Source organism: Balaenoptera acutorostrata, chromosome 12 (genome assembly GCF_949987535.1).
Source record: "Balaenoptera acutorostrata chromosome 12, mBalAcu1.1, whole genome shotgun sequence".
NCBI lineage: Eukaryota > Metazoa > Chordata > Mammalia > Artiodactyla > Balaenopteridae > Balaenoptera > Balaenoptera acutorostrata.
Window position 1 is genome coordinate 43,523,763 of NC_080075.1, and position 72,089 is coordinate 43,595,851.

Sequence of the window (72,089 nt, forward strand, 5' to 3'; positions counted from 1 at the left end):
AGGCAACAGATTGGGTCACAGTGAAATATAACTGCAGGATCTTTAGTCCTTAGAATAATGGCTGGAAACTAGCAGATACTGGCCTCAATTAGGGTTACACAGAAATTCACCTACATTGTTTTAACCAAATACAAGGGGGGTTGTTAGTCTCATGGAACAAGAGGTACAGTAACAAATCATCTAGGTCCGGTACTGTGACTTAATGACCTTTTAGTGATGGCTGTGGCATCTCCAAGAATTCTCTGTGTTCCAGGCAGGAAGAGGGAGGAAGTGGAAGACACAGCGCTGGCAGATTTCTGCTTATAACACACTGACCACAATGGAGTCCCATGGCTACCCCCGCTGTGGCAGAAGCTGGGAATGAGGTGCTTTTTCTCCAGCCTCTGTGATAGAGGCTGATATAAAGGACGGTTGTTGAGATGGATAGTGGACTAGTTAATTGACAGTATCTACAACAAGAATATTTGTAAATAAACGAGACAGTTTTTTTTTAAAAAAAGCGAGGTCAACATTTGAGAGCTAAAAGATTACATATTTCAATCCCTTTCTCCTACCAGAAAGAAAACCACCATGATCAGTGTTTTGGCAGTTCTTTTAAGTAAGTGCAATTCTCAGACTGGAACCTAAGTCAGCTGCCACCAGCTCTGCCCTCTTTTCACAATAACCAAGATGGTGGCCATCTCCTGGTCCTCCACACTTCCCACCTTCATCACGCAGTGTTCCTGGGGTGGATGAAGTAGGAGGTCAGAGTTGCCCCTTCAGGAAGCCACTGTGGTCCCATCTTCCGATGCGCACACTTGTTACAGGGCTCTCTGTCTTTGCCATTAAAAAAAAAAAAATAGATGAACTCACTGAAGCTCAGAAAAGTTAAAATATTTATGGCTAAACCACCCAAGTAGTAAATAGGTAAAAACAGGATTTAAATTCAAAAGTTTTGTGATGCACAGATGCTAAATTACAAAACAAAAACAAACAACAAACATACTATTTCAGAGAACACAGAATATATGAAACATGACTATAGGATTTTTGTTACTTCACTTTAATGTAAGTAATCAGTTTTTATAATTTACTTATTAATATGAAACATTTGTTTTGTTTTTATAGACCAATATTATTTGTTTTAAACTTCCTCTTATTTAACTCAAGGACTCTTTTTTTTTCTAAGCAAACTGAAAGGGTGATATCATATAAATGATACCACACTGGGCAGCAAATATGCCTTTTTTTCCTTCATTATCAAATGAAATAACTAATCTGGGCTTTTAGCCTGAGTGTGCTGTAGGGCTGAGCAAATTGGAGGAAGAAACATGGTCCTGCCTTCCCACCTACTTTCTCTAATCTCATCTTATCTACATTGGAGACAGTAGCCAAGATACCAGTCCAAAACAGGTTGGACTCTACTGCAGGGCTTTTCAAACCTCAAAGTGCATGTGCCTCACTCTAGAACCTTATTAAAATGAGGTTTCCAATTAGCAGGTCTGGAGTGGGGTCTTAGATTCTGTATTTCTAATACATCCCCACATGACACCAAGGCTGCTGGTCCCATGACTATATATTTTGAGTATCAAGGGTTTACAGACAAAAACGCAGGTTTGGTGCTCAGGCTTGCCTCCCCACCCATCCCTGGAGTGGCCAGAGCCTTATCTTACACCACTGCTGCAGCGGGCTCTGGACAAAGACTGACTTTTGAGAGCCACCTCCCTAATCTCACACTGGGCTGGAGGTATGTGTGTCAACCTGGCTGAATGAGTTCAGTGTGTTAAATGGTCAGGACGTTCTTCTGGTAAAATGATGACATTGACATTAATTGATGACTGTTGGCAAAGTAAGAATGTACTTCAGAAGAAATTAATCAGCAGGTATTAGAGAGCATTGCCCAAGGGCCTAGCGCTCTGCCAGGTGGCATGGGCTGAAGACTTCCTGAGGACACGAGCCAGGCTTCATGCTCTCTCTCACTGCTGGCTTCCAGGTTCTCAACCTCTGCATAAGGAATTCTTCTTTTCAGTGGTCCCATGTCTAGTTGAACTGGTTACCTCACTGTTCTCTCAAGGCAGAATGTCTATCTCTCACAGTGTGGTTTTGCTCATCTCAAATATTAACCTTCTAATCCTGATTTTTATACACATCCCTTCCATCCTAAGTCATCTTCCTGCTAAACTCAAGAAGTCCTGAATTCCTTTACCGTTTACTATTAGATCCTCAGCTTCAGCACAGACCTAGATACATACATAGCAGGCACTGAATGAGTATTTGTGGAATAAATGAACGCCAAGGAAGTGTCATATTCTGGTATCTACAACATATGGACCCATTTACTCTTAATTCTCTGCCTTTACCTGTAAAATCTTTTAATAAGTTGCAGAAACAAGAAATGCATTTAAAATCAATATGGATTCTGAATAACTGATCCAAATATATCACAGGAATAAATAAAAATTGAGGAACCCTTAAATTCTGTCTGTGCACTAACATAGAATTATTTCTTTCATATTGGACATTATATTAAGTCATTAAAATCTTCTCATTTAACCCCTGCAAAAGTCCAATGAGATAGGTTCATAACACCATGATTATATGGTTAGGAAACTATAGGCTATACAGAGCCTGTTGACATTGGAACACAAATTCCAAACAAGGACAGTTTACATGCACTGCCCCTGTGCATCTCCTCTAATACACTGCCCACTGCTTAGTATCTCCCAGGGCACCTCACGTGCCAATCGCATTACACTTGTAGATAGCTAATACTTGAAAGAGGAATGAAGGAGGTAGAGAGGAAGAGAAGAGATGAATGAATAGCTTTCTAGAGGGCCAATGTATAAGTTCTCACTCACAGCTTATTACCTCATTAAGATCATCTATCCTGGTCACCTTGGGATTTCAACAGAAGTGGAATTTCTGTCCATTTAACCATCAGATGTTAACACATCCCTTAAGCGTTATCAGACCTAGTAGCCCTTGCAAATAGAGAGGCATTTTTGCCATCTCGTATTTTTATCTCTCTTCTGAGGAGATCCAGGGAACCTGAAACTCTGGCCAGAAATGAAACCAAAAGTGATACCTAAATTAGCAATGACCAAATTAGCTTTGACGTTCTCACAGATCTTTAATGTTCCTTTCTGGAAGCCTGGCAGGAGGATGGAGAAAATAGCAACACCCCAACACTCAGCTCACACATGGGGGCCTTTTGCCTTTGCTGTTCCCTCTGCCAGGAATGCTCTTCCCTCAGTTACTCATAGGATCTGGATGGATCCCTCACTGCATTTAGGCACCTGCTCAAATGTCACCTCATTCAACAAACCTTCCCTGACCTAAAAGAAGACTCCTTAGTCACTTTTCACCCTGTGACCCTGTTTTATTTTTTTCTTCAAAGCCCTCATTACTGTGTGAAATAGCATAATGTTGATTTGTAAGTACCTGTGTCCTCCCCACTAGAATGTCAGATTTTTTTTTAAATTTATTTATTTTAGAATGTCAGATTTCTGAGGTAGCACCTGAATTGCTGTTGTTCACTTCTGATTTCCAGCACCCAGGTGGAAATCCATCTTTTCAGTGATGCCCCCAAAATATCCATTGACTAAATTAATTAATATGGAACAAATACTTTAAACAGAATACTTACATTCCAATAAGAAATATGGCCACTCCACCCACCTACTGAAGGCTAATAGCTTCTTTATGATTCTGTCCAAGATGTACTTGGCTTCCCAACAGGCCCTGCCTCTCCTTCTCTCTACCTCACCCCATCCCATATTTAAGTTAGACCAGATTCCCTTCAGTATCATCAGCATTTTCATGGGATGGATTCAGGAAGCTGTTCTGACTTACACGAAAGAGTGTCTTAAGATGGGGAAAGGCTCTTTCTGTCTTTGCCAAGTGATGGCATAAGATCTTTATTAGGTCAGTGAACCGCAAGCCTCTTAGGGAGGTAATCTGTCCAGCTCATCCTGTCACTCTTCAACTTAGTGCCGCTCAGTAATGATGCACTCTAGCTGTCATCTCTATTATCCTTGTGCAATAAAGTGGCCACCTCCTTCCATCTTTAGCTCATTTGGAGTCCAGTTTTGCATCTTCACTTGGATATGTTTGTAATTGCATCTAAGAACCCATAAAGGACAAACCATTCAAATAGTTATCAGGTGTATCTTTCATGAGAGAGAAAAGGAAGTTAATGGCAAATACTACTCTTGGTTTTCATGTAATGACAAAATCCAACAAACTTGATATCAAAACAACAACAATAAAATCTTGTTGGTGTCATTTGGGAAAGGTTGCAAGATTTATATACTTGTGTAGTCAAAGCCACATTCGCACAATGAAACACTGCCCCTCCCCCAAATCTCTTTTATCTTCAACAGATCTTGTTTTAAAGGTACCTGCCCATTTATTGTGGATGACAGACTAATAAAATGAAGTCATTTTAATAAACGCTGTATCAGAATATCCTATCTTCTAATGTGGCAATGTGAAATTTCACCACTGGAGGAAACATTTAACATTCTGACTATTTTAATACTTTTAATAAGTATTTGCAATTCCTATGATAAAGCATCCCAGTAGAAAATGCATTTCCTCCAAAATTTATGTGGCTGCTGGCAGGTGGCCATTTTCTAATTTTCTGTCTCACTTACATACATTTATTACAGATTTCTAACTACCCCTTTTTGCTCTTTGACTGGCTTTGAGCATGCTGTTTCCTCTGAGTAGGAATGTGTGTGGTTAAAATTGAGGATGGTAAACAAGAGCTTTCTGGTTTGCAAATTGGAGGGTTGGTTATATCCCCTTGGGGGGTTCTTTAACATCTATTTTATTCAGCTTTATAATACATTTGAATCAAGTCTTCAGATACACACGGAGCTTGAGAATCCTTTCTCAGTGCCTCAATACAGTTAAAGGTTGGGGACAGGCATGAAGGTGGGATTAGGAACAGGGCCTGGATCATTATTTTGCTCTATTAAGCTTTGGGCTTGCTCAAGAAATGCAGTAGAATTTGTGAAATACTTGTTACAGTAATAAGGCTTAGAGATAGTAATATTCAGGTTAAGCAAACCATATTTTAAATACAAAGGGAAAGGAACTATTTAAGAAAATGTACTGTAAATCCTCTTGAAGAAGAAAAAAAATAACATTTAAAATTTTGTCATCCCTCCTTCATGTGTATTTCAAATCTTTGTTAAACATCTCAATGTAAAATTCCTGGGTACACCTCAGACTGAAACGCTGCAAAACAAAACTCGTGATTCCTGCTACTTCCTATTCCCTACCTTCTGAGTACTCAAAATTGCATCCCTTATCTGCATACTGGATCTCACTTAAAGTTATCGCCATTCTCTAATCAGACAGAACAGAAATATGAGCCTTCTTCAGGCATTTCCTTTTTATATTATCCCAAGGCCTGCTTGTCCTACCTATTCAATGTTTCTTATTTCCTCCTTCAATTCCTACGAATGCTGCCCTGGCTTAAGTGCTTATTATTGCTAAAGGCCACTATGTTTTATGAATCATCGTCATCACCAAGGCATTATCTCATTTAAGCCTTCCAACAGTTCAAGAGTCATCCTCATTTTATAGACAAAGAGAAAGGCAGAAACTCTCAGTGACTTTCCCAAGGTTACTCAGCCAGGAGGTCTTAGAGCTGGGATTTAAACCCTGATAGTCTGATGCCAGAAATGAAGCTCGGAACCACTAGGCCACTCCCTGCTGTTACAAAAACTTAATAACCGTTCTCCCTGCTTCCTTCATCTTGTCTCTCCTATTCCTCTTTTACATTTCTGCCATAGACTATTTATAAAAATAGCGCTCATGTCATAACTTACAAACCTCTGATGGTACCCTGATGCCCATCATTTATTCACTCAATGGTTCATTCACCATGCATTCTTTTATTTCAGCCACACTACGAATATTTATGGACTACACATTATGTACAAAGCACAGTCTAGGAATTGGGGCTTTTATAAGGATAAAAAACTGTCCAAAGTTCTTGCCCAGTGGATAGAAAGTAAGGAAATAGTGATACAACACAAGCTTGGGTAGTGGCAAGTGCTATGAAGAAAGAATATGGCGAGAAAAGAATAGGGAGGGAGAGGATTTGTTGTTTTAGACAAGATAGTTAGGAAAGCCCTCTGCAATGAGTACCATTTAAGTGTAGACTCAAATAATAGGAAGGAGGATGCATTCCAGGCCAAGGGAAAGAGCATTCATGAAAAATGAAAAGCAAATGCACAGTCCTGAAGCAACGCTATGCTGAGGCTGTTCACGAGCTGTGGGGAAGCCAGAGTGACTGGAGCCAGGAGAGAGTGCTGAGACAAGAGAGGAGTAAGGGAGGCAGAGGCCCTGTAGACCATGGTTGTTTCTTTAGAATAATATTCCTTTTCCTTTCACTCATGCACCTGTATTTCCAGCCTCTTTGAAAAGGGGGCAACTTGTCACTATGCACTACTTGCTGTCTTCCAAATAGAGCATGCACCTTACCACCTCTCTGATTTTATCCATAGTAGAGTCCCGCTTCTCTGTCTTCTGAAATCTCCAGCCTTTAAGATCGATTTCCAATGCTACAGCCTAAGCTAATTCTTCTCTTATGTCTGATCTTGCTTTAGCTGCCCACTCAATGAGGACAGGGAGCGGGGGGCAACTGTGGAAGACCTCCAGGGTCAGGCTACTTGCGGTTAAATCCCACTGAACACCTTGTTGGCCAGGGTCCTTCAGGGCAACTGAGAAAATCTTTCAAAGCCTCAATTTGGTTTTGACATTTTAAAAATACAGCAGTAGAGGAACAATTTCATAAGCTTTTCAAAGGAATAAGTGATATTATCCTTGCATACAGTAAGAATCCAATAACTTTTAGCTTTAAATTATTTTAAAGGAGTTCTGGGATACCAGGGCCCTTCTCTTATAACCCTAATACCATGTGCTAGTGTTATGCTTCTATGCAATTGTTTTTCTGGGCTAGATTTTAAGCATCTTGAGAGCAAGGACCATATCCAACTTATGTAATGTTTCTTTCAGTGCCTTTGCATGGAGTAGGTGTTAATAAAATGGGTTAAAGGAATTTATAATCCAAATCACCAATTTATGTGTTTCATCTAAAACATTTAGTACACACATTAGCGAAAGATTTTGTAAAGTCTAAAATCAAGTACTTTTTTTTTACAATGAGGTTGAGATAAAGGGCTTAGGAAATAAAGCAACACATGGAGAATATCTTTATGATCTTGCGAGCAGGGGAGAATCTTGAACAAGACACAAAGAGTACTCAACTTAGAGGAAAATTGATGAATTAAACTGCATTAAAATTTAAAACTCAGGCTCGTCAAAAGTGAGTGATATGACAAAATACAAAGTACAAGAAGATATTTGCAACATATAATCAGCAAAGATTTTGTCTCCAAAATGCACATAAAATGTCTACTAATAGATTTTAAAAAGATACAAGCCTACAGAGAAATGGAGAATAGGATAAAGTAGAAATTTAACAAAAAGTAGAACATGAATTGTGAGTAAACAAATTAAAAAATGATCAAAATCTTTTGTAATTAAAAAATAATATTAAAGACCTTAATAACATAACATTAATCCTCACTACATTGGTAAAAATTAATTGTTAATAACTACTGGCTGTAAGGATGTGGGCCCTTGGGAATACATAGACACTTCTGGTGGGAGCAGAACTTGATGCAACCGTGTTGGGAACTGACTTGGTACCAGCTTGTGATTTTGAACATTGGCAAGCCTTATGAGCCTGCAATTCCACTTCTATTTATGTGATTTAAAGAAACTCCTGCTTATGAGCCTCAGGAGATGTATACAAGAATGTTCATAGAAGCACTGATTATAAGAGCAAAAACCGGAGACCCATCCTAGGCTAGTATATATTATAGACGAAGTTGTGTCTCCCTCACCCCCCCCAACAAAATCCCTGCGTTGAAGCCCTAACCCTCAATATGACTGTGCTTGGAGATAGAGCCTTTAAGGAAGTTATCAAGGTTAACTTAAGTCATTCAGGTGAGGCCCTAATCCAATAGGACTGGTGCCCTTAAAAGAAGAGGAAGAGATAACGGGAATCCACATCCACAGAAGAAAGGCCACATGAGGACAAAGAGAGAAGGCAGGAGTCTGCAAGCTAGGAAGAGAGGTCTCACTAGAAATCAGCTCTGCCAGCACCTTTACTTTGGATTTCCAGCCTTCAGCACTGTGAGAAAATAAATTTCTGTTGTTTAAGCCAATCAGTCTGTGATATTTTGTAATGGCAGCCTAGAAGATCAATATAATAAATAAACCACTTGTGATATATGCATACAATGGAACATTATACAGCAATAAAAACGAATAAACAGCTACACTCTACAAGGGGATGAATCTTAAAAAAATATTTACTAATAAAGTCAAGTCATGAAAGACTATATTCAACACTTTACTATTTTTATAAAGCCTGAAAACAAGAAATAGTTAATAATGTAGCATTTTATACATATGGATTATATTATATGCATATAGATTAAGACTATTTTTTAAGCAAGGTAATAATCAACACAAAATGCAGGATAGTGGGAAGACTAGGGAATGAGATGAAGACCCTCACATAAAAACAATGAAATTGTTAATAGTTTAGTTTTTAAGTCAGGTAATGAGTTTACAAATATTTCTTTTATTATTATGTTTTAAACTTGTTTATAGACAATATGAGATTGTTTTTAAGTCTCAAATATTATGTAAAAAGGAACAAGAGCTGTTTTCTTATTTGGAAAATGTGCCTTTCTGTCATATGCAAGGATATAGCCTTCAACATTTTTTAAAAATTGCAATTATTTTCCTCTCTCTTTCCTTCACGTTCTTTGCCTTTTTCTTCTTTCCATATAACTGGATTCTCTATAAGCTTTAAAATCAGGAAAATGGCCAATTTTATTAATTCTTTGCTATGAAAAATACCCCACTACTGTAACAGATATGTGAGAGTACAGTATTCAGAATTGATTCCAGTATAAAATTAATTCTCAGCTACTTAATAATATTTAATTTGTGTATGTGAAGTACCCTAGTCACCACAAAGATAACTGACTTTGCTCTGAAGTCTCTCAATCTACATATTAATTTCAACTTCTTTCTCAGACCCACATCCTCACTGGAACTCTTTGGTATTATCCATGTGAACTTAGAGGAGCTGCAATATCCACAAGTTTGTCAGACATCATCATATCTGGTCTGTTGGGCAGAATTTGTTGATGTTATCCCAATTCTAACCATACAGTGTTGAACAACTGCCTTCCAATACATTATGGATTCTTTCCTATTTTACAGGTCGCATTCACTATCGAAGGTTAAGTGTTGCTGTAAAATTTTAGCTACATTAAAATACTTATAGCAAAATCTCTAGCAGCTAAGGGAGCATATTTTCCAATCTCTAATGGGTAATCTAAAAAAATAATGTCAATTCTAAAAACATGTAGTAACAGCCCACTCTACTCCTCATGCAGCTGTGGGACCAGAGCACATGTCCCGAGTAGCAAAGTAATTATTTTTAAGGAATCTTCCATCTAATATATATAGATAAGAGGTGGGGATGTTGCTGGGATGGGTTGTGATAATTTCCATCACTAAAACACTGCATTTTTGTGATATTTTATTGCCACTTGTCCTATCCTAAAATCTTCAAAACAAACTGTCAGTCTTACCACATGGGATGTCTTACGACAACCAGAGACAAATTTGGTTCTAATCAGGAAGTTTCATGCAAGACATCGTCTAAAAAAGCAGGGTGGGCTGTTGAATTATTATTATTTTCTAATCTTTTTTCAGGAAATATGTTAAATGTGAAACCTTTCAATGTTAATAATTCAGGGTGACACCCATCAACACCACCACCACCAGCTTGGAGAGTCTGATGACTGAAAAACAAGTTTCTTTTTACAAATATCAACCCATTTCATTGGCTGGCTGTGTCTGAGCAGGAAACACTGAAGAAATAATGGCATGTTCATATCACCAGAAGGGTCATAATAAAAAGATTTGCTTCAGCAGGTGATTCGAAAACCTAGGCGGCATTCATTGCTCTTTCAAAAATAAAAGTTTCTTCTCTCATTCAGTGAAGTTCATTTCCCGTCAGATGCTAAATCTGTACATCCCAAAGGCACGAATACAAAAGCAGACTTCCTTCTTCCCTAATTATCTTTGGCGGAATTGGTATCATCAAAAGAAAATCCCTGCGAAATCAACTTACACAAGAAGGAGAACAGAAAACAGCATGTCATTTAAAAAGTCATCTGTTGCTATGGCCCACCCACAGGAGCACAGGGATTGAAGCCAGTATCCTCTACTAGACACATCACCAGAGCAGGCTGGCTGGGGAGGTAGAATAAGATGATATCAGGTCTCCTAACTGTTGCAGTGGTTGTATTATTGTAAGAACCTAGAGGCTGGGGGAATAATGTGAGTGGTTCTTTACACTTTATTGTATCTATGCTCAAAGAACTACCACTTTCATTCTCAAGTTTAAAGATCTTGACATTTGGAGTAAATTTCTTGTGGAAGTGCAAAAGTTCCATTGTGTAACACTGGGTTAAGAGCTACTGGACTTAATACCTCCCTGAAAATTGACCACCATCACTTTGGAGTTCCATCAGGACTTCTCTGTTCTCTGGTAATGAATTTCCGTTTAATTTTTACTTTTGCTGGTCGGACTGGAATCCATAAATATAAATGGGAGGGCTGTTGGCCATTATGGGAGCTGTAATTCAATCCACACAGCAGGCTCTGATAAAAATGTACACTGGATAGAGCCCTACTCTTACAGCTTACGTTTACCTGAAACTCTCTGTTGAATTATAACCCAGTGATGTCTATTTTCTCATGTATTATCATATCTGTAATGATAACAAAATCATGCTAATCCATTCTGATTTTTTTTCTTTTCTTTTCTTTTTTTTTGATGACACTGAAGTTGAATAGCCCCTCCAGCCAGCCTCTTATATCAAAGTGCTTCTTTCCTATCGTGCCTCTTAAGAACAAAACTGTATTCCACTCTTCGGCACACTCTAATCTTTCCATTCCTATTACAATACTTCATTAATTTGACTACCTAGTTGCTTTGTAGCTTTGAAGAAGGGCAGAAGTGGAAAACACTTGAATTCACAGTAACCTCTGGCAGGGAGGGTTTGTTCTTCCAAATATTTCAGCTATTTCCTCCCTGCTGGCTTACTATCATGTTTGAGTTCCTGTGAGGAGAAGATATGAATCATGCTCTCCCACCTTAGGCATCATAAATATTTTTCAGATAATAGATAATTCACCTGATCTTATGCGCTCCTGTACACTTAAGAGATTCTCAGTGTGAAGAGAAAAATGCATTTTGATTTGAGGCATTCCTAGGTTTTATAGGGGAGCTAAATTATATCCCTATAATAGTGGGGGAACGACTCCTCTCATCACCAAATGCCAGCTTTATCTCTTTCTTTTCCCCTTCGCCAACCTCCAAAGAAACATCTGAACAGCCACACAACCTGATAAACAGCAAGATTCCCCTATATATAACCCCATGTTTGTGATATTAAATAAAAGTGTGTGGGCAACATGGATTACAATGGTCTAAAGGGTGTAGAGTACGGGAATTTAGTTACTTTAAATCTCTGAAAGGAAATGTGAACGTCTGCACAAAGCAGCCCCTTCCGTTCTAGTGTGCTCTAAAGATTAAAAATGTGTCCTTATATTGAACCTACATCTGGCTGGGTCAAATTTCCTAGTCTTAATCTTGCCCTCTGGTGCTTAACTTGTTAGTTTTATCTCTTTTCATAAGACACTTTCCCCAAATTTGACTATAGGTATCAGACTTATTTTAAGTCTTCCCTGCATAATTACTACACATTTTCCCTCTGTGGCATGGCTTCCAGAGTCCTCCCAATCCTGATCAACCATTCTCATAGTGTGTAACTACTAGGATGCCCTCACAATAGAACACGTTTAAATATTGTCTTAGGTTAGTTTCCCCTGAAAGCAACCTGAACCCAAGGCTTAGTGCTCATAGTTGATCTGAGAGGTGATCTCAGCTGTGAGTCTGCTGGAAACTGTCTACCTCAGCATCAGGGGAATTCCTGTGTGCTGCAGGAAAATGGGGCAGGACATCGGAAGGGCTGCTACCAATGCTAGGCTGGCAATATAAATATGTGAATCTGGCCAGGTATAGAATGGGAATTCTCAACATTCAATGGGAATGTTGAGCCTGTGGAAGTGCAGAGTTTAAATCCTGCCCCAAAGCATTACAATTAAAAAAACATATTAGTAATAATGTAGATGCTACACAGGACAAACAAAATATTTCAGCTTGTTTGTAATCTTTGCAGCAATGAGCAGTTGGGATGGTGACAAATTCAAATGCACATCCTGTCTGAAGGAGGCTGCCATTCGTCAGCTCTAGCCAATTATTACCACTCAAGAATATGGGCTCCCCTATGTTCATAGCAGCACTATTTACAATAGCCAAGATATGGAAGCAACCTAAATGTCCAACCACAGGTGAATGGATAAAGAAATGTGGTACATATATTCAATGGAATATTACTCAGCCATAAAAAAGAATGAATAATGCCATTTGCAGCAACATGGATGGACCTAGAGATTATCATACTAAGTGAAGTAAGCAGAAAGGGAAAGACAAATACTATATGATATCACTTATATGTGGAATCTAAAATATGATACAAATGAACATATCTGAAAAAGAGAAACAGACTCACAGACATAGAGAACAGACTTGTGGTTGCCAAGGGGGAGAGGAAGTGGGGGAGGGAACTATTGGGAGTTTGGGATTAGCAGATGAAAACTGCTATACATAGGATGGATAAACAACAAGGTCCTACTGTATAGCACAGGGAACTACATTCAATATCCTGTGATAAACCATAATGGAAAAGAATATGAAGAAGAATACATATATGTATAACTGAGTCACTTTGCTGACAGCAGAAATTAACACAAAATTGAAAATCAACTATACTTTATTGAAATTAAAAACAAAACAAACAAACAACAAACCAAACCAACGGACAGAAAAATAAATTGAAAAATAAAAGAGTATAGGCTGAACATTGTTAGATCTTTTGATTCCTTCCGTGAGTATCCAAAAATCCAGATTTTATGGGAAATATCTTGATTTTTAAATATTGCAGAAACTTAATGTGTTTGGGTCCCATGAAGCACATCTGGGGGTGTCCACCTCCCATTTATAGTCTCTGCTCCACCAGCAACAGCAACCACTGCACAGGAGCTATGGAAACTCAGGAACTCAGAAGACCTGAAGTGGCCCATTCGTGCATTTCTGGGCAAACTGGTTTTGCTAATGCAAGCTTATTTTCTATTGAGCTGAACCCTGTCTTTTGGGTGGAGTTGGGGGTTAGGCTCTAAAATGAGTAACCAGTTTTTCGCCGTTGTTAATGTAACCCAGGTTAAAGCAGCGTTGCCTTTCTTCAGGAACATTTAAGGTAGAGCTTTGATCTCCTCTCTACTAAAATAAAGTAATGCATTATCCTGACCTCAAAAAAGTAGTCTTAATTAGGGGCCTTGGATGAAATAATTGACCTTGACACTGCCTTAAGCTCAGGGGCACAAAGCTGTTATCAAAATGACTTATTGAGAAGTAAGACATGCTGCAGTAAAGACTATTTATTTAATAATTCTACAGTTTTAAGTTCCCAGAATGCTTATACCACAAGGACAAATACTAGCTTTGGAGTGGCCAGTAAGAATTGGAATGAGATTTCTGTTGAGATTATGCATTGGTAAAAAATACAGTCTTCATTTAAACACTAGTATTGTTGATATTTTTAACCTACTTCATTTGCATTTTAACATAATTATTTGATTGTGAAAAGTCTTATGTGTTGAAGGGTGGGTATCTTTTTAAGCATTGGCACAAAGATTGGAAACAAAAAAGTGTAGAAAAAGCACTGGACTAAATAAAAGGCAAGAGATTTCATTCTTGGTCCTCACTCTGTCGTCATCCAGTGTAGCCTTGGAGAATTTTTTATATGATCATCTTTACGATTCTTAAAGCTTTATTATCTCATACAGTTAATATAATTATTGTCTAACTTCTTAATCTGACCTTTCTTTGTCCTATTTAGGTAAAAACCTAAAAATAAAACTATGATCAATTCTTCTCACCAAGGAAAACTTGGCAAAATGTAAAGATGACAAAATATGTCTTTGTAAAAAAAAAAAAAAAAAAAATACGTCTTTGTAGTTCCCAAGACTTTCCATCTGGTACTTTTTCTTCTTCTATGACCTACTTCCTCCCTTTATGTTCCTTTGCTCACACCCACAAGATACTTTGTCACCACTAGTAAACTCTTAGTCTCTCACCAACCTGGGTTCTCACCCAAGATCTCCAATCAACCATTTACCCCATAGTGAGAAAGAGCCAACCAGCTGCTGTCCTTTCCTGCATTTGCACTTATTTCTGGTTACAGAGTTAAGATTTTACTTTCCTATAATAGGAATTCAAGAAATAAGTATCCAAATGGGAGAGGATTTAGGGTGCCAGTAAAGAATGATTTCTACTCTCCCTCTAGACTTTTAAAGGGAAAATGGATGTATACACAGTATGGAAACCTGAGGCTTCAATTGTACAGGTTATAGAGACAGACTATGGCAGGGCCAGGAGAAGAGCTCAGGTCTTCTAACTACGGATACTGAACGTTTATTAGGTGACTATTTACTAGGCATGGTGCTGAAATCACAGAACTGAATGGGACAGTGTTTGCCCTTCAGGAATTCACAGGCTAGCAGAGAAGATGGATAGAAGCACATATCTACAGAACAACACAATGTTTGCATTCTTAGGCCCAGGTAGGGCCTGGTAAGATGGGCTTTGGCACAGGCCAACAGGCCCCATCATGCTTTTCAACCCTTTTTAAGATAGTATCTGTCCACAATAATCCAATCAGACCATGCAGCATCTGTTTCCTTTATCACTGTCTCTTAATAAATCATCTATCCCCTCCATCTCTCAATTTCTTGTCCTTGCTGTCAAGTCACTGCTATTGTTCTGGTATCCTACCTCCCCCAACACATTTACCACACTCCTTGTTTCTGCTTTGGACCTGAAAGTCATTCCTGGCTCTTCCCTGTATTCCTAAGACAGCTAAAGTCATTCTCCAGTTGCTTTTTAGTCCTAGGTTTCATTTTGGTTCACCAGACATGGTGCCTCTTGCCCCAGTTACAAAGATAAAAAAAAATCCTCTGAGAACCCAGAAGAGAGAATATTTAATAGAAATAGAAGAGTGAGTAACATCCTCATCAAGGAGGCACACTTCCTCTGGTCTAGAAGTGTAAGCTGGAATTTGACAGGAGAGGGGGAGGAAGGCATTTAGACTGAGGGCTCAGTGCACATAAAAGCAGGGAGTCATGACAAGATTGGTGTGTTTGGAGAACGAGAGGCTCCATGAGGAAGTCATATCTGTACTTCCCTGACCTGTCATAAATGTCTGTTTCCTAAGAGAGGAGCACTGATACACAATCAAAAAGGACAGAGTTGGAGAGATATACCATGTTTTTGGATTGGAAGAATCAACATTGTGAAAATAACTATACTATCCGAAGCAAACTACAGATTCAATGCAATCCCTATCAAACTACCAATGGCATTTTTCACACAACTAGAACAAAAAATTTCACAATTTGTATGGAAACACAAAAGACCTGGAATAGCCAAAGCAATCTTGAGAAAGAAAAACGGAGCTGGAGGAATCAGGCTCCTGGACTTCAGACTATACTGCAAAGCTAAAGTAATCAAGACAGTATGGTACTGGCACAGAAACAGAAATATAGATCAATGGAACAGGATACAAAGCCCAGAGATAAACCCACGCTCGTACAGTCACCTTATCTTTGATAAAGGAGGCAAGAATATACAATGGAGAAAAGACAGCCTCTTCAATAAGTGGTGCTGGGAAAACTGGACAGCTACATGTAAAAGAATGAAATTAGAACACTGCCTAACACCATACACAAAAATAAACTCAAAATGGATTAAGACCTAAATGTAAGGCCAGACACTATAAAACTCTTAGAGGAAAACACAGGAAGAACACCCTTTGACATAAATCACAGCAAGATCCTTTTTGACCTACCTCCTAGAGAAATGGAAATAAAAACAAAAATTAACAAATGGGACCTAATGAAACTTAAAAGCTTTTGCACAGCAAAGGAAACCATAAACAAGACAAAAAGACAACCCTCAGAATGGGAGAAAATATTTGCAAATGAAGCAACTGACAAAGGATTAATCTGCAAAATATACAAGCAGCTCATGCAGCTCAATATCAAAAAAACAAACAAACCAGTCCAAAAAGGGGCAGAAGACCTAAATAGACATTTCTCCAAAGAAGATATACAGATTGCCAACAAACACATGAAAGGATGCTTAACATCACTAATCGCTAGAAAAATGCAAATCAAAACTATAATGAGGTATCACCTCACACCGGTCATATTGGCCATCACCAAAAAATCTACAAACAATAAATGCTGGAGAGGGTGTGGAGAAAAGGGAACCCTCTTGCACTGTTGGTGGGAATGTAAACTGATACGGCCACTATGGAGAACAGTATGGAGGTTCCTTAAAAAACTAAAAATAGAATTACCATATGACCCAGCAATCCCACTACTGGGCATATACCCAGAGAAAACCATAATTCAAACAGAGTCATGTACCACAATGTTCACTGCAGCACTATTTACAATAGCCAGGACATGGAAGCAACCTAAGTGTCCATCGACAGATGAATGGATAAAGAAGATGTGGCACCTATATACAATGGAATATTACTCAGCCATAAAAAGAGACGAAATTCAGTTATTTGTAGTGAGGTGGATGGACCTAGAGTCTGCAATACAGAGTAAAGTAAGTCAGAAAGAGAAAAACAAATATTGAATGCTAAGACATATATATGGAATCTAAAAAAAAAAAAAAAGGTTCTGAAGAACCTAGGGGCAGGACAGGAATAAAGATGCAGATGTAGAGAATGTACTTGAGGACACGGGGAGGGGGAAGGGTTAACTGGGACAAAGTGAGAGAGTAGTATTGACAAATATACACTACCAAATGTAAAATAGATAGCTAGTGGGAAGCAGCTGCATAGCACAGGGAGATCTGCTCAGTGCTTTTGTGACCACCTAGAGGGGTGGGATAGGGAGGGTGGGAGGGAGACGCAAGAGGGAGGGGATATGGGGATATATGTATACATATAGCTGATTCACTTTGTTATACAGCAGAAACTAACACAGCATTGTAAAGCAACTATATTCCAATAAAGATGTTAAAAAGAAAAAATAAAGGACAGGGTTTATCTCTTTAGGCAACAGGGTCCACACCCCACAATATATATATGGATATGACAGAAACGGCCTCGGGAAAGAGATAATTTCAGAAAAAACCTTGCTGTTAAGCTAACTTCATATTATTGACTCTAAGAGTTATTGGTAGAAATAATTATATCTTGGCCCCCAAACTTTTCATTCTACCCAGTACACGCATGCACACACACACACATGCACACGCGCGCACACACACACACACACACACATCACTCTCCACTCGCAACTCTCCAAACCACCTCCTCTCATTGTGCGTTTTGTCCTGAGATTTTTCCTTTAATGATAGGTGGGTCCCATCTTTCTGATTTTAACTTCTTCCCACCAGGAGGTAGAGATTTATCTTGACAAACCATTTGGAATTGCTGGGGGAATATTAATAAAATTTGAATGTGCGTCCTACAGCAGTGAAGAGAATACCTGAGAAGTTTGAAAGCTTTCGTGGGAGATTAGAGGCGGCTGTGAGGAAATGTGCTACCCGGTGGTGAGCTCCCAGCACAGATATTTCACTATCCAGGTATCTCTAATTACTAATACAGTACATGAACAGTATGATACGTCCTTACAATTGCAGACGCCTTTTCAAAGATAATCTTTAATAGTTTATTTGACAACCTGTAAAATTATAGAAAATTATTAGTCTTGGGAATTACAAAAATCCCTGTAGTACAAACAATAAAATTATAATTACCTGTGGGTAATTGAAATTTAACTGTTTTTTTATTGTATATTACACATCAATAGCAACATAAGTTCAAGAGGTTTTTTCTTCTTTCCTTTTTTCTTACAGAACCTGAGAAAATGGACAGCACTGCTGGGGGCTTGTAAGTTCCTGTCACAGTACTGAGCTTGAACAATTTTGATTAAAGCCCCATGTCTGAGACTGTCATTAGACCTGCATTAAATTACATATCTGGAGTGTTAAAAATAAAGAGTACAGTAGCTTTTTCTCAGCTACCTAAGGTAGGTAGTTAAGGCCTTGATTATCTTTAAAGATCTATTTTCTTTCCCTCCACTGAAAGTCATTGTTTCTTTCATTAAACATAAAACACATTTAAGAACACTAAAGTGTGTAGACAGGAACATTAGGATGGCATATTCCAAAGTACCTTTGTTCTGTGTTCATTGCTGTAGGTTGACTTCTGCATTGTATAATGTGATTTTGTTTAGCTTTCATTCAGGTGAAGTGAACAGGATTGGCATCGCTCAGGACCTTTAAATCCCTGGGCTTCGGACAAAGTGGGTACCTGCCTTCTTCTTCCTCATTCATCCTCCGCTTCCACCACACACAAAAAATTTTTTAAAAGCCACATAAGTATTTTCAAACCAAAGCAAGGTACTGGAATTTCAATTACTCCCATCACTTCTCCTTTGAATGATGGCCTTTATCACAGCACCTCCAAGCTCCACCCCTTTGGTTTCCTTTGTTTAAAGGAACCTTCTGGTCCTTTGATTCTTCTCAGCTGAACAGTGGTTTAAGTGAATGGAAGGAAAGTATGGACCTGAAAAAAGTCACAGGTAAAGGGGCTGGTTCCTTTGCAGAAATTGTCTCTACCCTTTGCTGGCCCTCCTGTTCAGCTCCATCCCACAAGCCCTGTCTCAGGGTCCTGCCATTGCTTGTGTGTAAACATCATCAGGGCAGCAAGGCCTTTGGGGAACCATGGGCACACAGGGTAGCCCTTTGAAGCTTTTATCCAGAAGTAGTAGCCACAGGCCAAGTGGTCTGACCCAGTTCCTCCTCTGTGGTTTGGAGAGTAATGGGAATTGAAATCTCCTTTTGTTTTATCCAGGGCTGATTTTCACCTCATTTTCTACATATTAGGAAATAGGGTCGAAGAATGCAGAAGGTTCCAGACTGATATTAGAAATTAGCCAGCAGGCTAGTGCCATCCTCTCTTCTATAAGAGGTCTGAGGGGTCCAGAGTGGGAGGACAGGGGTCTTCATCTTCCTTGATCACCACTGGGTAGTTCATGACACATGAAGCAGACAAAGGAGGGGCTACCTCATCCAGACCTTTACGTTAATTATATTAAGTGAACCAACAGAAAGAGGAAAAAAAAAAATGAAATTCAGAAACAGCAGCATCAGATCATTTATTTTCTTTGTCCTCCTTCATTAATTCATTTACAAACATGATGGCAGATGCATGTGCATGTGCGCGCGCGCACACACACACACACACACACACACACCCCTCATCTTTTAGACAGAATATCATCAGTATCTCTCATTGGATAACCTAAGTCATAACTTCATCAGTCTTAAGATCCAATGTTGACAAGCATACATACATAAAGCATTTCTTTGGGAAAAGTTAGTCCTCTTAGAATAGTTCTATATAATGATTTAATGAGGTTCCTTAAGACACCAAATCTTGTTTTCTTTCCAAAGGTAGGTTAGAAAATATGTGTACCATCCTGAGCATTGAATCCAGGCTGCAAAGTGATGAAAAGCTGATATATTACCCTCGTGTAGATGAAAGTTCAAGGTGGATAATGTCCCTCTGCAGACTGGGGTAAACTCAGCAGTTTGTGGCGCCAGAAAATCATGATTTTTGTTAAATATCAATTTGGTGTGACCTTTGAAAGCAGAAGCCAGCTCACATCTGGTTTACTCGTTACTCACGTCTCTTCTCCCGCTAGAGCATAAGCTCCATGAGGATGGACACTTTGTCATGCTTAGCACTCTCACTTTCACAACTCTCCACTGACTTCACTTAAATGAAAATCCAACCCTACATGTCTGGCCCTGCCTGCCTCTCTGACCTTGTCCCCCACCATTCTTTCCCTCATTCCCCTCCAGCCACCAGGCCCCTGGCTATTCACGAATGCACTGATTTCTGCCCATTTTTCTTTTTGTTTTGTTTTCATTTAATTCCCTTCTCACCTCCTCAGAGAGGTGGTCTGACTACTCTTCTAAAATTCACCTCCCTCTAATCCTGGCATTCTTCTTCCCCTTGATCTGGTTTGTTTTTCCCCATAGTATGTATCACTATCCAAAAAGAGTTTTTAGCAGTGATAGTAACTCAGTAATATTCACTGAATGGGTAGAATTTTGGCAAGTGAAGAACATCCAGATTGGGAATTGGGTATAAAGATCAAAGAGATCCCAAGTTAGGCACCAGGGTCCTTAGGGCCATTAGTAGAAACAGACAGCAGGAGGGGTCTGTATAGAGGAAAATAACTCATCACTGATTATTTTGATTTTTATATAGAAATATGTCCTTTCTGATTTCTAAAATGGAACGTGGTGATCTATGCAGATTTAAAGGCTCTGCATTGTGCTCAACAATTCAGCATTACACTAGGGAGATAAATGTATAAACTATCAAATCTGTAATAAGGTAAAACCTGGTTTCCACCAATTTAACCTCTATTAAAAGCCTCATAAACCACATTTTGGTAAAAGGGACTAATATCTATCTCACAGCTATGCCCAGCTTCTAACTCAATTGGCATATGTTTCTTCATATTCCTCTTTAAAAAGTCAATGGTTTATGAAATTATCCAAATACCTGAATCCTACTCTAGCCAGAAAAAGTCAATAAATGCAAAAGAATTTAAATTGCACGCACTCCATGATCATCCCCCCCAGGCTTTTTTTCCCCCTTAAGTGCAAGCGTTAGTTTCAAGAAAAGGAAGGCATGTAAAGTTCAGTAAATTTGGGGAGGATGGCTCTATGATTTTGACTCAATGCCCTGATTTTAATCCAAGCCGTTGAAAGATAAGGCTTAAAAATAGCCAACTGAGATTTTTCCCACCCTGTCCCGTGACTTCATCTATCCCTCTACTTCAGGAGGAGTAAAGCCTTTTCCCCAGCAGGGTCTCGCTCAGCAGAACCCCGACTCATGGAGTCCTGTGGAGTACCCTGTCGGGGTGTACCTCCAAGACAGTACTCTAGAAAGGCATTCCTTTCCTGAACACTCTTCAGAATCCTTAATTTGCGCAAGATGCAGGCCTCATAGCTACATGGTGGTCTGACAGTGAAGGGTCACTTGAAGGCAAAATAAATCTCTCCGTCTGGACAGTGTCCTTTGCTCAGTTCAGCTGACAGCTCTTTGAATCTTATTTTCTAGAAGGTTTGAAAGGTGTGGAAAGAAAGACAAAATTCCAAACTCTGGCTTTCTGGAAGAGTCTCACATCTTGCTGTCTATTTTTAAATGGCCATCCTCTTCCAACATCCCCAGGCCATTTGGGAACCACGACAAGGGCTTCACAATGTGTACGATGCAGAGGTCAATACTGCTTCCTCAGCATCCACATCCCATGGGTCCCAAATTCCTGCAGATTCAAGGTTGTCAAGGGAATGGATTTCTCTCAAGTATGGAGGGGGGCCTTACACTGCTCCAAGTTTCATAAGCGTTTTAAGTCTTTCCGACTAAAACCAGAGGCCTGGTTGACAGACTCTTTTCACATCCCTTCCAGCTCTAGGAGTCCAGATTTTAGCTCAGGCCCAGATAATTCTTTAGTGAAAAAGTGAAACTTCTGTTCTAGCTAATTCAGTCTTCGGCACATTTGCTACTGTTTTTTAGAAGCCAGAGGCGATTTACAAGGGAACTTGCAAAGCCATTTTGCCTGAACAAATTCTCCATCTGGTGATTCACTGAACATTATCTCATATTTCTTAAAGGAAGAAACAAGGGATGGACTTAGAAGGCCTCATGTTGATGTTTACCTGCCAAGACTTCTTACTCTGCTGCCTCTCCAGACCCATTTGTAAATCTACATAGAAAAACACTCTTTTGGTACAATTTCCCTTTGCTTCTAGCTGTCTTAGGTCAATGAAGCTGCAAGTTGGGGCCCTGTACACATATAAATACTAGAATAGCTGAAATTCGAGGATGATTTTGTAAAAGGAATTTGTTTTATATTTCCTGGGACCCATGAATGAGTCTGAGTATTTTTCAGTCAGTTGTTATGTGCTGCCTGAGAACAACACAGCTGCTAGGGCAGTTCACATCACCTCCTGCAGAAAGCATAATGGCAGACGGAGGTCCTTGACATAGGAAGGGGAAAAACAGGGCCTGTTAGGGTCGAGGGGTGACTATGACCTCACACAGTCTCTGTTGTTCCTTTGGGGATACTCTCAACTCCCCAAACCACCTTCTCCCCCAACGTTAGCCCTTTATCTTCTCCTCCTCCTGATTGCTGGGACACCCTTGGTGGTCTGCTGGTGTCCCTGCAGCCTTTGTGATGAACCTGTTGATTTCTGTGTTTTTCTAAAGCCAGATGTTCCTTCCTGTTTGACAACCCGGTTTTTCCTCACTCACAAATTGCATCACTTCGGCTTCTGCCCTCAAGACACAGTATCTCTCCGACAAGTTGGATTGCTTTCTAGCCAGCTTGTGCCTAGGAAAAGAGACAGCTCTTGGCTCCCACCCCTTCCCTAATGCTGCTTTCTTAAGGCCACATACTGGTTCTCATTCAGCTGATTTTCTTTGTGTTTCCACTCTTTAATCCATAATTCTCTCTCTGTGACCCTTGCTGCTATTTGGCTTTGGATCTTTCTTTTTATGTCTCCTATACTGTTAACTCTGGAGGACAGAATCTGGGCCAGATATATGTAGAAAGAGGGCTAGGAAAAAGATAAGAGGAATTGACTGGGCCAAGAAGAGGTGCAAGTTCACAGGACATAGGGAAATGGGAATATTGCACATAATCTTACATAAGGAAACACACCAGAATTGTACTCATTCACTCATAAATGCAAACATTCATTCATCAACTCAACACTTATCTGTGACACATATTCTACCTCTCAGTTGTCTGTTTTATAAGATTGCTCAAGATTATTTCTTCTCTTTGTGCAGAAATCCTAGACTTATACAACCATCTTCCAACACAGATATGAAATGACCATTTTCTGAGCCAGAGACACTTCTCTCTCTTTTAATTACTTAGTCCCTGTCTGATCTAGGGTACGGCATGACAAATTTGAGGTTTTCTCCTAGACTATCATATAACAATTCATCCATTCATTTATTCATTCAAGCAATTAATCACTGAACTGACATTTATTGATCAAGAACCTATATGTGCCAAGCATTGTTCTCAATACTCCAGAAATGACAGTGAATAAAAGTCCCTGTTCTCATTCAACTTATTTATTAGAGATGTAGGTTGAGGGGAGACATACATATTCTTTCAGGGGTTGATGAATTCTATGAAGAAAAATCAGGCGGCTAACGAGACAAAGCAATGGGGAGCAATGTTGCGTCATTAAGTAGAATGGCAGGAAAAGGCTCCTACTTATTAAGGTATTATTTGAGAGAATAAAATGTAGGAGTGAGCCACATGGACATTTAGAAGAAGAAAGCCTTAGGTAATGGAAGCAGGAAATCAATAACCCTCAAGCAGAAGAGTGCCTGGTATATTCAGAAAACAGCAAAATTTGGAGTCATTTAGTAGGTCCATCTCCTGTGAGCACTGGAAGACCTTGCATTTTTCAAAAAATACCCACTTCATCGTGATCATCTGTTTAGTGCTTATTTTTCTCTCTAGGCTACACATAACTTGAAGCAGGAAACACGATTGCTTGGTTTACCCCTACATCCTAATGCTTACTGGATATCTGGTACATCAGAGGTGCACCATAAATAGTAACCAAATGAATGAGTGGATGTCTGAATAAACTGCCCTATAAAATGAGATAATGCACATAAATCTTTTAGCTCAGTGACAGAGATATACTACACATTTAATGGATTTCAGGGACAATATGTTGCTGCTGATGCAGGTGATGATGATACATCCCAGGAGAAGATGACCTTCTTCCCGAAGATGGAGAGGCTGCTCCTGGTCCACGGGTGGACCTGTGCAGCAAGAAGTTTACTTCAAGTGCTTCTTGCTGAAATCTGTCCATTTGGTTTGTGCCCTGTCTAACCCCAAAGATAGCTGTAGCAGCAGCAAATGCATCTATAATGATATAAACATACAATAAATCCAACTATATAGTCAATAACAAGAAAGCAGAACTATTCAACTCTTAATCTTCTGTGGCCTTCTAAACAAGGAATAACGTCTTCAGAGAGAAAGCAATTAAATAATGTCAAATGGAGGGTGTCATCCAAGTGAGGGATTAGTAAAGAAGAACATAGCTACTTGAAGTGAGTTCCACTCTCATGGCCCAGGCATAGAATTAGCAGATGTTACTGCAAATGTCTAGTCCTCACAAGTTTTGAAGCATCGCATAAAACAGAGGAAGTCTCAATTTTGAAATAAGAGAGCAGTGTATACCTCAGAAACTGAAGAAAGATCACACTGTCATGGAGTCAAGAAACATTCTGGGTTTGACAGTAAAGAAATCATATAGTGATGATTAAATTGCATATGTATGGAATGTTAGAGCTGGCAAATTTTGTCAAGGTTATTTCACAAAGCTCCTTTAATCCTTCATTTCATAGATAATGGAACTCAGACTATTTGGCTGGAACGTCTCTCCGAAACTCATACCATCAGTGGCAGAACCAGGAGAACGTATCTTCTGGTCCAGAGGTAAGTGTTCCTTCAATTAATCTCTATAGCCCCATAACTGGTCTCTCCATTTCCATTCTTGCTTTTCTATAATCTATTCTATACATAGTATCAAAGTGATGTTTTAAACCCGAAGCTCAGGTCATTTTATTATGCCTAGTAAATTCTTTAATGGTTTCTCATTGCAATTAAAGTCAAATTCCTTATAACGGTCTACAGTACTTCTCTAACATACAATAATGCCTGGCACAGAGTAGGCAATAATGAACAAATAAACTTCTTTTTTCTCCGAATAATATAAAGTTGGCCAATCAAGGTAAATCTGCAGAAACAGCTTGTTTAAATAAAATATTCAACAACATTTCCTCTAAAAGTAATGTACATGATGAAATGCAAGCTGGGTGAAAGTGGGTTAACTGAATTTAACAATCAGACCCAAATAATTTATCTTAGCCTCCCTCAGCTAGTGGATGACCACTTGTTCCCTGTTTGGCCCAGCCTTGTTCAGCCTGTTTACCAATGATTTTGATGACAACACAGAAAGGAAGCTTATGAAATCTGAATGGCACAAAGCTGGAAAGGATACTAAATATAACAATCAACATTCAAAATTGTTCTGACAGGCTGGAATTCTGAGTAAATTCCAATAAGATGAAATTTAATAGTGATAAATACAATGTTCTGCATAAAAGTTCAAATATTAACTGTGTAAGTACAGGATGGAGAAACTTGGCTTGGCAGAAATTCATGTGAAAAAGATCTGGAGGATTTAGCTGACCACAACTTTAATAAGACCCATCAGTATGTGGCAGATGCCTTTAAAAATTCACATTCATAGGTTGCATGAGTATTGTACAAGCCCTTTTTCTAAATTATAGCCAGTAATAGTTTTCCTACTCTCTGTGGCTCAGACCACATCCAGACTAGGCTGTTCCGTTCTGGGTACCATATTTTAAGAGGGACACTTAATCCAGGGGAAGAAAACCAAGATGGAGAAAGTTGGAAAAGCAAGCCATGGTTGAAAGAATTAAAATCCAAAATCATACCAAATTTTAAGTTCTATGAGATATTATAAAAGCTTCATTTTTTTGCTGTTCTGGAAATCAGAATGTGAAATATTGGCTTTAAGTGGGTAGTAAATATATTCTGACTGACAGCAAAATTTTGAATCAATGAAAAAGTGACTTAAATGAAGAAGGAAACTTTCACTGCACACGGGGGAAATTTATGTGTATCTGGAGTATTTTTACAATAGCCACCTGAATGAGTTGGGATACATAACCTATTTGTCACTGGAGGTTGTCAAAGCAACACAGGAACAAGTAAGTAAACCTCAAAAGTTAGAAGCACTGAGTGATGATATAGGTTCTGCATCTAGCATATAGCATCTCTAGAAGCACAGTGCTTCTTCCTCACCTTGCTAATATCCAAGGTGGTCAACTCAAGAGACCCTTTCACTTCCACAGTCAACATGTATGGAATCCTGTATATGGAAGCATCCACCTTAAAACTGAAATCATTTCCCAAGAAACTTGACTTACTGTCCCCAAATAAAAAGTCAGATGCTACTCTGGAGCCTACAGAAAAAAAAAAAAACAACTGTCATTTTGGCACTAATATATAAAGCTTAACAACTCAAAATAAGAATAAATATGTTCAGGTATTGGGAATTCCCTGGCGGTCTAGTGGTTAGGACTCAGCGCTTTCACTGGGTTTGATCCCTGGTTGGGGAGCTAAGATCCCAAAAGCCACACTGCCAAAAAAAAAAAAAGTTAAGGTATTACAGGAGGGTGCAGTCTTAGGATGTCCTCAGGACTCACCATTACAATCTTCTTTTTCTGAAGAATTGCAAGAATCAAAAAGTAGCTGATGAGGAAAGAGATCAAGATGGCAGAGTAGGAGGATACTGGGCTCCCCTCCCCTCACAAACACATCAAAACTGCAACTACAGCAGCTCTCACTGAAACTGACCTGGGGATTAGCAGGCAGGCTGTAAAAAAGATTTACGTGGAATCTGGTAGAAGGGAGGAGATGAGATCTGGTCAGGACACGTACTCCTAGCGGGGGACACAGAAGAGGAGGGGCATATCCCAGGCTCAGGGATCCTCCCTGGGGAGGATGGGGTTTGATCCATATATCAGGCACACCAGCTCTAGGGTCCAACACCTGGAAGATGAGCCCCCCTTAGGTGGTTTGCAAACCAGTGGGGGTAACCAGAGGGCTGTTAGAATCTGAGATCCTGCTCTTGAAGAATATGTGCACAGACTTGCTTGCTTCAAGTCACAGCGTGGGGGCAGCAGATTGAAAACTGCCTGCGGCTCTGACCAGATGCCAGGACCACCCCAGCGCAGCCTGTGGCCCTCCTGCTCTAGCCCCTCTTGCTCCAGCGATGTTCCCCACTAAGGTGGAGGCTGCCTTGGCCAATGAGAGTGCACATACTTGGAGGGAACAGAGCTGACTTGGGCTCTGGACCTGCCCCTGACCAGAGCAGAGGCAGCCATTGCCAGTGCGTGCATCATTGCACACGTTCAGGAGGGAGTGAAACTAGCTCAGTAGTGTGGCACCAACCCAGCCTCTAACCAAGGCGCACACACGTGGAAAAAAACGAAACCAGCACCGAGCCCCAAGCTCTCAGGTCCTGGCTGTGCCCCAAACCAAGGTGGAGACTGCCATCACACCCAGGAGAAACCCATCTCCCTCAGGACTCCTGTTCCAGCTCCTGGGGTCCTGTCCCACCCCCAATAGGGCTATGATGGCCTTGGGCATAGAAGCCCTGGTTTGCACCTGGCTCTGGTCTAGCCTCTTATACCAAGGCCATGGCTGCCAGCATTCCCCCAGTGAAAGATATGGCCCTTGCTCACTTTAGATCCAGCTCTTCTACCACACCACCACATGGACTGAATAGGGATGCTCCCACACAAGTACATGCCTTCAAGACTGTGACAGGCAACTGTTTCACCTAATTTCATAGAAAAAGAGAAAGTTAAATAAAATGAGAAGAAAGATAAAGGTTTCAAATGAAAGAACAAGAAAAAACCCTGGGAAAAAAACCCTAATGAAACAGAGATAAATAATTTACCTGATAAAGAGTTCAAAGCAATAATAATAATGTTAACTGAACTGAGGGAAAGAATAGATGGACACAGTAAGAATTTTAACAAGAAAATATAAAAAAAGAAACAGAGCTGAAGAATACAACAACTGAAATGAAAAATACTTCGAAGGAGGGAATTAACAGCAGGTTAGGTGATACAGAAGAACGCATAAGCCAATCTGGAAGATAGAATAATGGAAATCATCCAATCAGAACAGCAAAAAGAAAAACAAATTTAAAAAAAATGAGAATAGTTTAAGGAACTTCTAGGTTGACATCAAGTGTAGTAACATTCATAGGGGTCCCAGGAGGATAGGAAAGAAAGCGATAGAAATATTTTTGATGAAATTATGGCTGAAAAATTCCCAAAGCTGAAGAAGGAAACAGATATCCAGGCACAGAAAGCACAGAGAGTCCCAGTCATATGGTCAGCATTGTTCAAGGCCCTGATCCTGACTATAGACTCTTTGCTCCAAGTCCCAAAAGGGTAGTCACAAGATAATGAGAATAACTTTCTAACTGGTTCATACATGAGTGTATAATAAGGTCTACAACTACATGAGGGATTTCTCTTCTTTATGGTCTCTTTTAGAGTTAAGATATCATTCCAGTGATACTGCACTTATTTTGTGATTCTCATTTTTTAAAGATCCTCAGATTCTATTTCAGTATGCTGCATATTCTTGAAGGTAACACATGCTTGTCTCCTCAGAGTAGACATAATAGGATAAAAACGGTGAACATAACAGAAACTCATTCAAGCTTGTTTTGTTTAAAAGGGAAACTATTACAAAGATACAAGAGCCCATTTTTGAACCTACTGTCTGAGTTTTTGGATTTTTAAGGTTTCTTCCCTATATCAAGTGACAAAGTTAGTATATTACATTTTTTCCCAATAACTTTGTTTTACCTTTAATGTGTATTCTTTAATTCATCGGGAGTCCAAAGGATGAGGATTATATCCAAGACCTTCTACTCCACAATTGTCCTACATTCATTGATTTGTGTTGGTCCTCATATAATTATCAAATCCCCACATATATATGAGTCTGCCTCTGAACAATGAATTCTGTTCCATAATTATATTTGTCTGTTCCTTTAGGACGACAAAACTATTTTTTTTTTTTTTTTTTTTTTATTTATTTACTTATGGCTGTGTTGGGTCTTCGTTTCTGTGCGAGGGCTTCCTCCCGCTGCGGCAAGCGGGGGCCACTCTTCATCGCGGTGCGCGGGCCTCTCACTATCGCGGCCTCTCTTGTTGCGGAGCACAGGCTCCAGACGCGCAGGCTCAGTAATCGTGGCTCACGGGCCCAGCCGCTCCGCGGCATGTGGGATCCTCCCGGACCAGGGCTCGAACCCGTGTCTCCTGCATTGGCAGGCAGATTCTCAACCGCTGCGCCACCAGGGAAGCCCCCAAAACTATTTTTTATTGCAATTTTTAAAAATTTCTATTGTTTTATTAAGGCATTGTCTACAGGTGGGCTGTCAAACCAATCCATTCTGACTTCAGTTCATTTGTTTTAAAAATACATCCATATTGCTTGTCCTCCTAGCATCATAGTCCTTCTAACAATCTGACTATAGTTTCTCTATTTCTCTGCTGCTTCCTCTTTCTCCTACTTTTTTTTTTTGTTAACATCTTTATTGGAGTATAATTGCTTTACAGTGTTGTGTTAGTTTCTGCTATATAACAAAGTGAATCAGCTATATGTATACAGCTCGGTGCTTTGTGACCACCTAGAGAGGTGGGATAGGGAGGGTGGGAGGGAGATGCAAGAGGGAGAGGATATGGGGATATTGCAATGGCTTTTAAGTCCTAATATCTAGTGTGAAAGTCCCCATTTTTTACTTTTCTCTTTCAATGTTGACTTATTATTAAGGAACTAATTTTTTATTTTTATATTTAATTTTCTAATATTTGTCAAGTTTCTCCAAAAATCCAGCAGATATTTTGATAAGAATTATTTTGAAATTATAAGATAATTTGACCAGAATTAATAACATTATAGAGTTAGGCCTTCTCACCTATGGTGATGGAATGAACTTAAATTGGTTCTTCTTTTATGTCCTTTAATACACTTTTAAAATTTTCTCCTTCCTAAGTCAATATCCAAATAATTTAGAGTTTTCCTTTGCATTGTCAATTGAATCTTATTTATTTTTTTGTCATTCTTCCAAGTGATTTCTTATATAGTCAATGAACACTATTAGTTCTGGGATGAAATCATCTGTCAGGCAACCTAATTGAATTTTCTCATTTTTAATAATATGCCTTATTTTGTTTAATTTTCTAGAAAGATTAATGAAATGTTGCTTTTTTTTCTTCTAACCTTATACCTCATAGTCCTTTTATTGCTTTATGGAGTTTCTAAAAACCTACAGTATTATATTATACAATAGATACTGGGAGTATTTTATTCCTTCCTAATCTTAAAGTGAATTCATTTAAATCTTTCCTTTAAATATGTGTTTTCTGTAGGTTTTTTGTTATTTTAAAATCCTGTGATATTTCTCCTTTGATATATAAATTATAAATTATCTTATATTGAACTATCCTTGACTTCCTTTAATAAACCATTGATCATTTTATTTTTACTACATATTAGCTAAAGTTAACTAATATTGCATTTAGTAATTTCTAATCTATGTGTACAAGTGTAACTATACTTCTTTGTAATAACCTTACTTGATTATTTAAATTAAGGTTTCTATAATCCCAAATTATTTTGGCTTTCTCTTTCTCTGTTGTCTGAAACAACTGTTACACAACAAAATAATGTATTTCCTGACAGTTGTTCTATACAACAACTAAATTTGGTTACTTCAATATTATAAATATCTGCTCATTAAAACACACTACATAGTGAAATAATAGTTTAAAGGTAAGGAAGATACTGCAAAAGGGAACAATTATCTTAACTGTGTAAGGAATTTATGCAAATTAATGATACAGAGAAATGACCCAATTGTGAAAAAAAGGAATGAATATGAACATACAATTTTTGGAAGGGATAATGAAAGTGAATGGTAGCAACCAAAGGATAAGATGTTCAAATTTTTTTGTGTGTAATTAGAAAAGTGAAAGTCAAAAAGGAATATGATATAATTTAATACCCATGAGATTTACAAAAGTTAGAGCTATGTAATGCCAGATATTAGTGAAGTTGGAGACAAGAAGGCATCGTCTACTCTTGATGATACTGAAGCTATTCTAATTTTCTGGTGAGCCCTTTAGCAGTACTTTGTCATAAAGTATTCACACCTATGATCCAGTAATACAGCACAGTAAAATTCCGTATTGGGACATGTTCTGTGATGTTTACTGTGGGATTTATGTGTGTAGTATAAAATGGAAGACTAGTTATATACCAAGGAGGTAGATATGCAAAATGTAGTAGATTTACACTATGGAACTCTATGCTTTTTTTTTTTTTTTTTTAGTGTAAGACAGGTTTCTTTTTATTAAGTTTTCCTAAACTTGTCTCATGTTTACTGAATGTTTTTCTTGTGTAAGAATGTAACCTGGAGCTTTAACAAACCAATTAGGACAATTCAACCTGGTAAATGCTTGTCTGCACACAAGTCATCAATTACCACTCTCTGGCCTGGCCTCCATGTAAATCCAATTAGTCTTAAAGCCTATCTAAACAGACAGCAAGCAGACCACATCATCTTATTTCTAGTTTAAACTTTAAACCTCAAACTCACCCCTACCCCAAGACCCACACCCTTCCCCACACACAAAAGAAAATTTTTAGAAGAAATGGCCATTGAGAACTGAGTCAGTTGCATAAGAATTGGCTTAATCCTGCAGCCAGCACTCCAAAGTAGCTCTTGGCCTCACAGCAGGCTCCCTGGAACTCTTGAAGCAGGACAGGTCGAGAATGGATAGAAGATGCTCTCAGCATAGTATGAGTGTGTTTCGTGTTTGGTAATTGCAATCATTGTTGCTTTTGTTGTGGTCATCCATTTACAATGCTTGGTGTCAGTCTATTTATCTCTTGCAAAAATAAAATACAGTGTGTGTGTGTGAAAAAAAAAAAAGAAGATGCTCTAAGAACAGGGCCAAGTTCTGGGGCTGCGAGGCTTCCACACATGCTTACACTCCAACGTAAATACACTTCCACCTTCCTCCACTAAGCGATGCTTTTCTATAGCACTTTAGAGCTTGTAACACTCTAAATTTTTTAGTGCAGAGATGGACAGAAACTTATTCTAAATATGCAAAGTATAATCTTATTTCTAACAACATAGGCCAAAATTAACAGAGAAGTACTCTATGCAGCAGTTAGAAGGAACCAAATGGATAGATACACACATAGGAACATGCATGGATCTTTAAAGCACAGAGACAAAAGAAAATTATATATAAAATTAAGGCTATAACGCAATGCTACTCATGTAAACCAAAAAATACACACAGAAAAGAATAATGCCATATATTTTACGATGTTAAATTTAACTTCAAGTATGTACTAATTATACAACAGTGGTTGTTATGGGAGTAAGGAGAAGGGGAATAGAGAATAAGAATAAAATGAATATGTGCTTTGCCTACATTCTTACATATACAAATACATTCATAAAATGAGACGGGGCCTCACATCAGCTTATAAGAGAGTGCCATGAACTGAGAAATAGGATTAGTCACACCTTTTGACCCTGGGATAACACAAAAGAAAAACTACAAAGGTATCTCTTAGAACTCAAGGGACTTCAGGGAACAGGAAAGGGAGAGTTGTCAGAAATCCAGGAGAGAACGTCCCTCCACCTGCATCTCTCCTTGGCCTTCTTGCTCAGTAGATCCACTTGTTTTCCTTTTCAGCACACAGGGCAAGAATTCCATGTATACCCCAATGTTGTTACACTGCCTCCCTTCAAAAGATCAGACTAGATTGAGTTTTAGAAAAAGAAAGTAATTCACAATTAAGACTGATGAACAGGGGACTTCCCTGGTGGTCCACTGGTAAAGAATTCACCTTCCAATGCAGGGGTCCCAGGTCGATCCCTGAGAACTAAGATCCCACGTGCCGCGTGGCAACTAAGCCCACGCGCCACAACTACTGAGCTCCTGTGCCTCAGCTAGAGAGCCTGCGTGTCTCAAACTACAGAGCCCATGTGCTCTGGAGCCTGCACGCCACAACTAGAGAGAGAAAACCTGCACGCCATAACTAGAGAGAAGTCCGTGCACCGCAGTGAAAGATCCCACATGCCTCAACGAAGATCCTGCGTGCTGCAAGACCCGACGCAGCCAAAGATAAAAATAAATATATAATTTTTAAAAAGGCATTAGATGTTTAAAAAAAAAGACTGATGAACATGGTGGATAACAGATTTTTGTTATTATACAACAGCATACAATGTGATAAGACTGTTTTTCTTTTATGAGAAATTAAAATGATGGTTTCCAAAGAGGAATTCCAATTATCAATTTGTTCAAATATATCCATAAGCTCCTGAAAGAAAGCTTTTGAAAGTCATATTTGTTTAATTGTAAAAGTTCTAGACTTCATTTCTTCCTTCATTCCTTCTTTCCTTCCATCTTTTATTCCTTTCTTTCCTTTTATCCTTTGCTCTCTTTTTTCTTTTCCTTCTTCTCCTTTTTCTTCTCCTCCCCTCCAACTTCTCCTTCTTCTCCTCCTCCCCCCCTTCTGCCTTTTCTCCTTCTCTCTCTCCCTTTCTCCCTCTCTCTCTCTCCCTCCCTCTCCCATCCATAGCTTCAACACCAAAACAGCTCAAAAAGACATTGCCTGATTGAATCACAAAGTCCACCAGTTGACTTTTAGGGAAAAGGAATTTTCAAAATGATTTCATTTCAGGAACATGACACTGTATTTTCACTGTTTTCATAAAGCTTTTACTTAGTCTTCCCTTTGAATGGAATACCACCAAGTTGGATAGATATGGTTCTGTCTACTGAAAGTTTACAACATATCCGGAAACCTAAAACTCCCCATCTTGGTTAACCAAAGAAGATTAATTGAATATTTTTCAACCAATATTTCTTAATCTCCTGATTTGAAGTGCAAGTTTTGAGCTAGGCATGACATCTGACTAGAAATATGGCAACTTTGTTGCCACAATGCTGATCATTTCACTGTCCTGCTCAGGGATGAAATGAACAAAGATATTAGGGTTTGAAACATGATGCTTCCTGGCTATTTGTTGCATCCATCTCACTCCATTGGGTACTTCAAGCGAGGCAGTCTTGTGGAGTGTGGAAATAATAGAGACATATGATGAGCACTTTACAATTCAGAAAGCCATTCCAAAACACCCACCATGCAATTAAGCTGTTTATTTTTATTTTCAGTCTATTAGAATTGGTAGAATATTTTCATTCTAGCAGCATTGTGTCAGTGAGACCACAGGGTAGAGTGAGAGGGTTTTTACAGGCACCAGCTTCTGAAAAGGATTTACTTTCTCCCCTGCCCACTCCACATCCATGAAATTAAATGATTATTTACATGTTTGTTTTCACAAAGATAATGAATTGTTCACTGACTACTGCCTTATCCTTCTGCGTCCATCCTCTGAGCAGGTATTAAAAAACTTAAGCTTTGTTTCCTATAAATGCTGTTATTAAATCACAGAAAAAGCTGTTTTTCAAGAGCTTGTTGGGTAGTTGTAAAGACAGCCCTAGGGCTCTCTCTGTGAGCTCCAGAAAAGATGTGGTGAGAGGTTTCACAGCTAGTTGCTTTTTCTCTCCTAAAATATATACCATTGTTTTTAAAACTAAATTTGTTTAGTTACATATGTATTTGCTCTAAAGGAGACTCTGTCATGTTGAAAATCCATCCAAATATCTTCTACTTCATCTGATGGTTCAAGGTATAGCTTCAAGGTATAGCTTCTTATCTCTGCCGATAAGAGAATAAAATTTCTGGTTCTCCTCTTTGAAGATTCAAACCAAAGCTACTTCCTAGTAACAGCCTTCTCAGAATCAACTATCAGAAGTCACTCTTGAAGAATTCCCCTTCAACTGTCATAAAGAAAAATTCTAATATTAATGGCATGCACCTTGCTTATCTAACCCCCTATTCCTATTCTCTCCTGCTCCCTGGGTTAAACCCACTGTTTCCAGCAAGCAGATAGTCGCCCCTTCAGGTCAAGTTCATCTTGCTTCTGAGCTTTTATTCTCTGCTGTACCACTCTTTCCTTCACTCCCTCTTCCTGATTTCTCAGCTTATAGAAATCTCACTTTCCTCAAAAACAAATTCTATTTTCACTTAAATTCAAACAAACAAAAGAAACAAACCAATCAATGAACAACCAACTTCCCTGATTACTCCAAGGGCCAAACTGCCCTTTCTCTCAATGGCTTACTCTAGTACATGGGGTCATAAAATATGATATTTATGGAATTCTTTGCCTTGTTCTCTGATTATTTCCTTTGTGAACACATTCTGTATGTCAGTAAGGGCAGGGAATCTGTTGACTCTTGCTTGATGTTTTTTAACTTGCCTGCTGCCTAAGGTAGAGCTGGAAAAAAGACATTTAACAAATACTTTTTAACTCACTAAGTGGCTATTTGCCTTAATTGTTAGAATATTTACGCCATAATTATTTTTATTTTTTAGAAATTAAAAAAATCTGAATTATATAGCAGGGATTGTTCAGCTTATATCAAATGTGTCCCTGTGGATAGCTCCTCTTTGCCTTTTCTTCACATTAAAGTCTGGTATAATTTTAAAAATAATAGTATTTTTATTATGAGATAATTCAAACACACAGAAAGCAGAATAGAAAAATAAATATTGAGACTTAATTATGCAGTTTTAACAAATAAAAATATTAAACACTCACTACATGCCAAGCATTCTTCTATGAATTTTTACATATATTGACTCATCATATTCTCAGAACACCCCTATGATGTGCTACTGTTATTACCATTCCACATTTTCTGAGTGAGCATGGAGTTGTTAAATACTTTGCATAAAGTCACACAGATTGTAGGTTGCAGGGGGAAAATTTGAACCAAAGCATTCTGGTTCAGAACCTGTGCCCATGATTCCATCCTATACTACCTTTTCACCTTGTCTTTCCATTAAATCCTAACATTATGGAACATTTACTTTGGACTTTAAAAAATAATATTCTCACTGTAAACACCTTTCCAATCCTATTTCACTGACTTTCTTTGCTGTGATGACAATAATTATTAACTCAATGTTTATCAATCCCATGTGTTTTTGTGCTTTTGCTTGTGGACTTATATTTACTTTTGTGCTTATATTTATAGACTATTATTTTTGAATGGTTTTATAGTTTCTTTAAATATGTATCATTTGGCAATTGCCTTGATTTTATTCAATGTGTTTTTAAAAGTTTATCTTCATTGGCATATATACCCTTGTTCCTCATTTTAACTGTTGTCTAGTGCCCCATGATAAATATACCATGAATTTCCTGTTCATGGACATTTGTATTGTTTCTAGATTTCTAAAGTAAGAAACAGTGCTACAATGAACATTCTTATATATGTCTCCTTTAGTTCATGTGCTTGACTTATTTTAGGGAATATAACTAGGGTATACTGTCACTTAGTGTAGGGCATGAGATTTGGTCAAGTGGCTTTCCAAATTATTGTACCAGCGTGTATGCTTGTATGCCCACTAGATTAAATGAGAGTTCCTATTTCTCTACTTTACTGCCAACATAGATGCTCTTAGGCCTTTTACTTTTCTTGGTCTCAGGAGTGTGAAATTGTCTCATTATTTAATATTTACATTTCAGGATTACCTGTTGAAGCTGAGATTCTTTTCATAAGACCTACATTCAGATTTCTTCTCCTGTCAAATGCCATTTCAGTTCTCTGCTCATTTGTCTTTTTTATTAAATTGCAGAAGTTATAGATTGTTAATAATAAACTTTGATTTCTATTAAATTTTTAAAATACCTCTTCAGCTTGGTTGCTTTTAACTTTGTATTTGGCTTCTTTCATAATACAGATATTTAAAAATTATATGTGGTCGATTTATCAGTTGTTTTTGTTACCGTGTGTACAATTCAGTGGGTTTTGGTATATTCACAAACATGTGCAACCAACACCACAGTCAATTTCAGTATTTTTTATCACCTCAAAAAGAAACCCTATACCATTTAGCTACCAATTCCTATGCCTCATTCTCCCATCACTAAGAAACTTTCTATAGATTTCCCTGTTCTGGACTTTTAGATGAACTGAATGATATAACATGTGGTCTTTTGTGACTTGCTTCTTTCACTTAGCATATAGTTTTCAAGGTTCATCCATATTATAGCAAATATCATTTATTCATTCCTTTTTATAGTAATATGCCATTGTATAAATATACTAAATTTTGTTCATCCATTTGTCCATTGATGGGCACTTGGGGTGTTTCCACATTTTGGCTATCATGAATGATGCTGCTATAGACATTCATGTATAAGTTTCAGTGTGAACATGTTTTAATTTCACATATTTGGGAATGGGATTTCTGAGTCATTTGGTAATTGTAGAATGAGTTGGGAAATATTCTCTCCTCTTTACTTTTTGAATGAGGTTATGAAAAATTGGCATTAATTCTTTAAATGTTTGGTAGAATGTAGTGGTGAAGCCATCTGGGCCTGAGTTTTTCTTTGTGGGTAGGTTTTTGATTACTGCTTTAATATCTCATTTGTTATATATCTATTCATATTGTCTATTTCTTAAGTCAGTTTTGGTGTGTCTTTTTTAGGAATCTGTCCAATTCATCTAATTTGTTGGTGTACAATTGTTTTGTTTTATTTTAATTAATTAATTTATTTATTTTTGGCTGCACTGGGTCTTCGTTGCTGCGTGCAGGCTTTCTCTAGTTGCAGCAAGCGGGGTCTACTCTTCGTTGCAGTGCACGGGCTCTAGGTGCATGGGCTTCAGTAGTTGTGGCACATTGGCTCAGTAGCTGTGGCTCGCGGGCTCTAGAGTGCAGGCTCAGTAGTTGTGCTACATGAGCTTAGCTGCTCCGCTGCATGTGGGAATCTTCCCGGACCAGGGCTCGAACCTGTGTCCCCTGCATTGGCAGGCAGATTCCTAATCACTGCGCCACCAGGGAAGTCCTGTTAATAGTAGTTCTTTGTAATCCTTTTAAAATTTCTGTAGGGTCAGTAGTAATGTCTTCTCTTTCATTTCTAATAATTTGATTCTTATCTCTTTTGTTCTTGGCAATCTATCTAAATGTTTGTAATTTTTTATTTTTATTTTTTTATCTTTTAAAAGAACCAGCTTTGGTTTTATCAATTTTCTCTATTTTTCCTAGCCTTTATTTCATTACTTTTTGCTGTTTTCTTTCTTATTTCATTCCTTCTGCTTTCTTTTGGTTCAATTTTCTCTTTTCAGTGTCTGAGGATGGAAGACTATGATATTCATCTGATGTATTTCTTCTTTCTTAATATAGACATTTACAACAGCTAAATATTTCCCTCCATGCCCTGGCTTTAGCTGCATCCCATATGTTTTCATATGCTATATCTTCATTTTCACTACTCTCAAGGTATTTTCTAATTTCCCTTCTGATTTCTTCTTCAATTCATTGGTTGTTTAGGAGAGTGTTGTACAATTTCCACATTTTGTGAGTTTGCAAAATCTTTTCCTGCTATTGATTTCTAATTTTATTACATTGTGGTTGTAGAACATACTTTGTATTATTTCTATCCTTTTAAAATTACTGATGTTTGATTTATTGCTAGTTTATCCTGGAGAATGTTCTGTGTGCATTTGGGATGACATATATTCTGTTGTTGTTAGGGTTGGTGTTCTATAGGTGTCTATTAGGTCTAGTTGGTTTACAGTGTTCAAGTCTTCTATTTCTTTTGTTGATCTTCTGTTTGTTCTTTCCAGTACTGAAAGTTGGGTATGGAAGTCTCCAACTATTTTGCATTTTGGTGTTCCGTTGTTAGATAGCATATATATTTATAAATATTATATCTTTTTTAATGGAGTGACTCTTTTATCACTATAGAATATCTCTATTTCTAGTAATATTTTTGTTTTAAAGTCTATTTTTTTCTGATATCAGCATAAGCACTTCAGTTTTCAATCACTATTTCTTCTAATATTTTTTCTATTCCTTTCTCTCTCTCCATCTGATACCTCCATTATGTGTACATTGGTGTGCTTAAAGATGTTCCACATTTCTCTGAGATGCTCTTTATTTTTTTCAATTCTTTTTTCTCTCTGTTTTTCAGCTTGCATAATCTCTATCAATCTATCTTCAAAATCACTTATTCTTTTCTCTGCCAGTACAAATCTACCACTAAGCCCCTCTAATGAAGTCTGTAATTTCTCTTTCTTTATTTTAAAAATTTCTGCTTCTTTACTGATAATCTCCTTTTGAGGCAATATTGTAATCACACCTTCCTTTACTTCTTTAATCATGATTTCCCTTAATTCCATGAACATGTTTATAATGGCTAAAGTCTTTTTCTCATAAATTCAGAATCTGATCTGTCTCACAAGTAGTTTCAGTTGCTTTCATTGTTTCCTTTATATGAGTCATAATTTTCTATTTCTTTACATACTCATAATTTTTTGTTGAAAGTTGGCATTTTAGATAATATATTGTAGAAATTCTGGGTACTGTCTTCTACTGCTCCCCCCACATCCCGCTGGGGTTATTGTTATTTGCTTGTTTATTTGTTTAGCAACTGATTAGAGTATTTCAGTGTCATCTCTTCTACCTCCCCTCCAGTGTTCAGCCTCTGATGTTGTTTCTTGAGGATGCACAGGTTTGGATATGCCCACAGTCACCCAGGGATGACAATGGCATTGGTTGGAGTCTCTCCCTTTCTTTCCCTGACCACATTCAGCAGGTAAACTCCACTAACTGACAGCTGATTACTCTATTGCATTTAACAATACCTGGGGTATAAATTGCTCTACAAACTAATCTATTCAAATTCTGGCTCCTTTGAATGAATACTTTCTGAAGTTAGTGTTTGATTTTTGTTCTGATCATTGGAGGGCTCTTTCAGCTTTATTACTCCCTGGTTCTCTTCTGCAAACTAGTTGGCCTACAGTTTAGCCTGTGTCTTGAATCTCCTCTCAATTGCCTTTCACCACTTCTACTGTTTTTGAGAGTGCTATTAGGCTTGAATTTCTTCACTCTATTTTGCAAAAGAAAGTTCCTTAGGAAGAGATGAAGAGCTATTTGTTTTATGGCAGGCTTGTCTTCTCTCCCCAGGTAAAAATCTCTGAGCCAGGGCTATGGATTTGAATATAGGGAATATTGCAAGTTTCTCTCTGAGGTCACCTTCATTCTAAGAAACAAGAATGCCATGAAGGAGGGGGAAGAAATATGAGATTCTTTCAGCTGGCCTTTCCTGGTGTGGAACCATGGCCTCATGAGCCAGGGAAGGAGTGATCATGGTCTCAGTGGAGCCTCCTTTCCATGGTGGAGGCTGGGCATAAGAAAGAGTCCCTACTTCTCAATTGCACTGGCCTAGAACTTAGCCTCAGCAATAAGAAACTTGGAGTAGGATGAAAAATTATGAAATCCTGCCCCTCCCAGGAAGAAAGCCTTTCCTCTGGGTGCTGAGCAGAGAGAGTATCCTGTATTCTTGGCATCACCAGTCTAGAGTGGAATCTCCATCTCACTGAACTAAGAATAGGGGAGATAGGGACCAATTTTGGTTCAAATATCACACATTCTCATTTTTCTTACCAAATTTGGTAGATATTATTGAATAGATGCTTTTTCACATGCTATTCACTCATAACAATTTCTAGAGGCTTTATTATTTTTTTAAATAGTTTTCAACAGTTTCACTGGGAGTCAGCCAACATAATCCCTCATAAATCACACTGGAGGTTGACCTCTTAGCCCATGTTAATATTTGTGTTTTACAGGTTTCTCAGATACTTCAGAGTTTGAGTTGCAGATGGTTAGTAGGAAAAATAAATGCTTAACACTAGATGCACACACACAGACAATTGAGTGAATTGACCTGGTTGATAATCAGTCAGTTAAATCAAACTAGTTTTGCTGTATTTACCTCTTTAAGAAAATCACTTCTTCCAAACTAGACAGTTGTCTTGTGACATATTTTATAGTATATTTCAATAATATCTCATTTATCTAGTAACTATTCATCCAATAAGTTCTTTTCTGTATACACCTGAGAAACAGGAAATACTGGTCTTAAGTAGTCAAAAGAAATGCTATAAAATTAGTGTATAAATGTTATGCCATTTTTATCGACAACATGTCAGACACTCGCTGCTATTTTAGAATGAATTTTACCAAATGTGGTTTTCCAGTCCAAAGGTGAGAGGCACATTAAAGGAGCAGAGCTACTAGAGGAAGCACACTGATAGAAGTGATGAACAAGAGTAGATTAAAAAATTATAAAGCACAAATAAAAAAAACCAAACAGACTGCCATCTATACATTGAAATTTCCTGAGTACATCACAGAATTAATTAAAACACAGTGAGTGATTGACTTTATGAGTGATTAAAGAACATTTAGTATACTCTAAGGAAATGAGGATACTTTAGAAATATTTCAATCAAAAATAGTTAAAATAAGACATGTAAGTGTTTAAGAGGGAGGCTTAGTTGTATGGAAGAGTAGAAAGAGGAGTTTATGTTTTTATAACAGCTGTAACATGAAGCACTTCTATGTATAATGGAAAAGCCATCATGGGCTTGTTTTGGAACATACCAGTTAGTCTTTTGGACAGACACTAGATGAATATTTGTACAGTGAGTGAATTAAAGAATAAACCAATTAATTAACCTAAGCTGTTAAGATATTTAGATATTTAAACTATTAAGATTTTTAGAGTCTAACAGAATTGACTTATGGTAGACCTTGATATTCACAAGGGTTGCAGCACATGGCGATTGCATGTGCCGTGGACCTGTGCAGGTCAAACATCTCAGCCATCACCAATATTGTCACTTCAAGCTTTAATGCTTTCAAAAGTTTTTGGCTAAGTACATTCACTTTTTTTCTGACTTCTTTACATCTATCATCAAGACAAACAATCGACTTTCTTTTTGAGAACTTTTATTTTCTTTCTTTTTCTTTTCATACTAAGAAAGGGTTTATCATACACTGTAACAAACAGAGAACAACTGAGCTTTCGGGCAACTGGCTAATCCCAGTCCCAGAGGATGTAACCAGCTCTCATACAAATCTCATCTGAGTCTGAGATTTTTAAGCAAGGAGGTGGAATGCACCTGGGATCAGACATCGGGGACACAAAAATATGAAGGTAGTAAGACAGCATTCAGAGAGAAGACAAGTGCAGAGACCAAACCAGTGGTCCAAACAACTAGTCCACTCTCCTAAATTCAGGCAGAGAGTGTAAACAGTTCAGAAGTGTGGGAGAATACGGGGAGGCTCTACAGGAGAAAGAGCCTGGATTTCTTGAGGAATAGCAGTTTGAGTCAAACCCATTCCCTGTGTGCCAATGACTGTATCCAGGACTACTCCTAAACTTTGTGAGGCGAGAACAAGAAGAAATATGGAGACCCACACAGGAAATGTCTAATATTTAAAAGTCATAAATCAAGCCAACAAACTGTTAAGTAACATTATGTCCTATCCTCTTACCTTGAGAAATATACCTTCACAATGATCTAAAAACCTAAACCTGAATTTAGGGTTCTTGAATTCCTGGAAGTTCCACAGACCATGACGGTGTAGGGATGTGAGCCAGTCCACAGCTCATGGCCCTGACCTGCCCCTTTTTTTCTCTCTCTGACCTCTACTTTCTCCTACACTATTAGAAGCCCCAGTGTACTTGTTGGGACATCCCAATGCATGCAGCTAAGTTCCAACCATATTCCATACCAACAATGCCTCACTGGCCATCCCTCAGGCCTAGAAGTATATACACCAGTGGCTGGGGACTTCAGAATCCTGGTAACTGGAGCCCTCAATAAAAAGGGAGCTTGTTGCCTTAGCCTCAAAACCTCCTCCTGCTCAGGGGAAGTGCATGAGCTGAGAGAGCTAGAGCAAGACCCTCTAAAGCCCAGGGTGAGGCACGGGCTCTCTCTCCCATACCCAAGGGTAGTACTGGCTGTGATTGCTAATCCAGATCACATAGGAGTCCTTAATTCTTCGTGTCTTTTTAAGTGCATCACTACGGACCTAGGTTGGATACCTGAACTCTGCCTAAATTGAAAAAGAGAGCAGAATTAGGAAAACCTTAACACGATGGTAAACATTTCTCCCTTCATTCTTTAAACTTGCTCCTGGGAGAATTATTAGGATTCATAGAAAACTTTAATTTCTTTTGATTTTCTTTGTATCTGTTTTCCAAACATCTCTTACCAGCAATTTCATTATATTTTAATGAGCTTCAACAACTATAGAATGATTGTTTATAGAAAACTCTTTGAACGCAAGAGCTGTCTTATTCATCTTTTGCAGCCCCATCTCACTGCTCAGGTCCTCACACGAGAGATGCTCAGTAAATATTTGTTGAACACGGTGGCAGCTATGAGCCAAAGATCAAAATGTGAGCAAGGATGCACTTCTGTATTCCCTTGTTTTTGTGGCAAGAGAGTGTCTACTTGGAATAAAGTGAAACATTCAATTATATATTGCTTGAGAATCTCATTTTTTTGGAAGGAAGCATGCTTGGTGCATTGAGAGTAGTTTGGAATCGATATCAGGGTGAAGAGGGCTGGTCATCACAATTGTAAAGGTATACACACAGGGGCCATTCCACAATTAGACCATGTCCACCTGTATAGGTAAACCAAGGAGGACAAGCAGGCTGAGCAGTCATTTAGCCTGGGCCTCTCCTTTATGGAGAAGAGAGAACAAAGGAGGTCAGTTCTCCCCTGGGCAAGCAGGGAAATAAGGTATCATTTTGAATGTCTGCTCTTTTGCAGCCTAATTTTTCGGAACATCGTAGAGGCCGCCGCCGTCAGGGACATTTCCGAAGCGAGTGTGTTCGATGCCTATGTGCTTCGCAAGCTGTATGTGAGACCGCATTACTGCGTGAGTTGTGCCATTCACAGCAAGGCAGCCAGGAATCGTTCTCCGGAAGCCCCGAAGCCCCGAACACCTCCACCCCGACTTAGACCTGCTGGTGCTGCCCCACGACCTCCACCAAAGCCCATGCAAGGAGCTAAGTCCTTAAAGACTAAAGAAATACTGTCCCCTGGAAAAACAATAAAGTGGAAATTATACTTAAAAAAATAAAAAGCACTTTCTATGTGTCTAGCACCACAAGAATTATGCTTTACACCATAAGCAACTTTGTTTTTCAGAAAAAACAGAGCCATTGTAGACCCCAGTTGATGAGAGCTGACTTGTGAAGAAAACTGAATCTAGGACTTGAAAGTTAGGTAAAATTTAATGAGGTAGTGGAGAGAGAAAGGAATAGTCCAAGTGAAGGGAGTACATGACATGAGAATGAGGTTCAGGTGCGTATTTCAGGTGTAGGAAGGAGCTAATAGACTAGTCTGCCTATAGCAGAGGGTGTTGTAGGAAGTACATACGGATGAAGGGACTGGAATCATATCGTGAAACTTCATAGTCTGAGCTCAGTGTTTAAATTGAACACATTTCATTCTAACACCCTGACAGATCTGGATGCCTATTTTTATTTAATGATTAAACACTTACATACTATTTATTTCCTAAGCATTTAACACATACGAAGTCATTTACACCTCATAACAACCCTATAAGGGCTTTCATAATCCCCATTTCACTAATGAGGGAACTGAAATACAGAGAGATTAAGTAATTAGCCTTACACAACATGCTGCCTTACAAACTAGACGGTGTACTTGGTCCTCACATTTTCCTTTACCTGCTGGCTGGTAACTGAAATCCTTCCACTTGTAGTATATTTAGTTTTAAAGTGACTCCTCTAGAAGTTTGTAAATTCCACTAGTAAAGTAGTAGAAATCTAGATTAAGTGTCATGAATCAGGGCAGAAGGCATAGGGGAACACTGAAAGGGTGTTGGGGAGAGGTGGTATCAAGGACAGAAGGATGCAAATGGGCAGGTCTAGAGTGATATAAACTAACTTAGATCCCTTCATAGCTGTGCTGGGCACTGACTTGGGTACAAGAAATTAGAAATGACTGTAGGTTTCCAAACACAGGAGGGACCTAATGAAAGTGAAAGTTTAGGAAAATCAATGAATTTGCACATTTCATGAAGAAACGAGGTTTTAGGTATAGTAAACTTGAATCAGCCAAGATTATGGCAGCATTCTGCATGAGAATCAAGCAAAGGTGACAGGAAACCATAGGAAGTGATTTACTACCTAATATAGGAGTTAATCTAACTTGAACTAGTTCTACACTAAGAGAAACAATACTGAATCAATACATCTTGAACCGGAATGTGTATTTCTTCTCTTACATAGACTCTCTGGTCTTATCCTACTGTCTTCACAACCATGTAAATCGACAGGATTACTCCTTGACAGAACTCTACGATTCTCTCTAGGCTGAAGGCCGACTTTTCAAGTCACACTGTAAAAAGGTGGTGGTTATTTCAAACTTGCTTAAAAACTTCCTTAACTAGCTTAGAGTAACACTTAATTCTAATACAGTATTATTCAACATTTTGTAAATTCATGGGACCAGTTAAAATGCTCCAATTCATTTGGAAAGCCTGAGGGTTTTTTCTGCATGTTTTCAATTAGTCTTTAATATTTCCTTCTTTTTTTTTTTTTTTTTTTCCTCTTCTGTGCCCTGTTGCCCACCAAAGCTCCTTTTTACAGATCCTAAATATTGGAAATTCTGACTTTGTTGGTCTTACGTCACGCCTTTCCAAACAAATGAAGGGAAACCTTAGCTTTTATCTTTCCAAAGTACCTTCTAGATCTTAGATAGTGCTCCTGGCATTAGTCTATGTGTAAGATAAGAAAAAAAAAAAATTAGAGATAAAACTTGTCATTCCATGTAGGTTTCTTGCTTGACTTCTTAGCTGCAAATCCTATTCTAAAATGAACTCCTGAATGTTCAGTCTCTCTACTCTTTGGCATCAATACTACAAAAGGGTCATGTCGCATGCACATAAGGCTCATGCCTCCTCACACACGCCCCAGTGTAATGACTGCATTGTCAGTTTCTCATAAAATTGTGAACTACATCTTGGCCAGGACAAAGAATCACTTCTATGGGAGGAGGGTTGTGCATCATTTTCTGCCTGCCCACTTCCCCCAAACTCGCCCCAGTAATGCCACCTTGACTGAGGAATGGAAGCAGAAAAACAAGGTCAAGTAGCCTTTACTCCCTGCACACAACCTGCCTAAAGTCTAGGATGGAGAAGCCTGGGAGATTTCTTTCTGCAGCACTGAGTGATTATTAACAAAAAGGGCTAGTTGACTGCAGATCATGTTTCCCCAGGAATTCTGCAGAGGGAGATCAAGCTAATAATTGCCAGGGGCATCTTTGTGCAGATGGATATATGCACAAACTGTTTTGCTGGAATCCTGTTTTTAAACTGGTTAAAAATCAATTGGCTGACCATTTCATCAGGACTGAAAGTTACCAGAAATCTGGTTGACAAGAAATTTCCATTTTGAAGTTGAGTAGGGTACATATCCTGAATAGAGTTAATTGGCTTAGTTGCTCACACTTTTGGAATAAATACAAAATAATGCCTAAAATTTAGCTTTGGTTTCTAGAAGTCATCAAACTGATGGTGAAGCTACCTCCAAGCTAGGGAAGATACGCCATGTTTGATACACTGAACTATTATTATGAGTTATAATTGTTAAAATACCATGAACATTAGTTCTACCCAATGATGCCAAGAGTTTTCCTTTAAACAGATACAATTATTTCTACATGAGAAGCAAGGTATCTTCAAAGAAATAAACCTCTTTATGATTTTTAGAAGTTTACATCTAGAATGCCTGCTTTTGGAGACAAGGTTTTGAAAGACTCCTTATCTCATTTAAATATTCGGTGATATAGCATAGGTTTGAATAGCAACCGACTTCACATAAAGACACTCTCAGAATTAAACATTAGTCTCTCTATGGGACCTCTAAAATCTGAAACTTTAATTTCCCAAAACAATAACAGTTCTAAGAGGTATTATATCTTATGCCTAAAAAAAGGGGTCATGCATCACAATTAAACAGGTCACTTTCCTTTGGAGGCACTCAAAGTCTCTAACATGTTCATGTGCTCTGTGACTCTCAGAAATAGAAAGACTTTTCCCAGAAGCCTCTTATCATAGGACTTTTTGATGTATCACTATCCCAGGAAACATACTTTGGCAAATGTTGACTTCAAGTGAATTTTTTCTTCTTCATAAGGCGAAAAGTGGTGCATGAGGAAAGGGGTCAGAGAAAGACATTCAGGATGTCAGAGAAATGCATCAGAAAGTGTTAGTGAAGAACCTGGGGAACTAACTTCTCTTGTTTCATATTTCTATCCCAAACCAGTTCTTCTGTTATGCCCAAAGAGTTATCCACAAAGGCTACCTCTTATCATCAGAGCTCATGAGAACCAGATATTCTTTACAGAGGTTCTTTTCGATTTGTAGTAGAGGAAGCAATGGGATGTGGGCCAGATTCCATTTCCCCCTGCACTGATAAGCTACTTTCCCTAAGGCCTGCAAAAGCAGCTCATGAGTAGCTGGGATCCAAATTTGGCCCATTTAAAATATTATTGCATTGTCCACTATAATGATAGTAATAACCTTGTAATGAGTGTGCATAGAGCTAGGCCCAGTACAAAAACCCAGAACAAACCACACTCTGCCTGTGCACAGTGAATACCAAAGAGGCCTTCCCTCCCCATGGGGTAGTCACTATTGAAAAAGTAGGTGATCACTTTCTTTCTGACATTCTGGCCTCTGGCCATGAATATTGAGAGCTGTTATCCTCTGAGGCTACCCATTTCCTTCTCCAAAAGCCTTTAATGCTTATGGTAAGTATACTGCCTTGTAACCCATGCGACGGAAAGTAATGTCAACTGTCCATTCCATAAAATATTCCTCAAAAAAGGTCATATTCAATACCTAATATTGATGTAAGAGCTTTAGCTAATTCCACTGAATATAGAAATCCATCTACAGATTTCTTTCTCCATATATAGATTTGCATTCACTCATCTGAACTCTGTCATCTGGCAGTTACACCTCAACAGCTATTTTCTGCAATTTTGAAACTCTTTCATTTTTTTAAAATTGGCAAGCAGACAATTTATTGATCATCCTCATTTTGTAAGAAGTATTAAGAAGGGTTTCAAGAAATTAAACCAGCATAAAATAATATCTAGTAAAAAAAAAATTGAGAGATGAAAGTAAAAGAAGGATGGGCAGAGAGGAAAGGGACAGACATTTAATAATATGAGAGAGAAAGAATAGTTAACTTTGGAGCAAGAGAAGCTAATTATTGAGCTGTTGTCTACAAATAATGCTATTCTTTGATATGATAGCTTTTAACATAATTACATGAAGTAGTAAGAGACGCAGAGCAGCTATGAATAAGTTTATTGGTTCTATTTAAATTTCATAGGCATGATTACCACCCCGAGTACCTTATAATGCTGTGTCACTGGGAATGCCATTCTACAATAATGGCGATCCTTTACCCAATCACCAAATAATGCCAGAAAAGAGCTGAGCTATTACAGTAAAGGTTAGCCAAATCACTGCATTCGTTTTTCTTTTTAAATTGTTGTTGTCGATATTTGGTTGCAGAATTGAAATGACTGAAAAGAAATGTGACAGATACAAAATCAATCACTTAGACATTTCCTTATGTCTCCAAATTTGCTTCAGAATGCCTTGCTTGTTCAGAAAAATGAGGAATTGGGATTTGGTGACTTTTCAAATGCATGGTTCATGAAAGCCCTGAATTCCTGAAACCTTCTCACCCACTCAGGCCCATGAGAAAGAGGTACATGCCACACCCCAGCTTTTGGACAGTATGCCGAAAACCTAGATCTTAAGGTCATCTAAAAATTACTAGTGATCCTAAAAATGATGTGATTTCAAAAGTTTAAACATGTATGTTGCTTTTTAATTTTTGCTGGATGATTCAGCCATGCAGCAGTCAGTAGTTTACCCTGGCTGACTGAGTTCTTACCATCCTGCTTTGTGGATTTTTGGAAGAATATTTGGGTTACAAATGAGATATAGGCTGAGTCATACGGCAGAGGGCCTATGTAAGATGCAGGTTTTCTCTTCATTCATTGCCTCGCTGATCTGCAGCATTATTTCAGCTGGGAGCTGCAGTATGTGACCAGTTAGCCAATGGAAATCTGCTCTCTGGACTCCCTGGAGGTACGTTGTTACTGAAGTCCAGGCTGATAATAAGGACACTGCACAATGTAACAACATGACACACCCAGAGTAAAGGAGAAGCTATGAAGTAATTGCACCTCTTCCATCAGCTCTAAACTCTTTATTTATTTGCAAGTTTCACAATGTCTCAAACAGGGGGAAGAAAAAAAAAGGACTGAATGAATACAAATCAAAAGGTTTTTTGGAGGACTGATTTTTCACCTCTTTCCCCAGGAAATAATAGTATGAATCTGCCTCTCAGTATTTTTTTTTTTAACATGACATGCTGATTTCTGGTGCTTTTGAGGATCTTGTTTGTCCTCGTGGATGTTTTAGGAAGTTACCTCTTTGAGCTCACCTAGAGTTGATCTCATTAATAAAAGAATGACTTTACAGAGTTTCTAAAATTATACTCGAACTCAGAATTGCAAGAGTTGGCTTTTAAGCCAGAAGATAAATTTCTTAAGCATTAAGCTTACTTTATCAAGCATTACACCTGACATTCTCTCATAAATTTTGCATATCTTTTAACTTATTTTAATATTGTGTGGGCTTGGTTTATAATATTCTCACGCAGTTACTCAAATTGAGTCTTCTCAGTAGTATATTAGTTGTAGGAATGCTTAACCCTCCCAAAATATCACTCGACTTAAAATAACATCAGCTAAGTTTTCTTTTGAGTTTGTTTGCTTTTTTGCTTATTTATCATGTGCTTTGTGTATGTTGGAACCAGCCATGCAGTTGCTGTATGGCTTTTATCAGACTGCAAAAATATTTAGACAAGGTTGCTATTGGAAACACTTTTTAAATACCTCATGTGTCACATTCCCAGGTATAATCAACATTGTAGTATGGTTGGGTAGGTTGGTTTCAGGAGGCTTCAGAAGGCAGCAGGGTGCATTGCTTACAGGGGTCAGGGACATTCAAGTCGGGGCAGAGCCGTCACAGACATCACTTTGCAAAGGCACAAAGAGCAATGTGATTGGAGAGACCAGTCTTCAACTAGCTACATTTTCTAGTGGCGCCCCCCTCACTAAGCCTCACAACACAGGCATCAGCCTCAGCACTAAATCTGCACAAACACCTGGCTCAACTGTTATGACTGAATTGGCAGGTCAATTGGTTCAAACAAATGATCAATTCAGTGAGAAAGCATGAGCTTGAGTGTTGGACTAAACCAACCCGCCTCCTCAATTCAAATCGCAGGTCTATTCAGAAAGACAAAAAGTAGAAATTAAGATATTTGTACAATGATTCTATTTAATGGATACATAATGGGTCCTACAGTAATTTGATATTGTCGGTTCAGTGCTTATAAATCAACAGAACTAAGGAGAATTGAGGAATAATATCAGCATACTGAAGATTACCTCACAAAGGCCTAAAACCAAAGGGTTAAAAATCTATGGTCCATATGCCTTTGACTGCATTAAAAACAATTTTAATAACAACACTACTGAGCATTAAGTATGTGTCAGGCATGGCTCTAAGGGCTTGACATTAATTATTTCATTTCATTCTCATGGTAACATATGAGATAGGATTGAGAGGTGGGTGCATAAAAAATCAGTAATCAAGATAAATAATATTTTAATGAAATATTTTTTAAAATAAAAATTAATGCAAAAAATCCATGATGAGCAAAATTTTAAATACAGTCTTCTGTTTGTTCTTTTATGACCCTGCATTATGAGTGATGGGAACAGTAATTTCCAATCAGCCTGAGGTTCTGGGGCCGTGAGGCCAATGTATTCTCCCCTGGGTGGGTTTATGAGGGTTGACAATGGTGAGCTAACAGACTGGATGACTTGGAGCTTTAAATATCATCATGCTTTTTTTTTCCTTTTTTAAAACTGAAGTATAGTTGTACAATATTACACAAGCTACAAGTGTACAACATAGTGATTCACAAATTTTAAAGGTTATGTTCCATTAATAGTTACTACAAAAGACTGTCTATATTCCCTGTGTTATATAATACATCCTTGTAGCTTATTTATTTTACACATAGTAGTTTGTACCCCTTAGTCCCCTACCACTATCTTGCCCCTTCCCCCTTCCCTCTCCCCACTGGTAACCACAAGTTTGTTCTCTGTATCTGTGAGTCTGTTTCTTTTCTGTTGTATTTACTAGTTTAATTTTTTAGATTCCACATGTGATATCATACAGTATTTATCTTTCTCTGTCAGACTTATTTCACTTAGCATAATACCCTCCAAGTCCATCTATCTTGTTGCAAATGGCAAAAAAAAAAATTTTTTTAATGGCTGAGTAGTACTCCATTGTATATATATACCACATCTTCTTTACCCATTCATCTGTTGATGGACACTTACGTTACTTCCATATCTTGGAAATTGTAAATAATGCTGCTATGAACATCGGGGTGCATGTACCTTTTTGAATTAGTGTTTTCTTTTTTTTTTTTTTTCCAGATATGTGAATGGAATTGCTGGGTCATATGGTAGTTCTATTTTTAGTTTTTTGAGAAACCTCCATACTGTTTTCCACAGTGCTGCACCAATTTACATTCCCACCAACGGTATACAAGGGTTCCCTTTTCTCCACATCCTCACCAACATTTATTATTTGTGTTCTTTTTGATGACAGCCATTCTGCAGGTGTGAAGTGATATTGTGGTTTTGATTTGCATTTCCCTGATGATTACTGATGCTGAGCAACTTTTCATGTGCCTGTTCGCCATCTGCATTACCTCTTTGGAAAAATGTCTATTCAGGTCATCTGCCTGTTTTTCAGTTGGGTTGTTTTTTTTTTTTTATGTTGAGTTGTATGACCTGTTTATATATTTTGGATTTTAACCCCTTATTGATTATATCATTTGCAAATATTTTCTCCCATTCAGTAGGTTGTCTTTTTTTGTTCTTTTTGTTTTTTTTTTTTTTTTGATGGTTTCCTTTGCTGTGCAAAAACTTTTAAGTTTGACTAGGTCCCATTTATTTATTTTTGCTTTTATTTTCTTTGCTTTAGGAGACAGATCCAAAAAAAATATTTACATGATTTATATCAAAGAGTGTCCTGCCTATGTTTTCTTCTAGGAGTTTTACGGTTTCCGGTCTTACATTTAGGTTTTTAATCCATTTTGTGTTTATTTTTGTATATAGTGTGAGAAAATGTTCTAATTTCATTGTTTTACATGTAGCTGTCCAGATTTCTCATCACCACTTATTGAAGAGACTGTCTTTTCTTCATTGTATATTCTTGACTTCTTTGTCATAGATTAATTGACCATAAGTGCATGGACTTATTTCTGGGCTTTCTATAATATTCCATTGATCTATGTATCTGTACCAGTACCATACTATTTTGATTACTGCAGTTTTGTATTATAGTCTTAAATCAGGGAGCATGATTCCTCCATCTCTGTTCTTCTTTCTCAAGATTGTTTTGGCTATTTGGGGTCTTTTGTGTTTCCATACAAATTTTAAAATTATTTGTTCTAGTTCTGTGAAAAATGCCCTTGGTATTTTGATAGGGAATTGCATTGAATTTGTAGATTGCCTTGGGTATTATGGTCATGTTAACAATATTAATTCTTCCATTCCATGAACACAGTATATCTTTCAATCCGTTTATGTTGTCGTCAATTTCTTTCAACAGTGTCATATAGTTTTCCAAATACAGGTCTTTTACCTCCTTAGGTAGGTTTATTTCTAGGTATTTTATTCCTCTTAATGCAATGGTAAGTGGGATTGTTTCATTAAATTTCTATTTCTAATAGTTTATTGTTAGTGTATAGAAATGCAACAGATTTCTGTATATTAATTTTGTATCCTGCAACTTTACCAAATTCATTGATGAGAATATCAACATGCTTTTCTGAGTGTAGAACCTTTATTAACTTTTTCTTTTCCACTTGGTTCAAAATATGGGAGGCTAGTTTATAAGTATATATAGAGGCACACGGTTTTGTTTTTTGTTTCAGGCTGTAATATGACAGGTGCCACAATGAAGATAGATGTTCATTATCTTCTTTTTAAAATGAAGACTCTGAAGTTACAGAGAGGTTAATACATTTGTCCAAGCTCCCACAGCAAGGAAGTGGCAGAGCCCATTTTTGAACCCAAGCAGTCTAACTCCCAGGCCCACTCTCCTAATCACTGCTCTCTTGGAAATCACAACACTTAAACAGAAAATCTGAGTACCCAGCACACTTTACTCTCTCAGTACTCCAACTGTTAATATAATGTTGCTCAACCATATCTTCAACATAGAACAATTTGTGTTAAAAATTTTCAAAGAAAGAAATCAGAGCCTTTATAAACAGTGTCTTTACATATCTATCAATATTACTGTGAGGAAGGTGCGAAAACTGCATCTGAGGGTACTGCCATTAAATACCTATTTAAATCAATCCTCTTTCAAAATGAGGACCATGAATAATCTGACTATGATAATGCAAAAGGGCATTAGGAAGCACTAATATCTTCCGATCATCTTGCTATAGATCACACTGCCTAGGTCAGACACAGTTCTCTTCAAAGGATGTAATCCAAGGGACTCAAACATTAAGCCATCATGTTGAAATAGTACTTTATTTTTAAAGGCTGACGAAAGCATGTATTTGGACATGCAGATTTCTTTGGCTCTGCCAAAAGACTCATTTATTTTGCTTCTGCAAGCTGGTTCTCCTTGAGAACTGGGGAAAAATGGTTTTCTTTGAGTCATGAACTTACTTGTATAAAAGTTTCTTTTACTTTCTCTTAGTGAGTGGCCAGAGTCTGAACTAAAGAAGAGTATAATGTTGATGATATAGTGATGATGAGGAGGAGGAGGAGAATGATGCCATTGCACCTCTGAGAAAATTTAAGCACGGTTCACAGTGTTGAGGAAGAGCATCACACCAGCAGCTCTGGGAATTGGCTCTAAGCCTCCCTAAACTACACAGCACGTCACTAGAAGAGGAAATTAGGCACTTGCCTTCTTTTATCTTCATCTCTATTTTTATTTTGCTGCTTTGTGTTTAAAACTACAAATTTATTCTCTCTACAGTTACTGTCATTGATTCATTTATTCATTCACACATTCAAAAAAATTTTTGAGAACTTGTATATACCAGACACTGTACTAAGTGCTGAAGAAACAAAACTGAGGAGATATGGTTTCTGCCCTCAGGAAGTTTATAATCTAGTTGGGAAACAGATATATCCACAAGTATTTGTAATGACATATGTGTATGTACAAAATGCAGTGGGGTTACATCATGGTTGAAGGAGAGTCTGCTGGGAAAACACGGGAAGGCTTCCAGAGGGAGACTATATTTACACTCAGGCTTAAAAGAATAAATAGAAGTTTTCCCACTGAGTAATGGGAAGGCCTTCTAGACAAATGCAAAAACACAAAGGCCAAAGAAGACATGGCATGTCTCTAGACTGATAGTTCAGTGTTGCTGGATCATCTAGGGAAAGATCTAGAAAAGAGATGGCAAGTTAGACAGAAACCAGACCCTAATAGGTATGCAAGGTTACCATTCAAAGGAGATTAGCTTTAATCCTGAAGGAAGTGGGCAACAATTGAAGAGTTTTGCCAGGAGAGTAATATGATCAGATCTCAATGGTGAAAGACTGCTTAGATGTTATGTAGAGCATAAATTAGAGGGATAAATACAAATGATGTTCTAGGCTATTTTTTCCTCTTTTCTTTTTTCCAGGACTTTCACCCTCTTCCTTAAAATAAAGTTTCATAATTAATGAATGTGGATTTTTCAAAATTGATACATTTGCTATAATTTGATATACTAAAGCACCTACTTGCAAATCAGGTCTCTGATAATTTTACAAACATTTGTAAATTGTAATCTATTTTGAAAGAGGCAGATCAGTTCAGTAGAATAAAGCTCTTTCTGGTGCTTCAGAGGTATCAAGGAAAAAAATACGATCACACTGCCAAAAGACCAGCCATGTGCATTTGTGGCCATAGAGAAGGGATATGAGCATACTCTAGTGTCTTCATAATTCTATTAGGACCCCACATAAGCATGCATACACTCAAAAAGAAGCTTATTTTTAGGCAGAAGCACTCAGTGGGCAGTAAATAACCCTTGATCTTTCTCCAGCCAGCAATTAGTCCTGTTTGCTGACTACCTGAATCATCTCATAGTGTTTTGGCACAATTCTGGTAGTTTTCAACATACTTATTATCATAGCTTCAAAGCACGATTTCTCCAGATTAACATACAGTATAGTTAAGGTGAAATAGCACAGCAAAGACAATTCATTTCTACTCTGGTCACTACAGAATTTTACTTAAAAGAAAAATGTCTCCTCTCTTTTCAGAGCAATGCTATTCCAGGAGCCTGTGCCGGAATAAAATCCTAATGTAAAGCCTGTCTTAAAATGCTGAACCCAGAAGAATTTGGCATAAATAAGACAGGGAGTTAGCTGACATGAGATATTGCATTTATTCCATTGTCGGAGAGGACAAAACTGGGCCGCTGTTGTCACAGGCGAAAAGAGTTTTCAAAAGTCTGCTCTGGTGCTTGTTAGATAAGGGGCTGCCTTAGTCTGAATAACCTGAACAAGATTTATACACATCACTGAAATGGACTTGTGTTTACAGTATGCCCTTGCTCCCCAGGATTAACAGTGCAAGGGCAGTGTGAGAGACATCAAGCAAGGAAACCTCAAACAACCTTCCAGGAAGTGCTAGGAAGCTGCTCAGAAGAAAACAGATTTTCTGAATCTTCTCTTTGACTTGTGGCAGGCAGCAAGCTCGTTCCTGCACCAAGAATAGACCCCAAGCTGCTGTTATGACCTGAGTAGGGAACTTATTTCAGCTGGGGGAATGTTCTAACTAAAAATGGTTAAACTATATTAAAGAAACCAGAGTTCTGCTGCCATTTTCTCTAGAAAGAGTAAGATGCTTTGCAAGAAATCATCACAGAAGCAAATGATGGTCCTCAGTGTGGGGTTTTTAAAATACGCTGATGTACCACAATCAGGATGAAAGAAAGCCTTTATGGAAAGTTGGGATTCATACCCGCTTAGTGTATTTTTTTTTTTTTTTTTTTTTTACTGCACAGGGATCCTCTCTTACATGCTCTCACTCAGGGACAATTCAGCTCTTGCCTGTGCTCCTAGGGACTGAGCTATTTTCAACTCCCTTTATGATCTATGCAGAAATTATCTCTACTTCCAAACCATTAAATATAGTGCGTGGGTGCAATGGCAGCCTTCCAGTGAGCTGAAAAGCTCTCAGGACTTGGCATACGGTCTTTCCCTGGGCCCTTCAGTAATGGCATTTCACTTAATACAATATGCCCCTAACTGAGTTATAGTGATTTCAAATGAATTTAGTCTCCTTATCAATATCCTCTATTTGGTGGTGTGCTTGCTCTTCAGTGTGCTGTGCCAATAAATCCAGCACAAGTGCTGCCTCCTTCCCTCTCAATTGTTTGGCCTTTCTCCTATGAAAGCAACCACCAAGCGGCAGAAAAGGAGGCTCTCAAAAAACTTGTTTGTATCATAAATGTAAATATCAATAAACTTGGAAAGTTGACAAGGGCATGCTCTCAGTAGATTTGGGCATGTTGTTGTCTGTTTTACAAGTGAGATGCTGGAATAGCAGGAAGCCCAAGTAGCTTGGTCATAGTCCTAAGGGACATGTCAAAATTTGAATCCAGAAAAACGGTTAACCCAAAACGAACTCAGTGAGTGCCATCTCAGGGTGAGGCAGCACAATCCTAAAAGGAAAGAATATAAGTCTTGCCAGGGGTATCTGAATTCTACATGACCTGTACACAGAAATCAGTATCAGATTGCAATTGATGAAGTGTTTTAGTATTTTCCAAACTGGAAGTCTCTTAGGAAACCTTTTCTGCTGTTTTTTGTTTTGTCTTGCTTTGTTTTTTTAGTATGCTTTCCTCTCTTTTTTTAAATAACCTTTTTATTTTGAGATAACTATAGATTCACATGTAGCTTAAGAAATCATATAACAAGATACATGTACTCCTTAACCAGATTTCTCCAATAGCAATGTCTTGCAAAACTACAGTACAATATGATAACCAGAATATTGACACTGATTTAGTAAAGACATAGATGTTTCCATCAACACAAGGATCCCTCAGATTGCCCTTTTATAGCCACACCCACACACTTACTTTCCATCCCTACGCCTCCTTAGCCCCTGGAAATACTAATCTTTTCCATTTCTCTGATTCTGTGATTTCAAGAATGTTACATATGTGGAATCACGGGATTGGGTTTTTCCATTCAGAATAATTTTCTGGAGATTCACCTGGGTATGTTTGTTTAAGAGCAATAGTTTGTTCTTTTCATTACTGAGTAATGGAATGGTATGGATGTACCACAATTTGTTTAACCATTCACCTGATGAAGGATATCAAGGTTGTGTCCAGTTTGGGGCTATTACAAATAACATTACTATAAATACTTCTGTATAGATTTCTGAGTGAACATAAGTTTTCATTTCTCTGGGATAAATTTCCAGAAGTGTAATTGCTGGGTCATATGGTAGTTGCATGCTTAGTATTTTAAGAAACTTACAAAATATTTTTCACTGTGACTGTACCACTATTCATTTCTACCAGCAGTGTATGAGTGATCTGATTTCTCCATATCCTCTCCGGCATTTGGTGTTGTCACTATTTTTTGTTTCTGATAAGTGTAGAGCAGTATCTTGTTGTGGTTTAATTTGCATGTCTTTAATGGCTAATGATGTTGAACATCTTTTCCTGTGTTTACTTGTCATCTGTATATTCTTTTCTTCTGTTTTTTCCCATTTTCTAATAGAATTTTTTAATGTTGAATTTTGAGAGTTCGCTAAATATTCTAGATATTAGTCTTCTATCATTTAGGTGGTTTGCACAATTTTCCTCCTTATCTGTAGCTTGTCTTTTCATCCTTTTAAAAGATCTTTCACAGAAGAAAAGTTTTCATTTCTATAAAGTCTAATTAGTTGATTTTTGCTTATGTGATTAAGTAATTTTGCTATCAAGTCACAAAACTCTTTACTTGTTCCCAGATTCTGAAGATTTTCTGCCATGTTTTTTCTAAAATTTTATTATTTTAAATAAAATTCTGTGACCCATTTTCTGTTATATTTATGTTAGATGTGAGACTTAGGTTAAGGCTCATTTTTTGACAATGATTGTTCAATTGCCTCAGCACCACCATTTGTTGAAAAGTCTATCTTGCTTCTGTTGAAGGCTTTTGCACCTTTGTGAAAAATCAGTTGGGACTTCCAGGTTCCATGCATTCTATAAGGAACTTAAAAGTCCCCACTCCATCCTAACGAATCTGAACAAACCAAAAATCAATAACTTAGATTCATCAGAAAAGTGAGGTTACAGGGCAAATTTCTACTACCCAAATTGGAAAGACAGAAAGCAGATACAGAAAATCACAATTTACTGGAACAGAAACTCTAGCAGAACACTCTGTGGGAGCCAGTGCCAGTGTAGGACAACCTAAACTGTAATTGACAATCTGCTGGAAGCTCATTGTGGACAAATCTGAGAGTTAAAAACTCCAGGGAGACCCAGTCATGGGGGAGCTCCACACATTTGTGAGTTTTGCCTTCAAGACCTCTACTAGTCCTAGTAAATCTCAGAGAAAAACCCTCTCAAGTTTCCAGAAGGGGCAGAGGAAAAGGAACCATTTTGAAATATATCAGAGCATTCTGTTCTTCCTGACAGCCTACCTTCAGAAGAAACTATTTTATCAGATACTATTGGGGTTTTATCTGAGCTTACCGGACCAGAGGGAAGGGAAATACTCAGGTCCAGCTCTCTGGTTTTCCATGTGGGGAAAGGGAAATACCTAATTCAGCCTCCCCCTAGCCATACTGTGCCATGTAAGGAGAGAAAAAAAAATAAAAAATAAAAAAACCCAAAATAACAAAAACAAAAAAACTGAAAAGAACTGGTGAAACTGATAGTCCAGGAGCAGAGTCTTACAAAAGACTGATACCTAATCATCGACCAATAGCACACTTCCCCCACCCACCGCACCACTACATTACTAAAGGCCAATTCATTGCAGTTTCTTTGACCCAGTACATCATGTCCACTTTTCAATTAAAAATTACAAGGCATGCTAAAAGGCAAAAAACACAGTTTGAAGAGACTGCATGAGCATCAGAACCAAAGTCAGATATGGCAGAAATGTTGGAATTATCGGACCAGAATTTTTTAAAAACTATAATTAATATACTAAGGGCTTTAATGAAAAAGGTAGACAACTTTCAATAACTGATGGACAATATAAACAGAGGGATGAAAATTCTAGGAGAGAAGGAAGAAGAAATGTTAGAGATTAGAAAACACTGTCAACAGAAATGAAGAATGCCTTCGATGGGCTCATTAGCAGACCAGACATGTCTGAGGAAAGAATCTGAGCTTGAAGATATAACGATAGAAACTTCCAGATTGTGGAAAAATGGGGAGGTAGGAGAACCCCGTTTCTCCATCTCACCACAAAGATCAATGATTGAACAGCTATCCATGAACAAAAACATCTCTAGGAGACCTCTAGAATCCGCTTAGGAAGTTTTAGCAACACCATGGAACAACAGAAAAAAAAACAACAACACTGAGAATAATTACGTAATACATTAATATTGTAATATGGTGATGTGTTAATTTCTTAACCCTAGTGTAAAAGTTAAAAAAAAAAGGAAGTATTTAAACTAGCTGTAGCTTCAACAATTTGTTAATGGATACACAATATAAAAAGATGTAACTGGTGACATAAAAAGCATAAAAGGGGGGAATAAAAGGATAGAGTTTTTATATGTGATTGAAGTTAAGTTGTTATCAGTGTAAAATAGATACTACATATCTAAGACATTTTATGTAAGCCTCATGGGAGCCACAAAGCAAAAATCTACAATAGATACACAGAGGAAAAGCAGAATGGAATCAAAGCATATCACTACGGAAAATCACCAATTTATAAAGGAAGGCAGCAAGAAAGGAAGAAAACAAAAGTGGAACTACAAATATCCAGAAGAAGATGGTATTAGTATTTGTAAGTCCTTACATATCAATAATTACTTAATGTTAATGGATTGAATTTTCCAGTCAAAAGGTATAGAGTGGCTAGATGGATTAAAAGAAAAAAAAGGCCCAACTATATGCAGCCTACAAGAGACTCACTTTAGCTTTCAGGACACACATAGGCTCAAAATGAAGAGATGGCAAAAGATATTCTACGCAAGTAGAAACCAAAAGAGAGCAGTGATAGATATACTTATATCAGACAAAATGGACTTTAAGCCAAAAAAGATAACAAGAGACAAAGATGGTCATTATATAATAACTGGGTCAGTTAATTAAGAAGATGTAACAATTGTAAATATATACGTACCCTCCATAACATCTAAATATTTTGAACAAATACTCACAGATCTGAAGGAAGAAATAGACAACAATACAACAATAGTAGGGGAGAGTTCAATACCCCACTTTCAACAATGGGTAGATCATCCAGACAGAAAACCAACAAGGAAATGTTGGATTTGAACTTTAGATCAAGTATAACTAAGAGACACATTCAGAACATTACATCCAAAGCAACAGAATACACATTCTTCTCAAGCACACACGGAATATTCTCAAGGATGTCTATATGGGGTGGTTATGCATGTGTGGAGACAGGGGATATATGCGGACTCCATACTTTCTGCTCAATTTTTCTGTGAACCTAGAACTGCCATAGAAAATAAAGTTTATTAATTTAAAACTAAAATAAAATAAACTTAGAAAAAATTAGTTGGGTATATTTGTGTGGGTCTATTTCTTGGTTATCTATTTTGGTCCACTGATCTATGTGTCTAACCTTCTGCCAATGCCGTAAGTCTTGAATACTGTAGCCGTATAGTAAGTCTTGAAATCAGGCAGAGTAATTTCTTTCAGGCAGAGTAATTTCTTGCACTATATTCTTAAAAAAATGTTTTAGTGGTTCTAGCTGTGCAACTTCCTCCTGGCCTCTGGTTTTTGATGGTAAATACTGTCACAAGAATATATATTACTGTGTAGGTAAGCTGTCATTTTTCTTCTGATACTTTCAAGCTTTTTCCTTTGTCCTTAGTTTTCAGAAGTTTCATTATCATGTATTTTGATGTGAGATCCCTTGGGTTTATCCTATGTGAAATTTGCTTTGTTTTTTAAATCTGCAGGGGTACATCTTTTGCCAAATTTGTGAAATCTTTAGTTATTAATTCTTTGAGAAGTTTTTAGCCCTACTATCTTTCTCCTTTCCTTCTGGAAATCTGATGACATGAATGTTAAGATATTTTGTTAGGGGCTTCCCTGGTGGCGCAGTGGTTAAGAATCTGCCTGCCAATGCAGGGGACACGGGTTCGAGCCCTGGTCTGGGAAGATCCCACATGCCGCGGAGCAACTAGGCCCGTGAGCCACAACTACTGAGCCTGCACGTCTGGAGCCTGTGCTCCGCAACGAGAGGCCGCGATAGTGAGAGGCCCGCGCACCGCGATGAAGAGTGGCCCCCACTTGCTGCAACTAGAGAAAGCCCTCGCACAGAAATGAAGAGCCAGCACAGCCATAAATAAATAAATTTTTAAAAAAAGATATTTTGTTATAGTCCTACAGGTCCCTGAGTCTCTATTCATTTTTAAATTTCAGTTTACTTTCTCTCTGTTCAGATTGAGTCATTTGTATTGTCCTTTCTTTAAGTTCAGTGATTCTTTACTCTGTTCCTTCCATTCTATTGTTGAGTCCATCATTGAGTTTTTTATTTCAGTTACCATATTTTTTAGTTTTAAAATTTTCATCTGATTCTTCATATCTTTTATTTTTGGCCAAGACTTTCTGATAATTTGCTGTATCTGTATATTTTCATTGTTTTTTTTGGTTGTTGTTTGTTTGTAATTGCTCATTGAAACATTTTTATGATGATTGCTTTGTCAAATAATTCTAAAGTCTCCATCATCACTGTGTTGGCATCTATTCATAGTCTTTTTTATCTAATTTGATATCCTCTAGGCTCTTGATATAATGAGTGATTTTCAGTGGAATCTTTGACATTTTGGTTATTATATTCTGACAGTCCACATTTTATTTAAATCTTCTCTTTTAGCTGACTTCCTCTGGCACTCCTCGAGCAGGGGAATGAGAGTGGCATCTCATTGCTGTTAGGCTTGGATAGAAATTCAGGTTCACTGCTCGCCTTTCTTTGACACCCAAGTGGGCTGTGTGTGGGTAGGAGTTCTGGCTCTCCACCAGGCCTCCGCTGTTAACTTCCTGGCTGGGAGGGTTGGAGTGCCTCATCCTGCCTCCCACATGGCTTCCACTGACTCAGAGTGGGTAGTGGGGGAAGGGAACTCATTATTGCTTGATCAAAGTCATGACTTTCCACTATGTCTGCTCTGACATCTCTCCATCGGGGAAATGAGGAGTGGTTGGACATCTCCTTATTTTCAAGTAGGTATGGAATTCTAGACCATGTGGTCTCCACTGATATCACTTTGGTGGGGGGTTGTAACTACCCCAAACGGGTGAAAGTCTGCATTCCCAACTTGGCTACTGCTGACATGGATGGGATGAGGCCATGGTTTATTATGTCTTCCTTCTTCTCTAAGAGTCTTTTAATGTTTGCTTTATATATATTATCCTGGCTTGAACTGTTTTCAGTGGGAAGAATAAGGAAAAATGTGTCTACTTCCCTGAAGCTGAAGACGTACCAGATGCTGCTTTAATATCATCCCAAGATCTAGACTTAAGCATGACTTCCCACAGTTGTGAATTAAAGCCTATTTCCCGGACGTTGTTATCTCCCTGTCAGGCTCTCATATGATACCTGAATCTTCCAAATGTTAATTTTTTGTTTTCTTTTCTGTCATGTGAACAATGCATCAGCTACTTTGGAAAAGGTAAGAGTTCAGCCACTAAAACTTACTCATATCTGAGGACTATTCAATTAATCAGTTAATTTGCTCTTTAGAACTTAGAACAAAGGAATCATAAAACCTGAGTTTAGGTTGCAGGAAGAGGACTAGAGGACTTCATGGGGAGAACCCTAATGGTAAGTTCTAGGGCACTTGGGACAGATGCAAAGACACCGCGCAGCTGAGAGGTGGTGTGCAGAGATTGGCAGGGGAATCGAAGAGGGGTCTCTATTTGTCACTAACCTCAGGTGGGCCCTTCATGGTACTACATTTCCTTAGATCATTCATTTTTCTACTCTCTAGATGACTATTTCAGACCTCTCTCTCTGTAAATCTATACCAGCTCTCTCCCATCTTCACGGATAACCATATATCCAATTTCACTGAGAAATTACAAGAAAATGTCCACAAATTTCATAGCACATCTACCTACCTACTTGTTGAATAAATAAATGATCATTATACAGAGGAAACACTACAAGAAGGGCAAGAAGGGCAGAAACAGCAAACCAGAATTATTACAGGATATACCTGGAGCTTCTATAACCTTACCCAGTTCTGCTAAACAGTTTTGACCCAGAGAATTTAAGTGGGGAACAGGCCTAACAAGCCATTTTTTTAAATGCAGAAATTATAGTGGAATCCAAATGAATATTTTAACTTGAGTTTAAAAAATATAATTAAAAGCAACTTAACAATATAAATGTAAGTATTATGCAAATACTTTCCTGGTCTCTTAACTTTGGAGGTAAAGTTTGGAATTGTCCTAGATATTTGGTGTAAAAGGAAGATTATCCAGAAAATTTTATTAAAAAATCCTTTATGTAGTACTTTTCCTGGTTAGTGAATGTCTTCACCACTTACAAAACATGCTGGAGAGAAAGCATGCATTGAAGGAAATCTGCAATTTCAAAAGGAAACTCTGCCCACAAGAAAACTTGAAAAAGTTGTAAAGAATGAAAGTTAAAAAAAAAATCACTGAAAAAAAAATCGTAGATCAGGGCTTCCCTGGTGGCGCAGTGGTTGAGAATCTGCCTGCTAATGCAGGGGACACGGGTTCGAGCCCTGGTCTGGGAAGATCCCACATGCCACGGAGCAGCTGGGCCCGTGAGCCACAATTGCTGAGCCTGCGCCCCGCAACGGGAGGGGCCGCGATGGAGAAAGGCCCGCGCACCGCGATGAAGAGCGGTCCCCGCACCGCGATGAAGAGTGGCCCCCGCTTGCCGCAACTGGAGAAAGCCCTCGCACGAACCGAAGACCCAATACAGACAAAAATAAATAAATTAAAAAAAAAAAAAAAATCGTAGATCATTCAATTGAGGGATCATAATCTCGATTTTTGGAGACTTGCATTTTCCAAGAATTTTTTAGAAAAAAGAAAAACAAAACAAGTTTAACTCACTGCCTACTTTTCTTAGTTTACCCATTTAAAAATCCAAAGTGTCATCAATTCTCCAGCAATTCCTCTCTCCTGTTTTAATTGCCATTGCACCATAATATTCACTTTTCCAAGGGTAATTCCACCTTAAAATTACTGTTTCAACTTTCAGACCTCAATACTCCACCCAAGTATATATTTTTTTTAATTCCTAAAAAATGCACCCTTTTCAGAGGAAAAATCAATTTAAAACATTTTTTCTTTAATCAAACACACATCTGTTCTTTTTTTTTTTTAACGGTTAAAGTGAATGCTAGATCTTATTATTTATGAGAATAATTTTCTAATCTGTCAGTTTTATTCTTTGGTTTTATAGCTTTGAAATGGGTATTTTTAATTAAAACAAAAGTGGGGAGGTCAGAGGCCAGTCATAGTTCTAAAGAAACCTTTCTATGTCTTAAACATTTACCTGTTAAAAACAACAGAGACTTAGATGCACTGTACAGGGCACCAGCAGTGTTATCTATAGGAAGAAAAATGCTTGCCACTGGGGACTTCTTACTTGCTCTGTTTAGGTCTCATCAACTACACCCTTTGGCAGCATTTGAAGATGTTGCCCACCTTCTCCTCCTTGACATTCTCCACCTACCTTGTTGACATTTCATTTTCTTATCTCTTAGCTTTGTGTGTAGCTTATCTCTGCATCTTGTCTCCATACTTTCTTTTAAGCTTTTTTTTTCATCCAAGAATCTACCCTTGCCCTCTCCATGTCCTCTCTGTTTTAACGAGTTTAAGACAACTTTTTTGTTATTTGTTTTGAATAGTTAACACATTCTCATGATTCAAAAATCAAAACACTATCACAAGGTATATACTGACAAGATTCCATTCCACTTGGTCCTTATTTTCCTTGTTTATCCTTGCCACCATAGATGACCACCTTTATTAGTTTTGAATATTTTTAGTGTTTTTTTAATATTCAAATAAGTAAAATATATGTTCTATTTTTCCAAACGTTTTTTACAAAGGGTGGCATACTTTATACACCATTCTGCACCATGTGTTTTTTACTTAACTACATATTCTTAATCTTTGCATATTACTACAGCTTTTCAACAATTATGTAACATTTCATTTTGTTGATATACCCTAGTTTGTGTAGCCATTCACCTCCTGATGAACACTTGCTTTGTTTTCAATCTATTGTTGTTAAAAGTATCACTGTAGTTGATAGTATGTGTCAATTTGGACATGTAGGGGTGAGCCTATAAGTTCTTGGAAGTGGAATGGTTGGGGCAATGACTCTCTTCTTTTGTAAGCTTTACCTTATCACTCTTAATAAAGCTACAGACTTCAATTTATCTCTGCTATCTGGATTCACGCCTTATTTATATCTTGTACTCTAGAATCTGCCCAAGTTTCTCTCTCAAATTGTCAACTACTTTCTACACATTGCTACTTCAACATGCCATTGGCACTTCAAATTTGTCATTTATCAATTTGAATTTATCCTTTTACTTTTTTATTCTCTAACCTGGTGCTTCTTTGTTCTTTTACCTATGAAGGATATTTTTACATTAAAAAAACTTTCTTTTAATCCTTTTCCTTCCCTGCTTTTCCTTAAAACACAAACTTTGGTTGTTTGGTCAAACGCTCATTTCCTCTCCAAATCTTTCTTCATTTTGTTTCCATTCTATTTTGGTACAATATGAAAACTGGGAGGTGGGTCATATCCTAGACTCTTTATACCCCACCTTTTTCTTTATCTCAAACCTGAGCTAAACAATAATGGAATAATTCAGGCTGCCACTTCAAAAGGCAGTATAAGCTAAAATGTGATGACTTCACATTTAGTAAATTAGATGTCCCTCTGTTACCAGGAGTTTAAAAATGAATATCCATAAAAAAAACAAATTTCTCACCCATAGACGTTACTCAATTAAATGTCCAGTACTAAATTAAACTTTCTGCCTTTTCAGTTTATTTTGACTTTTCTGCCATCTGTTAACTTGAAAACATAGTTAATGAACTTTTGGTCATACATTTAGTGGTCAACACATAATTTCACTGCTATAAAATGCTATGAAATAAATAACTGGTATGGAATTAACTGGATGATTCAAACCTCAGAGCTGCCAGGTACATTTAGTTTTCACTGGGAATGTTAAACCTTCACGGAAACCATTAGTTCTGGCCACAGTATTGGGTTTTGTCTATTTTATTCTGTTTTACTTATTTAGTTCCAAATAACCAAACCTGACTTTTTAAAAAATTCTATTAACTTCTGACAAAACTAACTTAGTTTTTAGATAGGCAGAGCCTTTGTCCACCATCAGAGGGTATCTAAGGTTTAGTGGAGAAAGACATGATTCGAATGATCTTGCCTAATTTTATGTTTGGGACATTCCCCCCATATTTGTCATTTTGTAGAAATCTTATCTGTCACAGTTCTCCATCACTTGCTCTTGCAGAGTTAATGTAAAAAGCACATCTAGAGGTAAAATATAAATATCAAATAACAGAGTAGGTTATTCCTGAATAAATCTTTGATATACTGAACTCTAGAAGAGAATATGAAAATAATACATATTGATCAAACAGAGATAACTAAAGAGGGCTAGACAATGTCCAAGAATACTCTAGTTAGTCTGTAGTTCTCTAAGATAGCATGAGCCAACTAAATTTGAGTTTTGAGGACAGAACAACTCTAGTGAAAGAGCTATTTTTAAAAATGTAATGGGTGTTGACTTATGATTCTAAAACGGACAATTCTGATTATAATAAGACCTCCTCAAGGAACAGGTACGACAGCAATATATTTATCAACAACTTCCTGTTTATTATTAAATATCAGAGGAACTAACTAGTTGCCAGTGATAATGAATGGAAGATCTTGTATTTCCAGCAATTTTGACAATACAGTAGTAGTATAATCATAGGAGATCTGGAAATTCATCTGCTTGTGGAGAACTGGAGTATTTACCCATTTTGAAAAAAAACAGGTTCAACCTCTTTCCCTTTTAAAAATAAACAAAACCTGAGTTCTGCCATTTGGTAAAATTAATTATGTAAAAGGGCACATACATGATACATAGACACACACACATACTGATTTATGATTTATGATACTGATTTATGTGTGTGTGTGTTTTTAGGTTGACAGCTTTTAACTTAAAAATATAGTTCAAGTTATACTTTATATAAAAGTACTGATACCTCTACTACTACAGCTTGTCAACTACTATTACAGGGCAAACAACCACAAGATTGTATATTAGGTGCGCAATAAAAATATTATTCTAAATCAGTTCTTATGTTGGTAAGTTACAATGAAGGAACAGCACCACCACCATTTTTAAATGACAGTGCTATGGCAAACTGGTCATAATACATTTGAATTACTACCATAAGCAGCAGATTTAGAGTATTATGAAAATATATGCTTTCTTAAGTGCTGTGAATTATGCGGAATAATTCTGAACATCTCTTTGACTGAACTAGTGAATCAAAATGGAACTTATTACATTCTGTATGATCAATGATATGGAAAATGTATACAGAAATACAAATTCAGAATACACACTGCATCATTTGGGGGGATAATGATGTGTTGGGCAGCGTTCAGTTTAATGGAGAAAGAACCTCAATTTGGCAGCTCAAGGACATTTCTAATTTGGTAGGGGACCTAAAAACATGGTTTCGAAGAATTTAGAGCCTACACTGCACGTGGAATGCTATTTAAATTGAATTTATAATCTGTTCAGGGTGTGTGAAATTAAGCTACAATGTACAAATTCCACAGGACTTGATCTTTTGAACAACATCCTATTTTTTTTCCTTTTTTTTTTTTGTATCTTCCTTTATTCTCTCCCTTTTAAATCCTGGAAGACATGAAGCAGAATATTGTCTAACAGGAACACTTTCTTGCTTCCACTGGAAGAGCTGCAAGAAAGTATGACTGAAAAGTGCATGTTAAATGTAGAAAATTTGGAAAATAGAAAAATGGAAATAACATAAAACAAATTATCTATAAATGTACTACCCAGATAAAACAAATATAAACATTTATATATACCTAAAAATGCACATAAACACATGTATTCATAAACACAACAGATTTTACAAAAATCAGAATAATTTTTCTAGAATTTATATACAACATAGTTTTTCCCATAACATGGTATGAACTCATCTCTTTCTAATATTTGTATCTATTGTATCTGTTTGGTGGAAATACAATATAATGATGTGCTACTGTGTATCTCTTAGCAATCCTATTTTTAAAGCTTGATATCAGTTTGGTGGGATTATTTCATCACGGCACTGAAAAAATACTACAAACCAGTGCCTGAATTATTGTTGTTTCTTTTCAAGAGTTAATGAAGCAATGGGTAAAATATTAATAATGCAGGTTTACTTTAAAATATACCATGCTTATAACGTTTATATTATGAATGGTGATAAACATTAAGGAAATAATTCTTCCACTACTCAAGAAGTCAATTATCCTATTTATTTCCAAGGAATTTGTCCATCTTACTGAAGAATGAGTGACATTCTGACTTTTGTCCTTTTTTTTCTTTTTTTACTTTTGTCCTAACATTAAATTTAAATATCAACAAATATCAGCTAATATTCATGTGAGAACTACATCCAGAGAGCCAGTTGTTAAACATTTACAAGCATGCCACCACCGCTTCCCACACTCGACACCTCAGTATCACTGAGTATTAATAATTCTAAAATTATTTACCTAATAATTCTAAAAATCATCATTCTTTGGCAAATTGAAAGTAGCATGTTATTGCTGAGCAATTTTTCATATACTTATTGGATATTTGAATTTCTTTTGTGCGTGCAAATTATTTGCTTCTATTGGTTCAATATTTTTATTGGGGTTATAATGCCTATTTTATTAATTTGTAAGAGCTTTTTTTAAATATTGAGGATACTAATGCTTTCTTTTTTTTTTTTTTTTTTAAAGTTTTACTTGATTTTATTTATTTATTTATTTATTTATTTATTTTTGGCTGTGTTGGGTCTTCGGTTCATGCGAGGGCTTTCTCCAGTTGCGGCAAGCGGGGGCCACTCTTCATCGCGGTGCGGGGACCGCTCTTCATCGCGGTGCGCGGGCCTTTCTCTATCGCGGCCCCTCCCGTCGCGGGGCACAGGCTCCAGACGCGCAGGCTCAGCAATTGTGGCTCACGGGCCCAGCTGCTCCGTGGCATGTGGGATCTTCCCAGACCAGGGCTCGAACCCGTGTCCCCTGCATTAGCAGGCAGATTCTCAACCACTGCGCCACCAGGGAAGCCCACTAATGCTTTCTTAATATTTGATGAAAACATATTTCTACCAGTTTACTCTTTGTTGCTTAACGTTTATGTATTTTTGATATAAAGTTTCTGCCTTGTTGAATGTGCATTTTCCTAAACCACAAGTAGTTAAATATTCATTCATCTATCTTCTCTTATGTGGTAATCATTTCTATGTTTAATTTCTCAGGATATCCAGGATTTATTTTTATTTTACACATTTTTCCCTAATATCCATTTTTCCTAATCCAATTTATTGACTAAGCAGTTCTGCCCTTATTATTCTGTGATGTTTCTTTTTTCATTAGCCAAATTCTTATTTTGACTAAGATCAGTTTTAGGACTGTTTATTAGGTCCTGTAGATGCATCTGCTAATTTTGGCACAAATGAAAACATTACCTTACAAATCATTCTTAGTAATTCCTTCCTGCTTCCTTTTCTAATTGTAATATAAAATATTTTTTATTAGTTTGCAAAACTACATATCCATTGGGACTTGAATAAATTATGCTTTAAATATATTAGATTGGCATCTTTGCAATATTCAGGTTATTCAACTAAGATAATGATGAACAAATCCCTTTTCATTTGTCAGATTTTCCCCCTTCTATAACAACTACCACCACAATCATTTATTGTGTTCACTGTGTGGCAGCCACTAAGAGCAGCAGTGAAAAAACAGTACCCTGCTCTCATCAGTCTTGGTGGCGGGGGGCGGGGCAGAGATTATAATGTTTTTTATAATCATACATCAGGTGCTTTAAGAAAAGGTAAGGGGAGTTTCCCTGGTGGTGCAGTGGTTGAGAATCTGCCTGCTAATGCAGAGGACACAGGTTCGAGCCCTGGTCTGGGAAGATCCCACATGCCGCAGAGCAACTAGGCCCGTGAGCCACAACTACTGAGCCTGCGCGTCTGGAGCCTGTGCTCTGCAACAAGAGAGGCCGCGATAATGAGAGGCCCGCGCACCCCGATGAAGAGTGGCCCCCGCTTGCCACAACTGGAGAAAGCCCTCACACAGAAACAAAGACCCAACACAGCCAAAAATAAATAAATAAATACATTGTTTAAAAAAACAAAAAAGCTAAGGGGCTAAAAAGTGATTGTGGGGAAAGAAATTTTATTTAAATATTATTTCTGGATACATACACCCAAACATAGACAAGCATTCATACATAGAAATATATACATACATAGAAATGTTTTTTCTTTGTGGAAAAAAATTTTTTCTTTGTGGAAAAAACTTCTTATCTTTCCAACTGGTTACTGGGAATCTTCCTATGTGTGTTTCTCTCTTATCTGGCCATTTTCTTATATAAGAAACTTTCATTTGCTTTTACTGGTTTTTCTATGTCATAAGGATGACATCAGTGAATAATGTAGAAACGTAACTTTGTGTTCTATCATTGATTACACCTCTAATTCCTGTTTCTAATTTTCTTGCATTGCCCATAATGCTCAGAAAAACATAAATAGTGGCAGCAGTGGTCCAGTCTTTTTTTTTTTTTTTCCCCCAACTAAACCTTCTGATGAGTTCATTTGGTATTTATTCATCAGTACTATGCTGTCAGTTTCAGACAGAGATATTTGTGTTAAACGCCTACATACTCTGTTCTGCTATAATATAGTTGCCTTCCTAAGAAATACTATGATTTCAAACTCTGAATTAAACAGAACCAGAACTCACAGAACTTTCTTAAGTCCGTGGAACAAACTCGGAATTAAATGGAACCAGAATTCACAGAACCTTCCAGGATCCACACAGCAAACTCAGAATTAAACGGAACCAGAGCTCACAGAAACTTCCAGAGTCCAAGCAGCAAACTCAGAATTAAATCGAACCAGAACTCACAGAACCTTCTGGAGTCCACACAGCCAACTCTGAATTAAATGGAAACAACTCGCCGGGAGGCTCCGGGCTCACAGAACCTTCTGGAGTCCACACAGCCAACTCTGAATTAAATGGAAACAACTCGCCGGGAGGCTCCGGGCTCACAGAACCTTCTGGAGTCCACAGAGCAAACTGAATTAAATGGAAACAACTCGCCGGGAGGCTCCGGGCTCACAGAACCTTCTGGAGTCCACACAGCCAACTCTGAATTAAATGAAAACAACTCGCCGGGAGGCTCCGGGCTCACAGAACCTCCTGGAGTCCACACAGCAAACTCAGAATTAAACGGAACCAGAGCTCACAGAAACTTCCAGAGCCCAAGCAGCAAACTCAGAATTAAATCGAACCAGAGCTCACAGAACCTTCCGCAGTCCACACAGCCAACCCTGAATTAAAGGGAACCAGAGCTTACCGGCAGGCTCCGGGCTCACAGAGCCTTCCGCAGTCCAGCACGCCCCCTTC